At 43.1% G+C, this 70,874-nt stretch overlaps 4 protein-coding genes across 10 annotated transcripts in view; 3 read left to right on the top strand and 1 right to left on the bottom strand.

The window, feature by feature from the left end:
• Window positions 1-9,658: 9,658 nt before the first annotated feature.
• LOC310644513 (FXYD domain-containing ion transport regulator 5-like) lies at window positions 9,659-19,124 on the top strand (the record flags this gene model as incomplete). 7 transcript variants are annotated; one of them, XM_083369593.1, is made up of 11 exons in its annotated part: window positions 10,523-10,644; window positions 11,730-11,787; window positions 14,012-14,098; window positions 15,218-15,286; window positions 15,899-15,933; window positions 15,970-16,036; window positions 16,200-16,244; window positions 16,404-16,442; window positions 17,486-17,560; window positions 18,511-18,559; window positions 18,710-19,124. In XM_083369593.1, the coding sequence occupies exons 1-11, from the start codon at window positions 10,552-10,554 to the stop codon at window positions 18,732-18,734; spliced, it is 642 nt and encodes a 213-aa protein (XP_083225719.1). In that variant the 5' UTR covers window positions 10,523-10,551. The 7 variants fall into 7 exon arrangements, with proteins under 7 accessions (XP_083225722.1, XP_083225720.1, XP_083225723.1 ...); XM_083369595.1 differs by having other exon boundaries at window positions 10,524-10,644; window positions 15,914-15,933; XM_083369596.1 differs by lacking the exon at window positions 10,523-10,644 and adding an exon at window positions 9,659-9,748 and having other exon boundaries at window positions 15,914-16,036.
• Window positions 19,125-28,696: 9,572 nt separating this feature from the next.
• LOC310644850 (membrane-spanning 4-domains subfamily A member 4A-like) lies at window positions 28,697-38,471 on the top strand. Its single transcript, XM_083370161.1, has 8 exons — window positions 28,697-29,070; window positions 30,979-31,122; window positions 32,740-32,859; window positions 33,852-33,908; window positions 34,631-34,789; window positions 35,915-36,034; window positions 37,330-37,996; window positions 38,108-38,471. The coding sequence occupies exons 2-7, from the start codon at window positions 31,030-31,032 to the stop codon at window positions 37,408-37,410; spliced, it is 630 nt and encodes a 209-aa protein (XP_083226287.1). The 5' UTR covers window positions 28,697-29,070; window positions 30,979-31,029; the 3' UTR covers window positions 37,411-37,996; window positions 38,108-38,471.
• A 5,459-nt stretch (window positions 38,472-43,930) lies between these two features.
• Window positions 43,931-51,038, bottom strand: LOC310644484 (sushi, nidogen and EGF-like domain-containing protein 1). The gene is made up of 7 exons (XM_083369541.1): window positions 50,939-51,038; window positions 49,485-49,520; window positions 48,327-48,457; window positions 47,282-47,563; window positions 45,993-46,130; window positions 44,193-44,365; window positions 43,931-44,092 (listed from the first exon to the last, which is right to left on the bottom strand). Exons 1-7 carry the CDS (start codon window positions 50,973-50,975, stop codon window positions 44,089-44,091), a joined length of 801 nt encoding a protein of 266 aa, XP_083225667.1. The 5' UTR covers window positions 50,976-51,038; the 3' UTR covers window positions 43,931-44,088.
• Window positions 51,039-69,065: 18,027 nt separating this feature from the next.
• Window positions 69,066-70,874, top strand: part of LOC310644807 (IgGFc-binding protein-like) — a gene marked incomplete at its 5' end in the record, with an annotated part of 10,527 nt that continues 8,718 nt past the window's right edge. Inside the window, one exon of the mRNA XM_083370115.1 lies at window positions 69,066-69,410. Within this exon, the coding sequence (XP_083226241.1) occupies window positions 69,066-69,410 (345 nt within the window). The remainder of the gene's footprint in view (window positions 69,411-70,874) is intronic.

Here is a 70,874-nt window from a genome sequence, read left to right as displayed (position 1 = left end):
AATGATTGGTTGGTAATATTGAGCAGTTACTGGGAAAGGTTTCCATGTCTTCATGTGATGAAACCAAGGCGAACATTGGGATGTCTGACTGTACTAGCACCACTATATGACATCCCTTTTTTAAAAAAAAAAATATGAAATATTTCTGGCAGTTTCTCTGTCCCAAGAGCTGAGTTCCCCCCAAATGGGGAACATACAACAATAATTCACTCTTTCCTTGGGTGTTTTTTTAAGCTCCTTAATAATTTCTGCTTAAAAGTAACCCAGGGATCCTACCTTAATCAGTCTTTCTATTCTGCAGAGACTAGGTTGGGCATTCATGTTACTGTAAGGCAGACATGTCAAACACAAGGCCCGGGGGCCGGATCCGGCCCACGAAGTGGTTTCATGTGGCTCACGAAGCCATCCTGGAAACAGTGAGGGAACGGCCCCCACTGCCTTGGCCCTGGCCCAGAGACCCTCCTTCTGCCAGAGACCCTCAGATCTGTCCCACTCCTGCCCAGGCCCCCATAGGCACTCTTGATACGAACGATGTAGAGCTGGCCATGCCCACCCAGTAGGCCATACGCACTCTAGCCATGCCCACCCAGTAGGCCATGCCCACCCTGGCCATACCCACCCGGCCCCCTGAGGGCAACCGCAATGCTGATGCGGCCGTCAATGAAATTGAGTTTGACACCCCTGCTGTAAGGTTATCTGTTCCTCCTTCACTAAACTTTCTTCTTGCGAAGAAAGTCAGCCACTGCCTGGAGCTCCCACACCTGAAGTCACCTCCCACCCACCTGGGGTTACCATGGAGCTTCTTGACGTTGCCAGGAGAGCTGAAGACTCTATGGTGATGCCGTGGCAACGGACCGCACGGTCCCTTGAGGAGCTGCAAAGTCCTTGGGGAGAGTTGTTTTCAAAGGCTTCTGAATTATTTGTTCCCGCTTAAAAGATGAGAGGTTTGGGGGATCAGGAAAGATGAGATGGGACAAGGTACAGAAAAGAACGGGGGACAGAATTTTTACCATGTACCGCAAGCCTAAATCATACGCATAAAATGGGCAGCTACATAAATTCAATCATTAAAGTTACATGCATGAGATGGGCAGCTATGAATAAAAATAATTAAAAGAAAATGGAACCTGATTGGGAGAAATTAAAAAAAAAATCCTTTTTTCCATGGCTTTTTTTCAGTTGACTTTCAGCCAAGTTTTATTCTTCTGAACTTCATTCGTCCCCTCCCTGCTTTCTCTGAATTTTTCTATTTTGCGGGTTGTTCCTCCCCAGTTTTTCACATACAGGTAGCCCTCAACTAGAGGACCATAACTGGGCCTAGGATTTCTGTTGTTAAGCAGGGATGTCGTTAAGTAAGTCATTTCAAATGTCATGAACCAAATTCTGACCTTCATGGCCGTGGGGATGCTGCAACCATTGCAAATCTGAGGACTGGGTATCGGTCACTTTTTCCCCAGCGCCGTCGTAACTCCGAACGGTCAGTAAACAACGGTCAATTGTAAGTCCAGGACTGCCTGTATTTACTATACCTTAAATACTCATATTCCTCACTTTCTCCCTCCCCCTCTTTCTCTTCCCCAGCTCCAGCTGGCACTGTGTAGGCACCGTCCTGAAGATGTCGTGCTCCCGAGTGGCTGGCAATGAACCGCGCCCGGGACCTTTCTCCGGAGACCTTGGCACTGACTGCCTGGGTGGGGGAGGGGCTCTCTTGTTTAACCTCAAGGAGGGAGGGGCACTTTTATAACCAGTTAGCTCTTGCGCTTCCATTGCATGATGGGAGCAGACCACCCGGGTGGGGTTAGGGCACGGAACAGGCCACGGGGTGTGAGGCAGCCCATCTGCCAGTCACTGTCAGCTGACTCCTGACTCTACTGGGGGCTGGTTCTTATAATTCCCCCCTCCCTCTCTTACACAGGGTTCCCCTTAAAATGCAATAATGCTGCCTGCTGCTGCTCTCTGGGAAAACAAATCACCAAGATGCTTCCTCGCTACTGGGCATAATATAACCCTCCATTGCTGTTGCTGCTGCTGCTGTTGCTTTGCTATCTGAGCCTCTTGCTGTGCTGTGAACGCCATTAGCCACAAAGTGAGGTGGCATAGTCCAAAGAGGATCACACACCCCGCCCCGCCTTGTGGGAAACTAGCCTTTTCTTGGAGTGGGGCCACTGTAATGGATTCCATCCATTCTAATGGATCGAACTCCTAGAATTAGGATGTAATATTACTGCTGACCACTAGAGGGTAGCAAAGTGAAGAGTTCTATAGCTTGTTCCTGCCATCTAAATGGTATAGTATGGGTTTGTAGGCCTGATTTAGTACTGTAGTCGGGTTGATGAGTAAGCAAGCTAGAGAAGAATTGTTAGAAAGGGAAGGGTTGCTTTCTTGTCATTCGGTCCTATTCCTGCCAAGGGACGCTGACCCCAGCTTCTCCATGCGGTACCATCCACGTCTCCATGTCACATTCACACATGGAGAAAAATTTGACCAATGAATAAAAATCATGGTGGTTTTTTTAAAAACGAATCTCTTGATTTGGTGATTTATTTATTCTTACTCTGAAGAGTTTACTATTCCTTAAATCCCATCTTCAGACTCTTGGGCTGATGGTGAAGAAACTATGGTCTTTCCTAGCTTCCCTGACCTTACTTGGGATGACTGGGTCTACTTAAGGTTGTAATTCTGCTACATTTAGATATTTGCAAGCCTGATTTTTATGGGAGGGAAGACGTGAAGCTATGTAGCTCGTATTATTGTTGAGTGGAGAAATCGGTGCTCTTAAAATGCAGAGATCTTTTTCAGGTATTAGAAAATTACCTCTTTCTGGTAGATTTCTGTCTGTATGGATAGCACAGACAACACTCTGGCTGTAAAATTATGGACAGTTAGCATGTTTGTTACTCACTAAAGCCTCTGCAACCCGTTTTGGCAAATACCCCCTACGTCCCAAAACGTAGCCATGAATACTGATTGATTTAGAATATTTTTTCTAACATCTAGCTATAAGAAGGCAGAACGAATGTCACATAAATAAAATCAAAATACAAAATACAATGCTTCAAAACTTTATAAAATGGTGATTGGATGCTTCAAATAACACATCACATTATAAACTCAAATCTAATGTGCTGTGAAAAATAACTGTCCTTTATTCATTCAGCTTGTCTCTCCCCCCCACCCCACCCCGCCCTTTCTGCATTTGCCTGGTTTTTATTTGTGGCCCAATTGCACTATGGGAAATAAAGAACAAGGAGTGTGTAATCTACAGGCAATTGTGTGTGATGATAAAAGAAAAAAAAGATGAAAGTCCCCAATAATGTGTGTCATATTTCTCAACCAGATTGCTTGTTTTTCAGAAAGATACATTGCAATGCAATAACAGTGTTTTGTCCTATGGTGGGCCACATGTTTTATAGGGCCTTCAGGGGAAGGGGTTTTTTTGTGATTTATTTATATATTGGATTTTTATCCTGGCTTTATTACTGTGTAAGTAACTCAAGGTGGCAAACATACATAATATTCCTTTCTAGTCTTATTTTCCCCACAACAATCCTGTGAGGTGGTTTGGGCTGAGAGAGAACTGGCTGAAAGTCACCTAGCCAGCTTTCACTCCTAAAGCAGAACTAGAACTCACCATCTCCTGGTTTCTAGGCCAGCACCTTAATCACCACACAAAGCTTGCTGTACAGGTTGGTGCCATGCCACCTTATATGGATGGGGTCAAGGTTTGAAGTGGAGAACTTAGCTTTGTTTTAAAGGCTATGATGGGACTCTTGTGATACATGACTGCTTTTATGTTTCTGCTTTAAAATGGAAGGAAGGTACCCCCAAATCATGCTGCAGCTTTATTAAGGAGATTGAGCAGACATCCAGTATAATAAAACCTAATTAAATACAACAGACAAACATCAGAAAACCTTTAATTTAAAACTAAAAGGTGAAGTCTCGATGCTGATGCATGTTTAAAAGGCTACTTCTTGATTTGGACATGGATTTCAATGAGTTACTTAAGGCAAGTCTAAGGATTTTCATGCCCAGCTGCCTTTCTTTCCTTGCATATGTATCGTTTCTCCTTAAATGGTACCCAATAGATCATGAAAGTACAAAATCGTTTTAGCTTAAGTTAGATACTCAAGCTTTCTTGTTCCTTCTTTTTGCCCATCCTTTTTTTTCTTTTTGTATTATGCCTTTTAGGTTTTAAGCTTTTAAATAAGGATTATCTCACTTCCCTAACTCATTGAGCAATATAAGCCTTTGGGAATAAGGTGCTCAGAATAAATTAACCTTCCTCAAAGCAGGTGACCTTCAGGCATATAGAACTACAAATCTTATAACACCTGCAGCAAGACCAGTGGGAGTAACGGCACAACACATCTGCCAGATTAAAGAAAGCTGCTGAATTTAGTGAAATGAATGGCCATTAGCAATGGACATGGAAAAGGGAGGCTGAAGAATCCATAAATCCTTGTCACTCAAAATTTAATGCTTGTATATTTGGTGAATACATTTTTCACTACAATACTGCAAAATAAAGTTTACAGTTAAGTTCCAAAGGTAGATCATTTAAGATGGCGTCTCCTTTCATATTCATAATCTATCTCCTGCCACTTTCAGATTGTTTGGAAGCAGCTAGAAAAAAAGAATTTGTTCAGTTTGGCTATTTTTACTTTTCTTTTTAAGGAGCTGAAAGAAAACAAATATGGTTCCCTTTGCTAAATAGCCTCCATTGGAGTTCAGAGATGATCCAAGGGTATTGCAGGTAGTTCTCGACTTACAACAGTTCATTTAGTGACCTTTCAAAGTTACAACATGACTGAAAAAAAGTGATTCATCAACATTTTTCACACTTATGACCATTACAGCATCCCCATGGTCATGTGGTTTACATTTGGATGCTTGACAATTGGTTCACATTTATGACATTTGCAGTGTCCCAAAAGATGTGATCATCTTTTGTGACCTGACAAAGTCAATGCAAAACCCACAGTCACTAAAGAACTGCAGTGATTCACTTACAAATGTGGCAAGAAAAGTCATAAAATGGGGCAAAACCCGCTTAACAAATTTCTCACTTAGCAACATAAATTTTGGGCTCAATTGCAGTCATATATTCAAGGTGGACAGTATTTAATATTCATATTAGGGGTATGTAGGGGTGTAGGTCTATACATATGTTGTATATATTAGGGTTAGGTGTGTGTCATATATGTGTTCACTTTGAGAGCGGGCAACTAAATTTCATTTTTGATGTGTGTCGTTGTGCCCACAGGAAAAAATGACAATAAACGACAATAAAGGTTAAAGGTTATTTTTGAATTGGGCTGGTAGGGAAGTAACATTAGCCCCGATTTGCTCAGGAACTAATCAATTAACCATAAGTAATAAAAACACAGTAAGGAATTCAACTTCATATTTACGTCAGAAAGCAGACCATAACCTTGGAAAAGAAATCTATGGTTGCCTAACACCCATACACATTACTTTAAAGGTAAAGGTAAAGGTTCCCCCGCACATGCGTGCTAGTCGTTTTCAATTCTAGGGGCCGGTGCTCATCTCCGTTTCAAAGCTGAAGAGCCAGCGCTTGTCCAAAGACGTCTCCGTGGTCATGTGGCCGGCATGACTAGATGCCAAAGGTGCACGGAACTCTGTTACCTTCCCACCGTAGTGGTCCCTATTTTTCTACTTGCATTTTCACGTGCTTTCGAACTGCTAGGTTGGCAGAAGCTGGGACGAATAACAGGAGCTCACTCTGTTATGCGGCACTCGGGATTTGACCTGCCAACCTGCCGACCATCTGATCGACAAGCTCAGTGTCCCAACCCACTGAGCCACCGCATCCCTTTTACATTACCAACTCATTTTTGGTTTCTTCAAGTCTTTATGACTTTATTTCTGCTGTTGTTGCTTCTGTTTTAAAGATTTATTTTGCTCCTCTTGTTGCTGGATCAGGCCCATTTCAATCCTAGGTGTGGCTGTTGAGTTAAAGTAGATTTTATAGTTTGTTTGCCTGGTGTAATTTGGCCATGGCGATGGTTATTATAACGAGAAAGAAACTCAACGGCCTATTGTAATGTTAGGTGGGGCTGTTGTCAGCTAATAGTTTATACTTTTCTTGCCTGGTGTAATTTGGCCATGGCAATGGTTCTTATAACAAGAAATAAGCTCAGTGGCCCATTTTAATGCTGGGTGTGGGTGTCGATTGCTAATAGTTTATACTTTTTTTGCCTAGGCAATGGTTATTATAACCAGAAAGAAGCTCAACGGCCCATTGTAATGTTAGCTAGGGCTGTTGATGGCTAATACAGTTTATACCTTTGCCTGGTGCAATTTGGCCATGGCAGTGGTTCCTAGAACCAGAAAGAAAAGCTCAATGGCCCTTTTTAATCTTAGGTCAGGCTGCTGATGTCTAATAGATTTTGTACTTTTCTTGCCTCACATAATTTGACCATGGCAATGGTTCTTAGAGTGAGAAGGAAGAGCTCAATGGACCATTTTAATGTTACGTGGAGCTGTTGATGGACAATAGATCTTGTTAGGTATTTTGCCTGGCATAATTTGGCCATGGGAATGGTTCTTAGAACCAGAAAGAAGAGGTCAATGGCCCATTTTAATTCTGGATGTGGGTGTCAATTGCTAATACAGTTTATAATTTTGCCTGGTTTAATTTTGCCATGGCAAAGGTTCTTTGAACCAGAAAGAAGCTCAATGGCCCATTTTAATGTTGGGTGTGGGTGTCAATTGCTAATAGAGTTTATACTTTTATAATCTAAAATACTGATTATAGAGTTTTCGTCTTGGGTAATTTTTGCCACTGCTGTAGTTCTTAGTGATTGAGAGGGCCCCACAGGCCTATGGTGTAGGACGGGGTCTTCAAGCATGACTTGTGGACTTCAACTCTCAGAATTCCTCAGCTAGCCATGCTGGCTCAGGAATTCTGGGAGTTGAAGTCCACGAGTCATAAAAGAGCCAAGGTTGCCTACCCCTGCTATAGGACAATTGCTATAGGACAATGCTGATATTTTTGGGCCCACATTATTTTTCTTGTTACTTCGTAATCGAGCTATCCTTGACATTGGTTCTTGGCTGCCAGCACTCCACCCCCTCCCCATCACTGGTGACCTAGCCTCCTCTCGCTGTCCTGTAATCATAGCCAATCCACCTAGGGAGACTCCTGCCCAATTCGTGGTGCGGGACAATTAAATGCCAATCGCCTTGTTCAGGGATGGGCCTCTGCCTTCTTAGTAGATGGCAGCACTCTAGGGTGCCGTGGAGGCGTGGACAGAGCGACGGTGTCTGGAAAGGGGTGTGGGTGCTCATCTGGCACCATGCTTCTGTTGCTGCTGCCCTGTACTTTGCATGAAACCCGGAACTCCACTTCCCGCGATGCCGGTCACCTTGCCCCCTCAAACTCTCCTGCGCTGGGTTGGAGGCATTTCCTACAATGTGTACAGCAGTAGTGGGAGAATTGTGGTGCCGGACCGCCCCCCTGGCAGACATTTCCAAACCCCGCTGCTCTGTCCTCTGCCTGTGGCCGCTGTCATCCATGAAAGCAGAGGGCCATACTTCGGCGTGGCTATTGACTGGTGCTTAGTTGTTCCGCACTGCGAATCAGCCAGGAGTAAGTCTCCCTGGCTGGATCAGCCGTGATCAGCTGGGGAGGGGAGGGCCAGTTGCAAATGAATACCCAAGCTAGGTCATCTGCATTGGGGACACGGGGCTGAAGTGGATGCAAAAACGTGGCCACGATCAATTGTGCCATTCCGACATTTGCTTGCTGGTTGAAAGAGCAGCAGAGGGCGCAGTGGCACAACAAGATGTGTGAAGTGTCTTCTGTGGGGAAATGGATGACAGCTCCTAGGGGAGGAAAGCATTTAGCCTCTTAATACTTTACTGTGCAGCCAATGCAGTGGTGGGATTCAAATCCCTGAACAACTGGTTCTCTGTGAGGTTGCAGGCCTGGGCCTCTGAGGCCTAGAATGGACTTCTATTAGTGGCATCCCTGCACTTCCAGCGGGCTGTTCTAGGCCTGGGAGGCCTCCTAGGTCTAGAATGGACTTCCGGAAGTGGCATCCTTGCACTTCCGTCGAGCCGTTAGAGGCCTGAGAAGCCACCTCCAGGCCTCCCAGGCCTAGAACAGACTTCTGGAAGTGGTATGCATTCAGCCGGTTCTCTGAACTCAACAAAATTTAGCTACTGGTTTTGCTGAACTGGTGCAAACTGGCTGAATCCCATCACTGAGCCAATGGATATTGTACAATTGCCCCGATAGCTATAAATAGACATGTTTTGCTATTCAGAGATACATTGGGAAGTTGGAGGGATTGGGGAGCATTTTTTGTGCACGTTTTCTTTTAAAATAATGGATTTAAAACGATCTTGTTTTACACTCCTGTTTTTTGTACAAAACAATCTGATTAAGAGCTTGGAAGCTCTTGTGACATGCAGGGGTATCCTAGTAAAGATATCATCCAATTGTGGATTCGTTCTAGACTTGCTGCTTGAATACATACATGGTTAGAGAAAATGATGAAAAAAACATATCGAGTTTAAGCCAAAATTATTTTTGTTAGGTATAATTGTAGGTGATTATGAGAAAGAGTGTGTATATTTAATTTTACGTATACTAACTGCAGCAAGAATTGTATTCACTCAATACTGGAAAGACAAAGATTTACCAGCGGAGGAAGTGTTAATTAAAAAAAATCTTACAGTGTGCAGAAATGGATAGATTGACACTGAAAATGAAAGAGAAAGAAGACTCAGTTTATTTTAGAAAATGGGGTACTTTTTATAATTGGCTAGAAAAATGAGGTAGAGAGAAAGGAACTGAATATGTATTAGAAAACTAGAAACTGAAACCCAACCAATAAGTTGCCGATAATACTTTAAGCACTTGTGATTATAAAAAAATTAAAATATATTTTTAAAAATAAAGTCTGGACCCACCTGCCTTGAAACACTTCCTGCATTACACTTCCTGTCTTCTATCCAACAAAGCTTTCCATACCCATTTTGTAAAAAGTGGGTGTTATAACTAGGCCTTGAAGACGGTTTTCTGGGTGTGCTTTGGGCCCCGTTTAGACCTGATCAAGTGACTTGTCTGATTTTGTTGCTGCTGCCGTGTGGGTGAAGGAGTTTTAAATTGTAGATTTTTAACTCTGGGTTTTTAAGATTATACAACTGTCCGAAGTCACTGCATCTGAGTTGGGAAGGCTATATAAATTTGTTAAGTAAGTACGTACCACTTGGTGGGTTCTGATCATCAGTTTACTCCTGGTTTACTTTGCCTCACCGATCCTGCTCCTCGAAAAGAGTTTTTCCAATGTCCTTTCGCTGCATCACAGTGCCCAACATTGGTACCCATCAATGTTGGGGAAGAACCAGGCCACTTTTTTGCCACTCTCTCAGCCCTGCGGAGAAACAGTGAAGAAAAGCCAGGTTGCCTTTGTTCTCTGATGAACAGCCTGAGATTGGGTTACTGTGAATTTTTTGAACAGAGAAGGCTTGTATTTCCAGCCAATGCACTGGTGCCTTCCGAAAGGCACATACTGTACATGTATGCTGCTGGTCTTTGTATATACATACCCCACACACTTAGAAATGTCGGAGCACGTGCCTTGTGACTCACACACCCACTCTCCGGGGCCAGGAAGTGGCAAGAAGAGGAAATGATTGGTGCGGCCTTTCTTTCTTTCCTTTCCAGATGCTCGACATGCCACACTCCAAAGGCTGTGAAGCAGCCGCCATGAAGGTGAGCGACCCCTATTCCCAGTTTTCTTTCTAACAACTGACAGCCCCCCGTCCTTCGGTTTCCTGCCTCTGGAACAATGTGCTAGCTGGGAACTGCTTTGCTGGAAGTTAACTCTTTGGGTTGAAGAACCTGACTCTAGATAAAAGAGGCGGCGGGGTGGAGGGGAGAGAGTAGTGGCAATAAATGAAAACCACATGTCCCACCGAGAAAATCATGGGAAGAGATGGAAGGTCAGTGGTAAGCAGAAAAGCAGAGTTGTAAACCAGAAGACAAGACAGGAAAGGACAGTGAGATGCATTTCTCCCCACTTTTGTTGGCCCTGAAATGCCTTTTTCACTCCTCCCTCGTCTTGCTCACAGGAAGTTCTTTCATACAAGAAATGAAAACTTTGCTTTATAGTTAATGATTGGGGGGGGAGAGAGCGTAATAGTTCAGCTGTAGCAGTAGATTCCAAAACTTTAAGCTTCAGAGTTAGAGCAGTTTAGAACTTTAGAACTTGCTGCTGTTGTGTATTTGTGTGCGTGTTTGTGTATATACTATTGAGAAAACAAATAACAGCAGAGAAAAGTCATTTGCCTTCTCAGTTACAAAGCTAACAGTCAGGAAGGGGATAGTTAATTTCAGGGATGTGTAGGCTACAGTAGATTGGCAGGAATCCCGTAGGAGAGGGTTTAGCAAATCCACCCAGCCTTATGATGCAGAAGTGAGAGGCCACACTAGGTTTCTGTCAGCCCCAACGGTCTTTTGTGATGAGGACTTTGGCTGGCTGACAGTGCCAAACGGCCTTCGCAGACAGCAATACTATGGCACGCACGTTTTTGGGAGTTTTTCTCCGGCAAACTGCAATATCCTCAGCTGTCTCAGTGAAAGGAAGATCTGTTCCACTGGATGGAAATGTCAGTATTTTTCCAGCTCGGGAGACTTGGATCTACATGGGACTATAAGCTTCATCAGAGCTTTTGAACAAATCAGAAACGCCTGTTAGGTTGTGAAGCGGTCACTTAAGACAGAATCACGCAACATGTAGGAATTTTGTGAGTGTGTGAGTGTGAGTGTACAAACGTTCCCTGTTCTATTACTTGCTTTCTAAATGTCAGATTTATGTGGTCAGGCATTAGGAAGTTTTGTTTGTGTTTAGCGCACTGCAACACAGTGCTAAAAAAGGGAGGGAATATTTGAATTATCTATTTTGATGGGGAAATATTTCCTCTCACCCATGTGAGTTTATTAATGTAAGGGTTTGGATAGACTTCTAGATTTAGGTGTTTCTGTTAAGAAAACATTTCATTTTTTTTCATTCGTGGGTGCCACGTTGGTAAGCATTGAGAAACAGAAAAGAAATGCCACTCGTTTGTTGGCTTAAAGGATGAATTTGATTCAGTTTTTTAAAAAGGCTGCTGTTTAAATAGATGAGAAGAATTAGATTTTGCTGGTTCATTACAGAAATGATAAATGCACGATCCAATTCTTGATTTCACTTATTTTCCATATTGGAATTACTGTAGTAAACGTGCATAGAAAAAATAGGTTGATTGCATATTGTTTAATCCAAGCTAATTTTAAAAACAACTGCTACGTTAATGGAATATGGGCCCGTTCTGAAAATCTGGGAAACTTTCATAATATTGAAAAAAGATCTTTCTTTAAACACAGAAATATCTGCAGATGAGGAACAAGACTGTATTTATTCCCACACTCTAAAACCATTAACATTCTTTATCTTGGCATCTGCTATTCTGAATTTGGACAAACTAAAATGTATGACTCTCATAAATTATGTCTAGAGAATCCTGTACTAAGGCAATTGCCTACTCTGTGACATAGGTGGGATCTGCACTTGTTTTATAATTGTAACATGTCCCCATATTGGTTTTATTGATAAATCTTTCTGGGTTGATTATGTGATGATTCAAGGGTGGAATCATGGGGCAGAGTTAGAAAATACATCGCAGTTGATTCATAATTCTGCTTTTTCCCCCAGCTCATTTTTTTTGTCCTACTTGCCCTTGCAAATCTCACAGTTCCTGTAGTTTCACAAGGTAAGAAGCTTGCTATTTTTTTTGACATGGGTCTAGATATGTGTGTCCCCTCATTTCCACAGTAGTGACCAGAAATGGGTTTTGCTCATTTATTTCTACAGTGAAATAAATGCTATGACTATGACTGTCAACCTTTCATACTAACTGATACGTGGGAATCTTTCAGGGTTACAGGAAAACATAGCAAAACCTTACAGCTTAGAGCCTGAGATCACCTGGGTAATCCAAAGGTCAGTTATTTATACTTTCTAAAACCATTTTATCTGCATCCCAGCGGGAATGACAAAATGTCAAGCAGAGTATGGCTCTCCCAGCCTCCACAATGTAAGAAAAAGATCCCGTAGTATAATTTTGCATCTCTTAGTTGGAGTATTTGCTTACTGGCATTATGGCAACAATTAGGTCCATATCCATGCAGTTCTCTTATACATATCAGAGATTCTAAAAGATCCTTTTTTACTTAATTGTAGTACTGGGCTTTTTTGTTGTGCTTTTCTTAAATTCACACTTAAATGCTTTAAGTCTTAAATTCACTTAAATGCTTATTTATCTAGAAGTTACCCACTGATTTATCCTTGGGTCTTAGTCAATGTAATTTGCAGCTAGCATGGGACAATTTTTGATGGTGTATGTAATTTATAAAGATGCATTCAGATAAATTAAGATGGGGAGAGGAACAAGAATGAAAACTATGCAGAGGACCTCTTTTTTATCACCTCCTGATTTCCTTTTTGCTGTAATATCCACAAGAGGTGGGAAGGAAAATATCTGGAGGATTGAGCTAAAAAAATATTGTGATTAATTTTACCCTTGCGATGAAAATTAATTCTCTCTAAACAAGCCAAAACATATGCTGGCATTTTCCATATTTCTTTTTTTAAAAAATCCACAGCGACAATTTCACATCTTTTCTTGCATGCGTTGCAAAGCTGAGAGCCAGATTGTCTTTTTAAAAATTATTTTTAAATATTTGCAAACTGCTGGCAGAAAGAAAGGTGAGGAAATGTACCCAACTTGGGATCATAAGCTTACGACAAAGGATGAGAAGAAGAAGGGAGTATGGGACATGTTATGAAGGAAGGAAGGATGACTATCCTGGCATCAAATAATTGTACAGGTAGTCCTTGATGTATGATCAAATTTCTGTCACTAAGCAAGGTAGTTAAGTGAGTTTGTCCCATTTTTACCACCTTTCTCGCCACAGTTAAGTGAAGCTGCTTCCTGGGGAATTCTGGGAGTTGAAGTCCACAGGTCCTAAAGTTGCTAAGATTGGACACCCGTGGACTAGAGCATTGGCGAGGAGCCTATGGGATCTTGGGCTATCTTCAAACCATGAGGAATCTTTTTCTAAGCCATGTCTCCTCTTCAGGCTGGAGTGCACTCCTTATCACTTCCAGTATTAAAATCTCCCATGCCTCGCTGCAAGATCTTACTTTTCCAATGACAGCTCTGTTCATTGGTGGTTTCCATTTGTTCTTTCAGTCAAGGCGGTGTTGAGTTTAAGCTACTTTTTATGGTTGCATTTTGTACTTCTAGTTTTATTTATGTCCTGTTTTGCTATACATTGATGAAAGATATTGGTAACTGGCAGGATCACTTGAAAAACGTTCTCCTGGCAAACCATGTTAGACTCCACCCAGGTCATTGCCACTCTAGGAATTTATAGCATCTTCTGGAGTCCTCCAAACTACTGCTTTGCCAAACTAACAGTAATGCAGACAGGTTTTATGTCACTTCACTGATAGCTACTAGATGATGCAATGCAATTTCCATGCTGTAAATCATTATGACAGAAATTAGTGATGACATCTGAGGAAGGAACAATCTTGGAAGTGACTGCCTTTAGGTCATCAGATTGAAGTGAATTCAGTTTGAATCCCCATTCAACTTTGGTGACCTCTGAAGAGTTTGACTTCCTTCTCTTTTCTTTTTATCTCAGCTCAATCTGTTACTCAAGGGCAATGTTTCTCAACCTTTTCAACTTGAAGACATGTGGACTTCAGCTCCCAGAATTTCTGAGAGTTGAAGTCCACACGCCTGGAGTTGAAATCCATATGTCTTAAAATTGCCAAGGTTGAGAAACATTGCTCAAGAATGTGTTAAGAATAAAAAGGGGAAGTTGCACTGTTCTGAACAATTTGGAGAAAAGATGAAGATATACCCCAAAGCAGTTAGGAGAGTTGGACAGAAAAAGGGATATTAAGCTGACTCCATCTTGATCCAGTTTCAGGTAGTCCAACTTTGATAGTTCAGAAGGAAGAAGATGCTGAAGGATTTCAAACCACAACAGAATCTTTTCTGAGTACCGTGGGTAAGTCTCTTACCAAAAGGGTTGGCAATCTCCAGTCTTACTCAGCTAAGCTAGCATTTGTGTCTAATTAAGTATATATTTCCCATTCCTAGATTGTTTTGCTTCCCTGAAGATGTATTTTTAGAAGGGAACTAATTGATCGGAGAAAAGGGCTAATTTCCTTATGATGCTGCTTCATTCCTTTAAAATCTTGCTAAAGTTATATGAGCATATAGTTTATGCCATATAACGGAACATTTGAGTGCAGTTTGGAGCTGTCATTTAGTCCAATGCGTAACTCTTTTTGAAAGCCAGGGGGTTTAAGATTCTTGAGATGGAGAATTAATTTTAAAAAGAAATGAATCTGCTGTAAAGCGGTTCGTTCGTTCGTTCGTTCGTTCTTCTTCTTCTTCTTCTTCTTAGCATTCCTCTCCCGATATTTCAGCTTCCCAGTCTCCAAAGCATCTGACTTGATAAATGGATCTACACATAGTGATGGGGGGGGGGGTGTGTGAACTGCCAAGTTCTCATGTAAGAAGAGGACATATTTCACTTTATGATTTAACACAATACTTTCATGATTTAATGAAACACTTGGTGTTCTCTGAGTTTGTCTCTTTCCTCATTGCCAGGCTAGGTCACATCATTATGATAGAGAGCCTGTTTGCTAGTGGTTAAGGCAGCAGACTATAGAAACTGGGAGACTGAGAGTTCTAGGCCTGCTTTAGGCATGAAGCCAGCCGGGTGACATGAGCCAGTCCCTCCCTCTCAGCAAGCAATGGCAAACCAGTCCTTTGAAGAATGTTGTGGGGGTTAAAGAATCAGCAAACTCCATTTTCCCATTGCACGACTGATCTTATCTAGCCTGGTAATGTCTGCAGAGGGGGAAAAAAAAGTCTTACAGAACACCACGAACCAAACATTTCAACTCAGAGCGATATAGTAATTATTCAATGTTTGAAATGATCACTGGATCACTTGTATTCATTTAAAAAAACAACAACCTGCAAGCCCTTAATTTGAGGGCAACTGGATGGAGCTGACATTTAACCATCAGTTGAAATGTAACCTTAGGGTGAGAGAGAAATTCATCTATTTCATACATTTTTCCTTCTCTATGCTTTGTTTTTTCTATGACAGGGGAGTTAGCAAATGAAAGTTACAAGGCGGAAAATCTAAGCTTTCTGCAGGAGAATGTATCAACAAATGGTATGTGATATTGTGTACATTGTTAGATGTTTAGTCCACATAGTTCACTTGGCAGTTGTCATCCAATTAAAGCAGTCAAAGAGGACAGTTTTGATTGATGTCCAAACCCAGCGTGAGATTTAAGTCACAATTTCTGAGCTGACATAAAAACGTATTTGGAATTAGGGTTAAGGATTCCCTTTCTCTGCTTAATGCTTAGTTGAAGAATCTGTAGTGCAGGGGTATCAAACTCAATTTCATTGAGGGCCGCATCAGCATTGCGGTTGCCCTCAGGGGGCCGGGTGGGTGTGGCCTGGGTGGGCGTGGCCTACTGGGTGGGCGTGGATAGAATGCGTATGGCCTACTGGGTGGGCGTGGCCAGCTCTACATCGTTCGCATCAAGGGTGCCTATGGGGGCCTGGGCAGGAGTGGGACAGATCTGAGGGTCTCTGGCAGAAGGAGGGTCTCTGGGCCAGGGCCAAGGCAGCGGGGGCCGTTCCCTCCCTGTTTCCAGGGTGGCTTCGCGGGCCGCATGAAACCACTTCGCGGGCCGGATCTGGCCCCCGGGCCTTGTGTTTGACGTGTCTGCTGTAGTGGATAGGGAAAATCCGCAAAATAACATTTTTTTTAAAGGGCATTCTTTTCTAGAAGTGAAGACACCAGCTGAATTGACAACACCAGCTGAAGTGACAACACCAGCTGAAGTGACAACACCAGCTGAAGTGACAGTGGCTCTCGGTACAAGCATTGTGCAATCCAAGAACGCTCCAGGTGAGGTCACAACTGTGAGTCCAAAGAATTTTGAAATACATTTTCAAACACCTTGAAAATCAGACCAAAAAAAATCCCAGAAGTTTCTTTCACAGGGGAACATAACTTTCAAAGATGATGTTCTTGTCACAGTAAATTTTTCCTCTGGCATTATCTTTTCCAGAAGATTACACACCTCAGCTACCATCTGCTGACCAAGAAAAGAGAGGTATTTCTTTAATTTATTTGTGAAAGATTTAAAGATTTCTGAACTGTTTGCCATCTATTGAACAATAACATCTACAATCTTAAGTAAATGCTGGTAAATATAAATATGTTTTTCAGTTCTGACATTTCCCCATCAATATGTTTCCGCCTCTTTCCATAGATGCTGAGGCGAAAGAATATCATGATATTTTCTTTTATGGTGAGTTTCAAACTGGACCGGGTTGAAGAAAGGTGAAACCTTCAAGGGAGATTTCCAAATTCCTGCAAAAAAAAAAAGGCTTGAGGGAGAAAATATTAAAATAAAATGTGTATGTTACTATCAATGTGTGAAATTAAGCATTTTACAGAATGCCTACGAAATCTGTAGAACACTAAAAATTGGATGTCAAAATATGAAATGTTTAATATTTCACACATCACCTAGGCATTCTTTGCAACGCCAAAAGGCAAACCGGCAAAGTATAAAATGCTGTCACTAAAATTGCCACTCTAGTTTTCCTTCTTGCAACAAATAGGTCAATACTGTGTTTTTTTTTTTTCTGTTGTCTCTTTCAATAAGGAAGTCCTGTAATTTATTTTGTATTTCTTTTTATTTTCATAACTCTTTTTATACGTTGCTGGAATAGTTCTTGTCATTCTGCATAATGCCTTGGGAAAGTATACAATGCCTAAGGAAAGTATATAGCATATTAAAAATAACATATTTCCTTCTTTGCCTTCAAACGTCACACATTCTATAGATTTCCTAGGCATTCTACATACTATGCCACCTTTTAACACATTGCTGATGCATGTATGTATGTACACACATGTATTGGCATGAGGAACCTGAGGTCCTCCAGGTATTGATGGCCAATGGAGAGAGATTCTGGCACTCGTTTGACCACATTGGAAGGCTCACAGGTGCTCTGATGCCCATGTACCCAATGTTTATATTTATGCTGCTTGTTAAAATCTGATATGCTGGAAACTTAGTGGCTACATTCACACAACACTTTAAGCTTGGTCAGTGTTTGTTTGTTTTTAATTTGAGAGTATTTTGATGGCTTTACATGTTTGGTTTGGTTCATGATTCAAAATACTAAAGCCAGAAAGAAAAAAAAAGAATGATCTGGGAAGCAGGTCAGACAGGTATGAAGGCAGTTGCCTTCCATTAAGCATCAATGGATGCTCTTGAAACTGTTCTCTCTCTTCAGTTCCAGATGTCCCAAATCCATTGACTTTTCTCCATTTGTTTTTCAGATTACCCGTCCTTACGCAAGTGGGGTTTGGTAGCCGCTGCCATCCTTTTCATCTTGGGCATTCTCATTCTTACCTGTAAGCCTGAGAGACTGGAATGAATGAGTGAATGAAATTTATCTTATTAACTAAAGGTGGAAAGTGAAGGATGAAATAAAAGAACAGAACCATGTTTCATGTCATCGCCTTACAACCCTAGTTTAAACAATGATGGCTAGCATTAATCAGTTCATCTACATTGGCCTTGTGTTGGCTGTCTCAGAAATGTTACCTGCCTAACGGAAAATGCTAGAGAATAACACCAGACCATAATTATCGCCATTTCAAATCCGAGGTACTTCAGAAAAACGGCAACTTTTAAGTGGGAACACTTAACTTTGCTATCAATTTCTATGGCTGCCTATCCATCCAAAGAAAATCTGAGTGGTGGATTTGAAATCAAGAGAGCTAAATGTTATTTAATGTTATTAGATGTTATTTAATGTTCAGGGAAGGCCTTGGGAAACACATAGTTAGGACACAGTGTTTTCTACCATGAGTTGGCGATACAATGCCTTGGTTGGGTTTAAAGATGCTATGTAGGCTGCTATTTTTGACCAAGGGGCAAACTATAGGGCAGGGGTCTTCAAACGTGGCCCTTTTATGACTTGTGGACTTCAACTCCCAGAATTCCTCAGCCAGCATGGCTAGCTGAGGAATTCTGGGAGTTGAAGTCCACAAGTCATAAAAGGGCCACGTTTGAAGACCCCTGCTCTAGGGAAAAGTGATAGTGGAGGTTCTATCTAGCTTACCAGATACGCTCCACCACAATCCAAGCACCTTAGTCTACCAGGGGTAGGCAACCTTGCTGGCTCAGGAATCCTGGGAGTTGAAGTCTACGAGTCATAAAAGAGCCAAGGTTGCCTGCCCCTGGTCTACACAAACGTTAGTGCTAGAGGCAGATGACGTGCCGTCTCTTCCCATTCTGTTCTGAATTCTAGGAAAGAGCATTGCTCAAATAACTTTGTTTCCTTCCTTTTCTCTTCCAGGTGATAAACATGGGAAATTTCCACGATGCCGAGGGAAAAAGCAGGCGAGGTAAGCCTACACCTGGGTTGCCCATTCTATCCCCTTATTTTGGTGCACTCGATTGCACGAAAAATGGAATGGAGGAATAGAATTATGCTTGAGAAATATGTCCGATTCTCATGCGTGACCCACTCTGATCCCGATTCTTGATCTTTACAGAACGTATGTGGTGTCTCTGCCTTGAAACCACTTTGCCGGAAGCCTCGAAAGACTCTGCTGGGAATGATTTGGCTCCACCAGAGGGCATCCTTTTTTATGGCGAGGAAATGTTTGATGTTCTCCCAAAACCATCCCCCTGCCATCCGAGCTTTCCATTTGTGCTTATTACGAACTTGCAACATAAGTTCATTGTTATTGTTCTCTCCCCAAATTGTCTTTTCGTTACATTAAACTAGTTCCTTGGCACAACCACAGGGCCTGGAAATTCATTGTTCCTTTCTTTGCCTCCCGGAGATCAGGGCAATGTGAATTATAACTATTGTTCTTGGTTGCTTAGCAAAACTTGTCTGTGCAAATTCTCTGCCAAGAAATCTCGAGTTCTGTTCTCTCAATAAACTTTTGGCGTGGTTTGTTACTTCTAAATTTCCTGACATCGACTCTGTGCTGTTTTTGGCCTGGTGTGGGTGTAGATTATATTTACATATCCTTGTTCTGAAAGAAGCTATGATAGCAGAGGTATTATCATGGCATTTGGAAGCTGTCAAATTAGATGACAAGGTAGAAAGATTCAAAAAAAGGGAGGTTTTATAAGAGGCAAAAAAAAGTTCTCTGAGTTAACACGTCATATTAAATTACAATCTGGTTTATCTGGCTTTGGTTCCTCATAATGGGGGGAATTCAGCCATCGTAGTTTGTAATCCATGTTGAATAACCCCAGCTAATTGAAAGGCATTCAATAAACCCATAATTAAGCACATCACTGCTTACTGGAGTGGGTGAATTCGAACTGGGATTTATGGCACTTGCCATCTCTGCAAAAGGTAGGAGAAAATACATGAGTCAAGATCAGGCTTGTGAAAATGCACAGTACTGTGTATTGCTTTAGCTATGAAAACTGGTTCTAAAATAAGAAGTGATACTTTAGCCAATGATTTTGGAGGAGATGTACCCAAAGCAAAACAAATCAGCCTCCCTCCTACCGCCTACTGTAGATCTTGTGAAATTCTTACCTCGATTGTTATTTAAGGTAGTTAATGGTTAACACTGGAGAGCTGAATTCAAAAATAATAATAAAAAACACCCTCCAAAACTCAATCCTAGGAACCTGACATTCTGTAAAGCAAAGTATCAGAATGGTCCTGCTGTATAGGCCAGTGTTTTTCAAACTTGGCAACTTTTAAGACGCGTAGACTTCAGCTCCCTGGATTCCCCAACCAGCCATGCTGAAGTCCACACATCTTAAAATTGCTAAGCTTGAAAAACGTCAATGTAGGTCCTACATCTATCCTTGAAAAAAATTAAAAGCTGAATCGCCGAAGGCCAACATTTTTCTTGAAATGTTGCCCTCAAAATGTCAAGGTTAACGAAAAGTGATCCTGGGGAATCATTTTAGGGGAGTTAACCAAAGCAACAGGGAATGAAAAACTCTAGAAGATTTTATATCTAATGCATAGGCTATATGATTGCGCCTGTATTTTCTTGGAATGTTTTTTTAAAAAAATATTTGGGCGAGGGTTGCGTGCAAATATCCATCCTTCCGTCTCAAACACACAACAAAACCAGCCCAAGCCTTCCTCATATTATGCCTGGGAAAATGTGCAGGAAAGTATAAACAGAACTTAATATGACTTTTCAAAACGAATCCCTTTTAAAAGCAGGTGAAACAGAAAAAACGCTAAACCTTGGGAAAATAGCTATGAGAGGAGAAGACCTTGGCAGATTTCAACCAGAAGATGGCAGCAGAAAGATTCTTGTAGCTTTTTTTTTTTTTAATTTTTACATTAAAAAGATGTGCAACCAGGCTGTCTTTAGAATTTGGGCTTATTAAGTTACAGAATTCCATTCTTTCCTGAACTCAAGTCTTCCCCCGCCCTCTCTTTTTTAAATGGTTTGGCCTCTACAAAAGAAAACATGCCAAATAGAGGCTTACTATGATTTTACGTAATTGTGTGTTTCTCCCAATTCTTTCCCCCGCCCATCAAAAAATTCCAGAGGGAAGGAGTCTCTTATTTTATACAATGATTGAACAAGCCTGTTGGATCCTGAGTTCTTTATCAATAGACATCATTTTGCAACCACTGTTAAGGAAACAGTGGATAATTCTACATTCCAATTTTATTATTGTAGGATAATAGGGGTAGGTTGAACTTCTGGTCTCTATAGAGATGGTTACTGTATGTACAGTACATAGCTAGATGGCACAACTGGGCTTGACTCAAGGTAACGTAAGAAAACCTTGATTGTCATTTTTTTTTACTGTGGTTACACTGGCACACATTAAAAACGAAATTCTGTTACTTGCTCTCAGAAGTGTACACATACATAACACCCACACAAACATGCTATATACAACATATGCACAGTAACCGTGACAGGGACCTTGGAGTCCTAGTGGACAATCACTTGACTATGAGCCAGCAGTGTGCAACAGCAGCCAAAAAAGCCAATACAATCCTGGGTTGTATAAACAGAGGCATAGAATCAAGATCACGTGAAGTACTAGTACCGCTTTACAAAACCCTAGTGAGGCCACACCTGGAATACTGCAGCCAATTTTGGTCACCGTATCACAAAAAAGATGTTGAGAGTTGGGGGGAAAAAATCAGAGAAGAGCAACTAAGATGATCAAAGGCCTGGAGACTAAAAGATGCAAAGACTGGCTGAGGGACTTGGGTTTGGCCAATGTCAAGAAAAGAAATGGGGGAGACATGATAGCAGTATTCCAGTATCTGAGGGGCTGTCAGAAAGAAGAGGGGACCAGGTTGTTCACCAAAGCACCAAAGGATGAGGAACAATGGCTGAATGAATGAACCTTTATTGTCAAAGTATAACCATGTATAAATTGAGATTGGCTGAGCCTCCCTTCGTGCCACCCCCCAACTCACAGTGACAACAAACCCACCATTTTGTTACACCATGTGAGCTAATTGCACAATGTGCCGGCCTCGCAAGTCTATCATACATAGAGTTATTTCCCGTTCAGGAGCCTGACAGCCCATGGATAAAAGCTGTTCTTCAGCCTGTTGGTACGGCTGGCTATACTCCTATATCTCCTACCGGATGGTAGGAGAGTAAAGAGGTACCGACCAGGGTGTGAGTCGTCCGTGAGAATTTTCCTCACTCTTCCAAGGCAACGAGCCCTGGCGAGGTCATCCAGTGGTGTCAGGGGACAGCCCACAATGTCTTGTGCTGTGCTCACCACCCTCTGTAATACTTTCCTATCTGTGGCTGTCAGAGCAGCATACCAAACCACAATACAGTGCGAGAGGATGCTCTCTATAGTAGACCGGTAAAAGAGGGCTGGAAACTGATCAAAAAGAGAAGCAACCTGGAATTAAGGAGAAACTTTCTAACAGTGAGGACAATCAACCAGTGGAGCAGCTTGCCCCCAGAAATCATGAGTGCTCCATGACTGGAATTTTTTAAGAAGAGACTAGACAATCACCTGTCCAAGATGGTATAGGTTCTCCTGCTTGAGCAGGGGGCTGGACTAGAAGACCTCCAAGGTCCCTTCCAGATTCTATCCTATCCTATCCTATCCTATCCTATCCTATCCTATCCTATCCTATCCTATCCTATCCTATCCTATCCTATCCTATCCTATCCTATCCATCTCCTTTCCTATATCCTTACAATATAAACACATATACATATTAATCACTGTCCATCTTGCACAGACCAAAAATCAGATCAACCTATAACGGGCAACAATCCACAGTTCTTCCAAGAACATTCTTACAGTCTCCTTGATCCCATCCATCCACCGTATCCATTTCTCTTCCCGTTTCCATCCCTTCTTGCGAAGTTTTTCTAGTTCGTTATCCGCTTGCGTTACAACACCAAGTGAGGTAATCGTCAGGAAGCGAGAAACGCTGCTGGCTCTAGGTTGTAAAAACAGACTGCCCGGGTGAATCACCTCCTCCGCGGCGGGCCTCCGAGTAACGCCGGGCATCGACCGGGCAGGCCGAGAGGACGGAGCGCCCGGCGAGGCGAGCGGTTCGCCATTCCGGAGCGGCGAAGGCGGCAGTGGGTGGGCAGGGAAAGGGGCTGCGCCGCGGGGACGGGCCGCGCAAAAGAGGCGCCGCTTCTGGATCCGCTTCTGCGCGTCTTTCCGCCAGAGCGGAGCGGCGGCGCTCTGGGCGGGGGGCCGCTTCTCTAACGCGCGTTGTGCAGAATCCTGGTTTCGCACGACCCGCGCGAGCAGCTGAGCAAATGGCTCCACGCGCACCCGGGGCGGTAGACTGGGGGCCTTGGGGAGGGCTGTTGAGGTTTACCCTGTTTGGCCTGAACCCAGAAGCTTCATTCGAGCGATGTCCTCAATCCTGTAATTTTTAAAATGGATTAGGGTTTGTTTGTTTGTTTGTTTAGCTTTTGGCCGGGGAGGCGGCTTGCACAGCCTCCCCCTGTGCTCCCTCCCCCAACACACAGTGACAACAAACCCTCCATCCCACCACACCATGTGAAGGGGTTGCTTAAGTGTGTGTTGCGTCAATGCAACACCCAAGTCCCGTAAATCTGTGTGAGAGCGGTGTGTGTGTGTGTGTGTGTGTGTGTGTGGATGGGGGATGTTCAGCACCTTTGAAATGCTGATGTCAGTCAGGGGTGAAGAAACTCTTGGGAAGTTGCTAAAGGTGACCTAGCAGCTTATAGGAAGCCCCTTGGATGGCGATACAGACCTGCAACCCGCATTCCTTGTAGGCTTCTGGATGCAGAAGTTAAATACTGAGGAGTGGGAAATTAGAAGAAGGGGATGGTGTCTTTTGTCGACCCTGCTAACATCGGATGTTTTTGCATTGACAACAGATGGAGATGCAGCCATTTTCTTCTTTTTGCTTTTAGAGTTAGATGATGCTGGGGGGTGGGGATGGGGGTGGGGGGAATGTGCACGAGAGTCTAGCTAGACATAACAACACCGAACCTAATAATAATAACAAACAACTACAATAATAATAATAATAATAATAATAATGATGATGATGATGATGATGATGATGATGATGATGATGTTGGAAGGGACCTTGGAGGTCATCTAGTCCAATCCCCTGCTCAGGCAGGAAACCCTTTACCATTTCAGACAAATGGCTGTCCAGTCTCTTCTTTAAAACCTCCCGTGTTGGAGCATTCACAACTTCGGGTGCTGTGTGGGCATGGCTGATTGGGTGGGCGTGGCCCATTGGGTAGGCGTGGCCCATTGGGTGGGCGTGGCTTTGGCAGTAACGGCATACTGGGTGGGACTAAAAAGTTCAATCAATCAATTCCAACTTTGCGAGAAGTTGAAATTGATTGATTGAACCTTTTTTTTTGCACACGGCAGAGGCCTAAAGCGAAAAGGTTTTATAAAACCCATCTGAAACCCTAGGACTGGGGCGATGGCGCGTGTGCCCACACAGAGGGCTCTTCGTGCGACTTGTGGCACGCGTACCATAGGTTCACCACCACGGCAATAGACTATTGGAAAGTTGAGTGCCTCTCTTCTGAGCTATGGAATGAGAAATATATGGATGAAAATTTAATTTTATTTGTTTTATTCATATGCCATCCTCTCACCATCCAAAGTGACCCTGCATGCCTTACAATGCAATAAAAATAAAAAATACAAAAACAAATGGTCTTAAAACCTCCATCTCCCATTTCTTTAGGTTGTGGTCATTTATCAGAATGTGACACCTGCTAATGCCGAAGAACACCCACCCTTTGACTGCAAACAGCCAGTAATTCACCCTTGAATTGGTTTTCTTTCATTGCAAGTGTTCCAGAGTGCTTTCACCTCCTGCAGATGGAAGCCTTCAACATTTTAAAGGAATTACCCAGAACTTTTTAATCAGTGGATCATAAAGGATTTAATGGACTAAGCAAAGCACCATCTGTAAAAGATCTTAAGAATGTGAATGTTCTTTGTTAATGGCTAAAGTATCACTTGTGAACTGCCTGGCATTTTGTACCAAATTATGGTTGCTGTTGGAAAATACAGTATGTGGTTGGCTGGGTTTATACAACATGTTTATACAACAAGAGCTGTGGTGGCACAGGGGTTAGAATGCAGTATTGCAGGCTAATTCTGCCGACTGCCAGCAGTTCGATTCTCATCGGCTCAAAGTTGATTCAGCCTTCCATCCTTCTGAGGTGGGTAAAATGAGGGCCCAGATTGTTGGGGCCAATATGCTGACTCTGTAAACTTCTTAGAGAGGGCTATCAAGCACTGTGAAGCGGTATATAAGTCTAAGTGCTCTTTCTATGTTACATATAAAGTATAATTTCTAGATCACAATGGCTTTGTCCCACAATGGCTATCACAACAGGGCTCAGCAAAAAGTGTGTGAGCTCAGAAAAGAAGCTTATCGGGTCAATTACAAAGTAAGGTGCATCCCCACAGCAACAATGCCTGGTTAATTTTAACCTGGGTTAGTTGGTCTTTAGTGTATTTTAGTTTATGGTTCAATGCATTTTACTTAGGTTAGGTACATTTTTGAACTGAGCAGGATCCAGAACCAAGCAGGCTTTTTGAAAAACATGCAGAAATTATTTGCTATCACCTTCACTTTTTTTTAAAAAAAAATAGTATTTCCTAGTGTGGCCTGTAGCTGTGAAAAGAAATTAAGCCCGTTGTGTGAAATCATCCAATGAACACATTTTAGAAGTTGATTTGTGGAATATGGGAACCGTTCAAACACAAAACTGGGCAACCAAATGTAGGTACTCCTCGACTTACGACTACAGTCGGGCCCAAAATTTCTGTTGCTGAGTGAGACATTTGTTAGGGGAGCGTTGCCCCATTTTACGACTTTTCTTGCCGCAGTTGTTCACTGCAGTTTAGTAACGTGGTTGTTAAGTGAGTCTGGCTTCCCCACTGACTTTCAGAAGGTCGCAAAAGGAGATCACTTGGCTCCAGGACACTGCAACCGTCATAAATGTGAGTGAGTTGCCAAGCATCTGATTTTTCATCACGTGACCGTGGGGATGCTGCAATGTTTGTAATTGTGAAAAACGGTCATAAGTCATTTTTTCCCCCCAGTGCCGTTGTAATGGTTTGTAAACAACTGTTGTTAAGTCAACAGTTTCCCCATGAGATTCCCATGATAACTCATGAGCCAATTTTATTGGAAGACAAGCTGGTTTCCTGCCCCTCCATTTATCTTACTGTTTATTTTAGCCATGGCCACACACCCCAGACTTTTTAATAAACCGCTGAATATGTTGCTTGCCGTTTTATATTTTCTCTGAATTCCACGGAAATAAAGATGGCTGTAGGGGCTCTGGTGCTTTGTGTCTGATTCTTTTCAAAGGCATCCTTTCTTTTAAAAAATCCTGGAATGTCAAAAGTGCTGCAATAGAGTCCTGATGGGTCTGTTCCTGGATCAATGGAGAGGAAGATGTGTGGCAGAAGCAACGGATGGAAACTAATCGAGGAGAGAAGCAACCTACGTAGAACTAAGGGGAAATTTCCAGACAATTACAACAATTAATCAATGGAACAACCTGCCTCTTATAAGCCTCTCCTCTGACTATCTGGGGTGGGGGCTGGCTGTGGAGATAAGAACATTACAACATTCAAAAACACTTTACTAAAACACCATTCTGGGCTTCAGAAAACAAACACATCATATAAAAAATTGGGGAAAGTAGCCAACTTGCCCAGCCAACTTCTCAGCTGGTTTTCATCTATGTCAGGGGTGTCAAACTCAATTTCATTGAGGGCCGCATCAGCATTGCGGTTGCCCTCAAGGGGCTGAGTGGGCGTGGCCAGGGTGGGCGTGGCCTACTGGGTGGGCGTGGCCAGCTCTACATTATTTGCATCAAGGGTGCCTATGGGGGCCTGGGCAGGAGTGGGACAGATCTGAGGGTCTCTGGCAGAAGGAGGGTCTCTGGGCCAGGGCCAAGGCAGTGGGGGCCGTTCCCTCACTGTTTCCAGGATGGCTTCGCGGGCCACATGAAACCACTTCGTGGGCCGGATCCGGGCCCCGGGCCTTGTGTTTGACATGTCTGATCTATGTCTTATGATGGACTCCAGGATTTTTTTATCATTGCTTCTGATGTAAGTTTTAAAAAAGTTTAAATGGTGTAATTATTCCAACCTTACCAAGACACTCCAATTTGTATCACTGTTGTTCTTAGAAGCATTTCTTTTTTTAAAAAAAAGCAAATCTCTTTTTTTAATTCTTCACAGTCATTTCCCCCTTCTGCTTTTCTAAAGGGGAAGTGGGAATAACGTAACTGATTTCTGCCTAAATTCTGTTCTTTAAGCAGGAAATCATGCATTCGTTGTTTTGCAAAGACAGCCAAATAACAGTGCACGCACACACACCAAAAATCACTTTTGTGAGAATTTCTTCTTGAAAACGATTGGCAAACTTTTAGATCAAGAGCTGGGAAAGAGGTCTGGCAAGATGGGGTTTTGTGTTGAAATCTCTGAAGCCGGAAAGTACTTTATAAAGTTTCCTCTGTTTGGACAACAAAATCTCAATCATTTTACAAAAGGGAAGGAGGGAAGGAGGGAGGGAGGGATGAGCAAGGCTGTCCAATGATTTCAATTTAATTCCAAAAATATGTTTGGCAATACATAAGTGGGGAAAACTCTGACCCTTTTCTCTCTCTCTTTTTTTTTTAAAGCTGCTGAATCTTTTCCCAGACTTGCACAGTAATCCTGAGAATAAACCCATTAACCTTCCCATGTATTCCGAAGCAGCTTTTCTCAATCTTTTCCAAAGTACTGTACTGCATCAATGTAAACAAAGCTTTGCTTAGAATTTAAAAGAAATGCGTCACCTTTTCTTGGTCACTTGGTGCTTCTGAAGACCATCCCGGAACAGCATAAATAGGGGAGTTTATAAAAAGTGGGATTGTCCTGAGCGCCGGTTCAGATGAGGGAAGCCTCCAGGGCAATCTTTTAAAGGTAACGTTTCCTAACCTAGAAGGCAGCAAGCAACCGCGTTGTGATTTTGGAAACAAAGCCTCAGTGTGCTGCAGCTGCCAAAAAAGCCAACACAGTGCTAGGCTGCATTAACAGAGGGATAGAATCAAGATCAAGTGAAGTACTAATACCACTCTACAATGCTTTGGTAAGGCCACACCTGGAATACTGCATCCAATTTTGGTCACCACGATGTAAAAAAGATGTCGAGACTCTAGAAAGGGTACAGAGAAGAGCAACAAAGATGATTAGGGGGCTGGAGGCTAAAACATATAGGGAACGGTTGCTGGAATTGGGTATGTGTAGTTTAACGAAGAGAAGGGTGAGGGGTGACATGATAGCAGTGTTCCAATATCTCAGGGGCTGCCACAAAGAAGAGGGAGTCAAGCTATTCTCCAAAGCACCTGAAAGCAGGACAAGAAGCAATGGATGGAAACTAGTCAAGGAGAGAAGCAGCCTAGAACTGAGAAGAAACTTCCTGACAGTTAGAACAATTAACCAGTGGAACAACCTGCCTCCAGAAGCTGTGAATGCTCCAACACTGGAAGTTTTCAAGAGGAGACTGGACAGCCATCTGCCTGAAATGGTATAAGGTTTCCTGCCTGAGCAGGGGTTGGACTAGATGACCTCCAAGGTCCCTTCCAACTTTATTATTATTATTATTATTATTATTATTATTATTATTATTATTATTATTATTATTATTATTATTATTATTAATTATTATTATTATTATTATTATTATTATTATTATTATTACTATTATTATTATTATTATTATTATTATTAATTATTATTATTTTCGAAGTGGTCCTTCTTTCCTCTGGATTCGGCTCGTACTTGTGTTATTCGGTCAGCTCAATCGCTTTATTTGCTTAGCCGTACTCGGGAGAAAATGCTCGCTTTCTGAAAAAAAAAATTGTACAGGACCACTCTGCCATTCCCCGCCCTCCACCACCACCACCACCCCCGACATTCAAAGGGGACGAAGTAGAAAGGTCTCTCTTTTTAAAAAACAAAAGAAAAGAAAAATCAGATCGGACATAATTGCCCGGGATATACCTTCGTTTGCTCTCTTATCTCTCTTTTAAAGGTCGATTTTAACATCTTCACGGGCTACAACGTCCCCAGCAAGCAAGCGCCCTCGTTCTTTACAGCAAACCAAAGTTTGGAAATCTTAAAACAAACAACAACAACAACAAAAAATGCTCCGAGATGCTGTGACGTCTCCGTAGCTGCAAAAGACTAGGCTCGGGCGAGCTCGGCTGTTCCCTGAAACGGTCTAAGGAAGCGAAATTTGAGTTTTCGAAGAAGAGGAAGAACGGCAGTCTCTTTCAACTCGGGCGTCAGAGAGGAACCCGCTCTGCTCCCTCGCAGCCATCAGTCGCTCCCCAAACTCCGAGGGAGAGGAAAGGAGCCGGAACGCCAGTCTTTCGACGAAACTCCGGCTTGGGTGAGTAATCCTGTTCTTCCCGGGTGGGCGTCGGGCAACGCTGGGAAGATAAGAGGTTGGAGGGCGCCAAGCCGAACGGGAGCGAAGAGGGTCAACCTCGGCCGGGTCGCTCCCCGTCATCCTTCATCACGATGATGATGATGATGATGATGATGATGATGATGATGATGATGATGATGATGATTTTGGATGAAACGTGTAACAGTCATGCCCATTGTCATCGGGGCACTGGGAACTACGTCCCAAAACTTTGCAAAACACATCAAGAAATTACAGCTTCCTGCGATAACTCCAGCAAAGCTACAAAAAAAACTGCGCTACTCGGAACATCTTACATTGTAAGGAGATACCTGGTTGATACCTAGGATGCTGGCAGCAACCCGTGTCAACCATCAGTGCCAGTCAAGTTGAATGTTTGGTTGACTGAGGTTCATGTTTAATGAATAATAATAATAATAATAATAATAATAATAATAATAATAATAATAATAATAATAAATAATTAAATAATAATAATAATAATAATAATAATAAATAATTAATAAATAATAATTAATAAATAATAATAATAATAATAATAATAATAATAATAATAATAATAATAATAATAAATAATTTGCCTTGGTAGATAGAGTCTGTCGATGCCATGCCCTTCATCCACGCAGTGACATTGACAGACTCTATCTAGCAAGGCAAGTAGGTGGGCGTGGAAAGTTGCAAGTACATCAGATGGTTGAAGAAGAAAAAAAATGGCTTTGGAAGAACATCTGAAGGACAGTGATGAAGATGCACTGAAGTTATTATATCAGGAAGGCTTGCTGACTAGTGGAGAGACCAAACTGGCCTACAAGAAAGACCAAATGAAGAACAGAATGGAGGCACGGGAAGACAAAACACTACATAGCCTATCCATATGGTGTAGTAACAACAACTTGCACCTAAACATCGGCAAGACGAAAGAGATGGTGTTAGACTTCTGGAGAAAAAAGGAGGAACCTGCCCCACTTTACATCGGGGAGGACTGTGTGGAGAGAGTTTCTTCCTTTAAATTTCTGGGAGTCTACCTTTGTGAAGATCTGACCTGGAAAGTTAACACAACCCAGGTGGCTAGAAAGGCCCAACAGAGGCTTCACTTTCTTAGGGTCTTGCGGAAGAACAGGGTAGAACAATGGCTAATGACCCTCTTTTACCAGTCTACTATAGAGTGTCCTCTCGTATGGTATTGTGCTTTGGTATGCTGGTCTGACAGCCGCGGATAGGAAAGTATTACAGAGGGTAGTGAACACAGCACAAGACATTGTGGGCTGTTCCCTGACACCACTGGATGACCTCGCCAGGGCTCGTTGCCTTGGAAGAGTGAGGAAGATTCTCAGGGATGACTCACACCCTGGACGGTATCTCTTTACTCTCCTACCATTGGGTAGGAGATATAGGAGTATAGCCAGCCATACCAACAGGCTGAAAAACAGCTTTTATCCGTGGGCTGTTAGGCTTTTGAATGGGATATACTGTAATCTCTGTGAACTTATGCAGAATTGACTTGGGAGGCCGGTGTGTGGTGTAGTTGGTTCACATGGTGTGGTAGGATGGAGGGTTTGTTGTCACTGTGTGTTGGGGGGAGAGAGCACAGGGGGAGGCTCAGCTAATCTCAATGTACACATGTTGTACTTTGACAATAAAGGTCTATTATTTACATTAAAAAAATAGCTGAGAAAGCAGAGAATAACAAGACCTGGCAATGGCTAAGAGCAGGAAAGTTGAAGAAAGAGACCGGGGGACTAATTCTGGCTGCACCAGACCAGCCTTAAGGACAAATGCATACAAAGTCAAAATTGAGAATGGGAAATGGAAAGATGGGGATCGTGTCTTTTCTACATTCTCTTTTTCCTTTCTTTCTATGGTCCCCAGCATTGCTGAGTTTGTTGACCTAAAGGAGCCAGCCTTCTTGCAAAGCCGAGAATGGATACTCCTCTAGCCTTGCCTGCCACCACTCAGACTGATCTTCCAGTCCCATTGAAGAAATATTATCAGGGTGAACCTCTGCCCCTGGGGGTGAGTATGGAGAGAAATGGAATGATGATTCCTCGTGTTTTGGAAATCCCCGAGTCCCCTGTTCTGTTGCAATCCGACGACTAGGAGGATTCTTTGCTATGTACAGAAGTGGCCAAAATCGTGGAAACCTTTTGGGAAAAGTGTATTTTTGAGGTTCGATGGCTAATAACACCCACTTTTTTTTCAGAGTAGTACCATAAAATTATGTATCAATGGAAAGATAACTTAAGCGAGAATGTAATGCAACAAAGTTTGTTCGATTATCTGTACTGTATTCTATGAAAGGTTATAGCCAAATAACCAGAAAAAGGAAGCACAACTTGCTTAGGTTGATATCAGGTAGCTTTCCTTCATCTGATTGTAGCCAATGAGCAAGAGTGTTTAGAGAGCCAATCAGGTGTCATCTTGTTTTGGCAATGAGCCAATCAGATCACAGTAGGATTCAGTTAGGGATGTCATGTATTGAAGCTGAGAGGAAGACATTTGTCAGGGTGTTATGTGATCGCTATCAAGTTGGTTGGGTTTTTTTTGTGTGTTCTTTCATTTAGTGAGCTTGTAAAACGTAATAAAATTAAAGTAATGGTGAAAAGAGTTGACTGGTTGCCCAGAAAGTGATGTAAAATGGTATTATTAAGTGAACAAGGCTACAGTTATAAAGAAATTAGAAGAAAAATTGGTGGAAACTTAACCAAAGGTGGCATTTCTACTGTACACTTTTCCCAAAAGGTTTCCACAATTCTGGCCGCTACTGTACATATGAACATTCTTGATCCATTTGCTTTATTGGCCAGCTAATGTAAAAGCTAAGAAATATATAACCCCCTCCCCCTTAAGGGACGCAGTGGCTCAGTGGGTTAGGACGCTGAGCTTGTCGATCAGAAGGTCGGCAGTTTGGCAGGTCGAATCCCAAGTGCCACGTAGCAGAGTGAGCGCCTGTTACTCGTCCCAGCTTCTGCCAACCTAGCAGTTCAAAAGCACATAAAAATGCAAGTAGAAAAATAGGGACCACTACGGTGGGAAGGTAACAGCGTTCTGTGCGCCTTTGGCATCTAGTCATGCCGGCCACATGACTACCAAGACGTCCTCGGACAAGCGCTGGCTCTTCGGCTTGGAAACGGAGATGAGCACCGGCTCCTAGAGTTGGAAACGACTAGCACGCATGTGCGGCGGAACCTTTACCTTTACCTTACCCCCTTAAGGGAATGTAGTCTTGAGGGCTGTAGCATGAAGCCTAGAAAAATTAAAACAACAAAAAAATCCTTTTCTTTATTTGTATCATCCTTTTTCAAAATCTTTACTTTATCAGAAAGGATTGAACATAAAAGAATGAGAGAAAATAAAAAAGTGTGCTATATATATGGTTGAACATATAGCTGTCTATGCCTGATGAGTCCCAACAAGGATGAAATTGATTGTGCAGTGCCTCCTACTGGCCAGTTGATCAGATGACATGAAGAAAGAAATAGGTTCTCCAGAGGCTGGTGAACAATAGTGATGTAAACCAGCAGCCAGTGCTGAGAGATGCTGGGAGTTGTAGTTCAGGGACATTTTGAATTTTGTTGGTTCCCCACTCCTGACTATCACTGATCTTGTGATATTTTTTCTCTCTCTTTCCAGATCACACAGATATTCATAGGAATCGCAGGAATGATTTTTGGGATCCTGCTTGATATAATGAATAATAATCATTTCATGATCTATAGTGCTATAAAGATCGCTTACTGGAGTGGAATCTTGGTAATTTTACATAATGGTGTATTTAAAAAGGTCAATAGCCCAACCAGGGATCCAGATGCACATCAGAGCAGCCTCAGGGCAAACCGGTCTTAGCTGAAGGATGTTATCGTTCAGCAGATTGGCTAGTTCCATTTTGTGGCTTATGTCTGTTCTCCAAGTTTCAGAAAACCACCGAACTAAGAGATTACAAACCTTAATAAAAGTAAAATACATTGGCTCTCTTTCCTCATTTACCAACCAGCTCATTCAGCAATTATTCCAAATCACAATGTGGGGGGGACCAGTTTTCAAACATCTGGCCATCACAGTGTCTCCAAGGTCCCCATGATTACAATTTGTTTGCTTGACAACTGGTGTGCAGTTACAGTGGCTGTAGCATCCCATGGTCATCAGATCACCATTTGCAGCCTTCACAATTGGCTTCTGACAAGTTAAGTCAGTGGGGAAGCTACGGTAGCAGGAGGTTGCAAGTCACATTCATGTGAATTTGTGCTTAATGACTTATTCGCTTTGCTTCATTACTGCATCTGGAACTCTTGGTATAAGTCAACACAGTCACGTCACGTAACACTTAATAACTGCACCAAGTTGCCCAACTCAATTTTGGTGAGGACTGCCCATATAATCACTCTGAATATCAGTTGCCATTCATGGCTACGCTTCCTAGTGGTTTCAATTCAACTTGGCTCCTGAGTCTGAGGGTTGTCCACAGCATCTGGAGAGCTGCGTCCTTGCCATAACAACATGGGAAAAATGCTGAATGCTACTGCAGTGCTACATACAGTAAAATGCCTGTGAATGTAGCTCCTTACTTTAATGCCTCAAATCAGCTGCATCTTCAACTGGAATAGGGAACGTTGATTGAGTTTCAGCACAACAGATAATCAGAGAACAGTAGGCAGGAATTTAAGGTGGCAGAGAGAGATTATGGGTCTATATTGTTCTCTGGGGATATAGCCATTGTGGTTCACTTGCTTTTCTTTCTCTTCCAGTACATCATCTCTGGATCCTTAGCTGTGGCAGCTGCTCGGAATCCCAAGATCCCTCTGGTAATTAAGCCATTTGACCCAAGTGATTGACATAGCTAAATCGGAAACCCTCCATCTCTGGGATCCTGGCCATGATCTCCCCCTTCTTCAGAAAAGGTTGAAAAGAAATCTCTCATCTGAAGCCCAGGAGAGCTACAAGCTCCTGGGTTGCCAATCAGGAGCTTGGTGGATTTATGATGTTCCTGGATCATTAATATCAAATGGTGCATCATGATGTTTAAGAGCCTCTCCACTCCAAATTCTTGTCCTGGATTGCCTTTTAGGAAACTCTAGGTGTTTTGTGGGTCATTTTATGCTAACATTTGGCAAAGAGGTTCTTTGTCTCAATCTCCAATTGAATATTCTGATTAGATGAGGCAGTTGCACTATTTAAGAAGAGCAAGAAGGGAATTCAGCCATTCCTGAGGGTGCAGAGCAGCAGTTCCCAACCTTTTCTATACCCCAAATACCTTGAATGCTTCTGATATAATCTCGCACCCCTTACAAAAAATCGTGCACATACACTATAATTTTGAAAGTTCTAAACCCAAGTATTTGCACCTTCTGGAATATCGTCTTGCACCCCCAGGGGTTGCGAGCACCCCCGGGTGGGAACCCCAGTGTAGAGAATAAAAGTCTCACCTTTTCTGTCTAAAGCAAATTCAGAACGCAAAGGCAGCTGAATCTCTTGATGTGTGCGCACCCATTTTTGTACATTTATTAATTTATTTTATTCCTCCTAGGTGCAAGGTGCATTGGCAATGAATGTGATAAGTACTATAGCAGCTGGTATTGGCACCATGTTCCTGTCTTTCAGTTTCAGCTTCCGTTTTCCATATCATTTCATGTACCTTTGTCATGAACTTGAACACCAATCTCAGGAAAAGTGTTATGAAATTCTTGTAAGTCTGTGACCTTCCAGAATTCGTCTAACAAGTTTTTTTAAAAAAAAATCCATTTATATCCCACCCTTCTCCGAAGACTCAGGGCGGCTTACAAGCTTAGCAGTAGCCTTCATTCTATGTATATGCCTGCTTATTAGGGCTTTCACACACACACCCCAAGCGGCATTATTACAAAGTCAGCTTAATTGCCCCCAACAATCTGGGTCCTCATTTTACCTACCTGGGAAGGATGGAAGGCTGAGTTAACCTTGAGCCTGGTGGGACTCGAACCTGCACTAATTGCAGGCAGCTGGTGTTACTTAAGGAGGCATTAGCCCACTGCTCCACCAAGTTGGCTTCAATAGGACAGAGAAGGCAAAGGGAGCTCATGGTGACCTCTAGCTGGACATGCAAATCTTTGGAGGGACATGGTGGGGTCAAAAATATCTCTCAAACAGAGTTTTAACCATGGAATGGAGGGACAGAAATGTTGTCTTGGGGGTTTCAAGAGTTTGGCCTGCTCTAATTTTCTTTCTCCCAATCTTTTCAGAACAGCTTCAAGAGTGATGTCTTCAAGGCATGGCCAAGAATTAAAATGGCAGCCCATATCAGTGCAGCCAAAGTTTTGCCAGGGTTTTAGCTGAAACGTTGTGCCTGACGTTTCACTTTTTTAAAATAATCAAATGTTAACTCTTTGTTTCACAAAAATGTAGTTTGCAGCTTTTGTTGTGTGGACTATGACCACACTAGATGGTGTCAACAGGTCCCACCTTGACTAGGTGCTAGCTATGCTACTCAGGATGTATTAGTCGGTCCCGTGAGGTAGAACTGACTAGTAAACCATCTCTGCAGGAAAGCTACTACTAATGTTATTGAAATTGGCTGTAATAACAGACACTTGTAATGCTGTTTGGGCTGTCCCTCCTCCCTGAATTAGGGAGGTGTTCACTTGAGCTGCTCTTGAACTATTTCATTGCTCTCAACTAAAAAACAAACAAACAAACATTTCATCCTCGCTTTTGCCCAGGCAAAACAGAGCCTGCATATTTAATCCAGGCCATCTTCCTTATTCTAGAATTGGAGATACATATGCCTATCTCTATTTATATAAAAAGATATGTTTCTCTTCTGCTTCATTGATAGAATATCATGGATGGAATTTTGGCTGTTCTGATTATATTCAACATCCTGGAGTTTTGCATCACCATCTTTGTCGCATCCTTTGGCTGTAAAATGCTTTGCCAAAATAGCTTCACTGAAACGGTAAGATTCCAAAGGAAGAAGAGTAGTTAATCAAGGGAAGCGGATTCAGAAACATGGCTTGCCAATAAGCTTGGTTTCTATGGTAGCTCATGCATTGTACTAAGTGTGCTGTAAAAGAAAACAATCCTTTGGCTTCACACAGTATGTTGTTATTGTTGTTGTTAGTTGCGAAGTCGTGTCCGACCCATTGCGACCCCATGGACAATGTTCCTCCAGGCCTTCCTGTCCTCTACCATCTTCTGGAGTCCATTTAAGCTCAGGCCTACTGCTTCAGTGACTCCATCCAGCCACCTCATTCTCTGTCGTCCCCTTCTTCTCTTGCCCTCAACCTTTCCCAGCATTAGGCTCTTCTCCAGTGAGTCTTTCCTTCTCATTAGGTGGCCAAAGTATTTGAGTTTGAACTTCAGGATCTGGCCTTCTAAAGAGCAGTCAGAGTTGATCTCCTCTAGGACTGACTGGTTTGAATGCCTTGCAGTCCAAGGGACTCGCAGGAGTCTTCTCCAGCATCATAGTTCAAAGGCCTCAATTCTTTGGCACTCAGCCTTTCTTATGGTCCAGCTTTCACAGCCATACATTGCAACTGGGAAGACCATGGCCTTTACTATACGCACTTTTGTTGGCAGGGTGATGTCTCTGCTTTTTAGTATGCTGTCTAGAATCTAGATTTGCCATGGCTTTCCTCCCCAGGAGCAAGCATCTTTTAATTTCTTGGCTGCAGTCCCCATCTGCGGTGATCTGGGAGCCCAGGAAAATAAAATCTGTCACTACCTCCATTTGTTCCCCATCTATTTGCCAGGAACACACAGTGTACTACGTTGCAAATCCCAAGTTATGGTTGATTCTCATATTGTGATAAACCAAAAGGAAACAAACCACCTTACCTATCTCCATGAGCTCAACCTTGATTTCTAAGACTTGCTCAGAGTTGCCTCAAAACGGAAGATGGGCAGCAAATGAGTTTGATAATAATAAAATTGACAATAAGTAGCTCCTCATCTGCGCACAGTCCAGGCAACACTTCAAGTGGAACCCTCCCCCCCAATGTGTGAGAGCATATAAAGCATTTCTTTCTGGGGAAGCAGCACCAGCCATGTAAAACCAGAAAAGGATGCAGTTGCTTTAAAGAGATGAAGTGATGTCTTTATCCAGATTCCTCTTGGCAATGGAATCAAAAGTGCTTCAGAGCCTTATTTGAAGCAAGGAGAGACAGAAGCATTCAAGAAGCTGTCGGCAAGCTGTGGAATGAGAAGTGCACACAAAGAAGTGGCTTGAAATCTCATTATATGTTTCTTTAGGTTGTCGTCATTTATCAGAATGTGACTCCTGCCAGTGTTGAACATCCACCCATCGACTGCAAACAGCCAGAGTTCCCCTGAGTTGCTTTCCCTTCTTGGCAGCTATTCCGGATTACATTGGCTCCTGCAAAATTGAAGACTTGAGCTTTTTAAGGATTTGCACAAAACTTTTTACTCAGTGGAACATAAAATATTTAGTGGGCTGAGCAATACACCATGTGTAAAAGATCTGGAGAACGTGAATGTTCTTGATTGCTGGTTAAAGCATGTCTTTGTGAACTGGTTGGCACCTTGTACCAACCTTGTTATGTTTTGCTATTGGAAAATGCACAATTGGTTGAGTTTATACAACACATTATGGGTAAGCTACAGTTTCCACTTTACAATGGTTACGTCACAGATTCGGCAAAGTCCAAAGCTTACTTCAATAGAACTTAGGAAAATGTTTTTTTTTTGCACTCAGCTACATTCATAGAACAAATTACGCTTGTTGTGTGAAATCATCTAATGCTTGCAACACACTCCAGAATTTGATTTGTGGGATGTAACAGTGACCCTGGGAAGCCTTCATAATAAAAGGCTCAGCAGCCATATATTCCAATGAAAACTAAAGAGTCAAATTTATAGCCATAATTTAAAATTTTAACCTGTTTGTTCTAGTGCAGAGGTAGGCAACCTCAGCTCTTTTATGACTCATGGACTTCAACTCCCAGAATTCCTGAGCCAGGTGGCTCAGGAATTCTGGGAGTTGAAGTCCACGAGTCATAAAAGAGCCGAGGTTGCCTACCCCTGTTCTAGTGGTTAAGATACCAGGCTAGAAACCAGGAGACTGTGAGTTCTAGTCCTACCTTATAAATAAAAGCCAGCTGGGTGACTCTGGGCCAGTCCCTCTCTCAGCCCAACTAATTTCACAGGGTTGTTGTGGGGAAAGCAGGAAGAGGAGGGAATATTAGCTATGTTTGCTGCCCTTAAATCATTTATAAAAAATAATAGACAAAATATAAATGTATACAGAAGACAAAACCCGTTTCTTGCTACTCGACTTTCCATCAAGGCTGCCTTCTGCCAATCCAGCTTATCTCACTCTTTTTATTTTAGGCATGACTGCACTCCAGACTGATAACAATAAACTGCTGAGCACACATTGCTTGCTGTTTTTATTTTCTCTAAATTCCACAGAAATAAAAAGGGTCATAGGGGTGTGTGTGTGTGTGTGTGTGTGTGTGTGCATCTCATTGTTTGGCATACTCCCTCTCTTTTCTCATTTTGCTGGCCCTGGTGCTTGACAGCAAACAAGAGTATGGAAGGCTTACAAGATACCCAGATGCTGCAACGTGTCTGCAGTTAACAAAGATCAGGCATCATCATCATCATCATCATCATCATCATCATCATCATCATCATCATCATCATGTTTGAAGGGACCTTGGAAGTCATCTAGTCCACCCCCCTGCTCAGGCAGGAAACCTTATACCAGGGGTCTCCAACCCCCGGTCCCTGGACCAGTACCGATCTGCTGCATGCCAGCAACTGGTGCGTACAAACAAGCAAAGCCCCATCCGCGAGATGCAGGCAGCACACGAAACCACGCCCCCTCCAGTCCGCGGAAACACACCTCTCCACGTAACCAGTCCCTGGTTCCGAAAAGGTTGGGGATCTCTGCTGTAGAGGGAGACACGTTTTTTTTTCCAGCTTTCTGACAGACGATTTCAAGAAACCGCTTTTCATTTAGACAAGCTCAGCAGAGGTTTTTTTTTGTAAGAGTGGTTTGTAAGCCTTGGTTTATGGTTTAGCTCAATATGTTAGTTCAGACTATGGTGGCTTATTCAATAAATCATGGGGTGAGCAAATGAAACCTTGATGCACTGTGTGAATCAAACCTTTTGGCTTGCAGAGAATTCCCCCCCCCCCGCAGCAACTTCTTTGCCGAAGCATCCCGAGGGGAGTTCTCAGGATACCTAACCAAGCTCCAGATCTGCAGGGACCATTGCTGGTAGTTGGAAATAATTCCCAAGCCACTTTCTAGAGACCCCTCCCATTCCCCCCAACAGGACCCTTTACCGTTTCAGACAAATGGCTCGGGGCAAGCCGCGCTAGTTCCCTCTATGGAAGCCCAAAGTGGGAACTGGGAAGAAGACAGCTATCGCCTCCCCAACGTGGCGCTGGAGAAAAGCGAACTCGCAGCAATGAGCGACTTGGCCCGCGACTGCAAAGGCAAATGAGGACCCAGATTATTGGGGACAATAAGCTGACTTTGTAATAATGCCGCTTGGGGGGGGGCGAAAGCCCTAATAAGCAGGCATATACACAGAATGAAGGCTATTGCTAAGCTTGTAAGCCGCCCTGAGTCTTCGGAGAAGGGCGGGATATAAAAATGGGATTAAAATAAATAAAAGGGGCTGGAACGGGGACCGCCTTTCCGACGCCGGCTGGGGCGAATCACCACCTCCTTCGGACAACACGCGAGCCCGCTGGTGAGTTGAGGCCGTGGAGGGGACGGAGGGTCGCCGAGTGGGAGCGAGACCCGCGGGAGGCGGCAACCGCTAGGCTGCGCGGCCGGAGAGCGCGGAGAGGCTGTTTCGCCACCGCGCGTTGCCTTTGTAGAGCAGGGAGCTGGAACCGCGACAACTTTAAGGCTTGTGGACTTCGGCTCCCGGAATCCCTCAGCCAGCTAGCTTGCAGAGCCCTGGTCGTAGAGAATCCCGTTTCCCGGCTTCGCATCCCCCCATTTCGGCAACCGAGGGGATGACCCGGCGCGTTAGGCGAGGCGAGGCGCGGGCGGTCCTTCAGGCTGGCCCTGCAGACTTAAACGCGTTTGTCCGAAGGCAGAAAAGAAACTGCACTCGGGCGACGCAGCAGCCTTCGGGATTTTTTTTTTAAAGATCGATGAAATTTTAGTTGCTGGCTTTTGTTTCGTTTCGTTTCGCTTCGCTTTGCTTAGCCCTCTGCGTGTATCCAGCACCGTTGCGTTTTGGTTCAGCAGCGGATCCTGTGCCTCGAAAGCAGGTGAATTAAGCTACGGCTGTCCAGGGAATCCAACTGGGGTCCCAGCAACGCCAATCCGTCCTAGGGGTGGATTGGGGAGGTTCAGCCTCCTTGAAGTGCTGTGATGTCAAAAGTGGAGAAACTCTTGGGGAATGGCGAATGGGGGCCCAGCAGCTTTAGGACAGGGGTCCCCAACCCCTGGTCGGTGGACCAACATCAGTCCGCAGCATGCCAGCAAGAGGGTCGCACAAACAAGCCACGCTCCATCCTCGGGATGCAGGCAGTTTTCAAAACCACGCCCCCTCTGGTCCAGGAAAAAAACTTTCTCCATGGCACCGGTTCCTGGTGCCCAAAAGGGTGGGGACTTCTGCCTTAGGAAACTCTTGAAGCTCTGCTGCAAGTCTCCCCCCCCCCAGGCTTATTGAGGAATGGGAAATTAAAAGACAAGGAATCTTTTATATGTCCTCTGACTTTTTTCTTCCTTTCCATGGTCCCTAGCATTGCTAAATTTGCTGGGTTAAACGAGCTGCACTTCTTGCAAAGCCCAGCATGGATTTTCCTGTGATCATGGGCCCAGAGTCCTTGCCTTCTGCTGCTCAGACCGATCTTCCCATCTCAGTGAAGCACTTTCATCAGGGCGAACCTCTGGCCCTGGGGGTGAGTATGTAGATGAGCAGAAGGATGGTGCCTCTCTTTTTAGAAATTAGAAATGATTAATATTTATATGTTACCTATATGTAAGGGTGTAGGTGACAGTGTATGTCATGCGTTTTGTTTCCCCTGCTGTTGATCTGATTGTGCAGTGTGAATTGTAGTTCAATTGTAGTTTGGGAGTATTCCCTATCTCTCTCTAGCTTTGTCCTTTTAACTTTTTCTTTTAATTTTGTCCTTTTTGTACGATTTTAGTTATTTATCTGCATATCACTGAAAGTCACTTCAATAGTGGAAGGGATGGTGTTTAAATTTGATTCAATAAATAAATAAAACAGGGCACTTCTTTTAAAGCAGCCGTGTCTTCTCCCAGAATTGTGCGATGTTCTTGAGAAAAGACACGGCTGCTTTAAAGGCACCACCTTAACATTCCCATACATTCCAAAGCACCTCGTCAGAATCTTTTCCAAAAATACCGGAATCCCAAAAAGTGGTCGCCCTTTTGGAATGAGCCACAGGTTCTTGCCATCCGAAAATTGAGGCTGCTGTCAAGATGGCGCCCACTTCTGAGATGGCGCGACACAGCCTCTGGAATAGAAAGACTATGTGGTGGAACAACGGCTTCTCTTTCTGAAAGTCGATCGGGACGGGGGTGGGTGGGAAGGAGGCCCAAAGTTATGGGATCCAGCAGGGTAGGAAGCTGTGCAAAGGGTGCCTCAGGGAGTGGGGGAGGTCTGAGGTGGGCCATTTGTGAGCTGGGCAGGTGCTGCCATGCTGGCCTGGGTTAGGTCTTCCAGGCCTCCCCTGGGAAGGACAGACTTCCTTTGAGGGTTAAAGAAAAAACAAGATACAAAATATTGTCAAGCGTGGAACTTGTTTTATCAATGGCTGGAAAAAAACGGGATAGAGAGTTATGACTTTAACTTGTATAACTAAATATAAGAAATTAACCCAGGCAACATGTTGTTTAAAGGTAAAGGTTCCCCCTCACAAGCGTGCTAGTTGTTTCCGACTCTAGGGGCTGGTGCTCATCTCCATTTCAAAGCCGAAGAGCCAGCGCTTGTCTGAGGACGTCTCCGTGGTCATGTGGCCGGCATGACTCTTCTGTTGCAATAGGAGCATGAGGATTCTATGGAAATTCTCAGTTGGGTCTTTCCTGGATCATTGGAGAGTCAGATGAAAAAAAAATCACCCTTGTTACATACATGTTTGCAAGCATGTATGTAAATAGTATTAACTAAGCATAGAAATGGTATAAAAGATCAATGACTAGGGAGATATATGGTATATGGTATATGGTATAGTATGTATGGCAAAATAACAGCCAGAAAAGTCACACTGTGTTCAACCTGTTTTTAAATGTCTATTCAATAGAAATTTATTTAAAAAATAGTCACCCTGCTTGGATTCCCAAGCAGACCCCATCCTGCAGAGTTAAATGAACTCAAACTGCTCAGTGGTGGTGTTGGAATTAAACCTGGTCAGCTAGAAGCCAGGGGACAGTGAGTTGTAGAAAGCAATGGAGAACCACCTCTGAAATTGTTGCCAAGAAAATATCGTAGACTTGCCCAGGTAATCCAAACTACTTAAATGGACTCAAAAGAACACCACGACAAAAAATGTTTAGAATTCTGATTGACTTGATAAGAGGATTTCGGGTTGATAGAGTTGTTCCTAAATTGTAGATAGAAGGTAAAGGTAAAGGTTCCCCCGCACATGCGTGCTAGTCGTTTCCGACTCTAGGGGCCGGTGCTCATCTCCATTTCAAAGTCGAAGAGCCAGCGCTTGTCCGAGGACGTCTCTGTGGTCATGTGGCCGGCATGACTAGACCGCCAAAGGCGCACGGAACGCTGTTACCTTCCCAGCGTAGTGGTCCCTATTTTTCTACTTGCCTTTTTACGTGCTTTCGAACTGCTAGGTTGGCAGAAGCTGGGACGAGTAACAGGCGCTCACTCTGCTACGCAGCACTTGGGATTCGACCCGCCAAACTGCCGACCTTCTGATCGACAAGCTCAGCGTCCTAACGCACTGAGCCACCGCGTCCCTTTACATTTTCTATCAAGAGCCAAACAAATTAATTGCAGGAGAGCCCTATTTTTCCATTAAAAAAAGAACAAATACAGGAACCATAGAAAAACAGCTTTCCTGGGGACAGCTTACAACCTGCAGTGACACCTTCAAACCACAACTTTTGCCTATCCCAGGTCCTGACTGGATAGCTAGCTTAAAAATGCCAAATCCAATCTCGGGATTCGACCCGCCAAACTGCCAATCTTCTGATCAACAAGCTCAGCGTCCTAACCCACTGAGCCACCACGTCCCTTGGTAGGTAGAAGAGGGAATGGTATTGAGGTATAGGAGGAGCAGTCACTATCAAGACCACAGTCAACTAAAAGAAGCCTTGAGTCCAGGGCAGAGGTAAATGTTTCGGACAAGACCTCGCTAGTTTTATGAAGATAAAGGGAGATAAGGGGAAAACATTGAGATCTGTTAGAGTGTTACTAAGGCTTTACAATAAAAGTACTACTGACCTACGTGACATTGGATTCCTAATCTGATCTTCCTTGAAGGACTAAGATGTGCCTGTTCTCGTTGCGTAAAGCAGGGATGTCCAACCTTGGCAACTTTAAGACCTGTGGATGGGGAATTCTGGGAGTTGAAGTCCAGAAATCTTCAAATTGCCAAGGTTGAACACCTCTGGCATAAAGAACGGAATGGTCAACGTGTATGGAGATATTGGTATGGCTGTCTATGTCGCATTTTCCATCGCTTGGGATATTACATCTGCACCCATCTCCTATGAAGGAAACCAACTTCACAGAGTGTTAGGCTTATCTCTCCCCTAAAAAGCATCACGCATGAGCACAGATGCTACCTTTATATGTGCACAGGCTGACGTACTCACACACACAACAATCATGCCTTCCCCCCCCCGCGCTCATCAATGGACACACCATCAATCTGAGCGCAATCCTTTATTGCTAAATCTACAGTCAATGGCAGCTCCAGAAAATATTTCTGTTTGAAGAGGGTAGCAGAGGGATTTGAGAAAGATGCCAGATGCTATTCAACTTGTCCCGTGCTGGCCTGGAGGAGCAGATTGGAAGCGCGCCGGAAGTGATTTCACCTGTTGAAAAGGGACAACAGCAAAATAAGTGAGGGACCGTGGATCTAGTAATGATTTATCTATCTATCCTAGCAACTAAAAAAGAGGGTCTGGCACTTACTTATTTAAGCAATCACTTTTTGCCGTGGGAACTCCAATGATTGCCTTATCCACTTGAAACAACCAGCGACCTTCTTGACCAACATTGGTGGTCTCTTTAATATTGAGAATATCAGCGGTTCGAGAACCAGGGATGTTGTAGTAATTTTCTTTGTCCCCGCTGTCAAAGCCAGCCTGGTGAAGAGGCAGAGAAGAGGCAAAGAATAACATCTTTTCTAATTAACGCCCTAACAAATGTCCTCGTTGGGTTCCAATTCTGGGTATCAACCATATAATGCGGCTTCTCAAAAGGGCAGGGCTATTTTGAGATGTGTTAAGAGGAGCTTAGAATCAATATCCCAGAAGGGAATTGTCCCACTCCGCCCTGCTTTGGCTAGGCCAGTGATGGCGAACCTTTTAGAGATCCGAGTGCCCAAACTGCAACCCAAAACCCCACTTACGTATGGTCGGGTGTCGGGTGGGCATGGCCCATTGGCTGGATGTGGTCAATTGGGTGGGCGTGGCACACTGGGTGGGCATAGCTGCGGTGGTAAGTTCAATCAATCAATTCCAACTTTGTGAGATTTTTTTTTCCTGCGAGAAGTTGAAACTGATTGACTGATTGAACCTTTTTTTTTTGCACACGGCAGCAGAGGCCTAAAGCAAAAAAGTTTTATAAAACCCAACTGAAGGCCTAGGAGTGGGGCGACGGCACGTGTGCCCACAAAGAGGGCTCTGCGTGCCACCTGTGCCATAGGTTCGCCGCCACGGGGCTAGGCTACTTCTGAGAGACAGTATCCAATTGTGGATCCTGTACAGGTAGTCCTCGACTTAACAGCACTTCATTTAGTGACCATTCAAAGTTGCCATGTCAGTGGAAAAAGTCACTTGTGACCATTTTGCACACTTGCGACATTTTAGTGTCCCCATGATCATGTGATTTACATTCGGATGTCTGACGGCGGGCTCATATTTATGACGGTCGCAGCATCCTAGGTCATGCGGTCTCTTTGGCGACCTTCCGACAAGCTAAGTGGATGGGGAAGCCAGATTCTGTGGGCAAGCGTGTGAACGTGTGTGCTCCACTTGTGTGAGCGGCCAGCTTGTGCGCCCACCACTCGGACAGAACTGTCCCCTCTTCCTCCCTCACTGCTGGCTGTGACATAGCATTCCTTCTTTAATAAAGGTAGTCCTCAATGTACGCCGACAGTTTCTGTTGCTAAGTGAGACATTTGTTAAGTGAATTTTGCCCCGTTTTATGACCTTTCTTGCCCCATTTATTAAGTGAATCGCTGTAGTTGTTAATCATGGTTGTTAAGTGTGAATCTGGCTTCCGCCTTGACTCTGCTTCTCAGAGGGTCGCCAAAGGGGATACACATGACTCCGGGACACTGCAACCGTCATAAGTACGAGTCAGTTGCCAACCATCTGATTTGGATCACGTGATTGTGGGGATGCAGCGACGGTCATCGGTGTGAAAAATGGTCCTAAGTCGCTTTTTTTCAGTGCCGTCGTAACTTCTAACCGTCGCTAAATGAACTGTTGTAACTTGAGGACTAACTCTACTCTTTTTCGGCCACTGTTCTTGAGGATGGTGCTGCTTAGCAACGAAGAGAACATTTGCTATCCAACGGAGGTTGGTATTTTTTGAAGTTTTCTGAAGCGCATAAGAAAAATGAAAGCATCAGCATAAAAGTAGGAACAGAGAAAGACAAGAGCCACTTTTTTTTGTATCACTCCACTTTGATTAAACGAGGTTGCATTCACTGGGCAGACAGAAACTTGCATTTCTTGCTGCACTTTCAAACTATCCCAAATCTACCTGCGCGGGGGTCCCTCCGAGCCCTGTGTAGATATCTCCATCGTTTCCAAATCCAGTGGTCCACTGTATGTCAATATAATTCAGCATGATGAAAGATATTTCTCCATCGGTGGCCAGGACAGCTTGAAAAGTGTTGACCTGCAATTTAAAAAAAGAAAGGTGATATTTTAAGGCATGACTACCCTGGCTTTTGTTTCTAAAGTAAAGTCATCTTGGAGTCGAATTCAAGTCCTAGGGCCTTACCTGAACATATCCCTGCGGTTTCTTGATCCCCTAAAAAAAGGTTATGCCATTCCTTTTGTTTGCTATATACTGTCCAACTTAGTACATATCCATGTACTAAGCCAGGGGTAGGCAACCTTGGCTCTTTCATGACTCGTGGACTTCAACTCCCAGAATTCCTGAGCCAGCATGGCTCAGCTTGGAAACCTCTCCCTTTCCCCTCAGCATGGCTGGCTCAGGAATTCTGGGAGTTGAAGTCCATGAGACATAAAAGAGCCAAGGTTGCCTACCTCTGTAACTAAGCAGAGTTAATTCTACAGATAATTCTTGATTTACCACTGTTTAATGATAGTTTGAAGCAGGGGTCTTCAAACTTGGCCCTTTCCTTTTATGACTTGTGGACTTCAACTCCCAGAATTCCTCAGCCAGTGTGCCTGGGCTGAGGAATTCTGGGTGTTGAAGTCCACAAGTCATAAAAGAGCCAAATCTGAAGACCCCTGGTTTGAAATTACGGTGGCCTCAGAGAAAGTGACTTACAACCTGTCCTTGAATTTGGGACCATCACACAGCCCCTGTGGTTATGCAATCACAATTTGAGACTTGGCAACTGTATTTAAGATGGTTGTAGCATCTTGTGGTCCTGTGATCGCAATTTACAACCTTCCCAGCTGGCTTCCAGCAAAGTCAATCTGGGAAGCTGGATTCACTTGGCAACCATGTAATTCACTTAATGACTGTGATAAAAATGGTGGTAAATTGGATCTGGTTAAGTGATGACTCAGTTTATGGCTGTATCAATTTACGATAGAAAGTCTGGTTCCAGTTGTGGTGGTTAAGTAGAGAGTTACCTCTGCTTGACTTCCTAGATCAGCTATAACTTTTTTTTGCAGGATGATAGAGATGCCATCTAGTGGCAACCTTGAACATTGCAGGTTGAGGATTATATGGATCAGGAGTCCACAATCTCCAGGCTGTGGCCCAATACACTACACTTACTGTCAGCAAATAAGCAGCAGCCACTGGAGGAGGAGAAATGCTCTAGATTACCATTACTGTGTGAGACCTACCTTATCTGAAACAGATCCATAGTAGCCTACTTTGTCCCAGGTAGCGATAAACATCCAGATGGGTGTGAAGGAAACATCAGGGTGGTACCGACTGAGGTCTGCAGCAAACCGACTAAGCAGCACCGAGTCTTCGGTCTGTCTCCAGAGGATTGTCCCACTGACTCTATTGTCAACATCAGCCCAAAATGGAGCAACAAAAGGTACTCCATCTTCCAGAGGGAAAGCATTAGGCGTATATTCTGAGACATACTTTCCAAAAGAGATAACTCCGTTGTTGTTGACCTGGAGAAATATAAAACAAGGTGGTATGCCGTGTTCATTTGACACACTCAATATTATTATGACATTAGGCAATTTTCTAGAATCTTAAAAGAGATTAAGATATAAACAAAGCGATCTGGGTTAATATAGGATGCTCTCTCTATATACACACACACACACACAGATACACACACACACACACACACACACACACACACACTCTAACCAAAGTTAACTAAATGGTTAGCAAATGAGAACAGGTTGCAATAGTTCCCATTGTTCCTAAACAGAAATCATGAAACAAGTATAAGTTAATATCAAAGAAGAGAAACCCATGGGTCTCAAGATGCTGCAAAATTTTATTTCCCAACATCCTCACTTCCAGCTGGACTTGGAGATCAACACTGGGAGGCCCATAACGTTCTCACACTGATTTCTACTGTCCTCATGATTGGGTTTCTGAATGTATTTAGGTGACTGCAGATTGCTCATATCCCACCCATTCATTCTCAGAAAGGCATATTAGTGAGCACTTAGTAGTTATAACTCTTACCCAACTAGGAAGCTGTTTTAGAAATGAAAGCCAAAGGAAGTTTGGTCATGCCCGGCTACCTCAGCAAGGCTACGTCTTGCCTTTCCAGAGAGGTATAAAGAAATAAAGGTATAAATAAAGCATACTGAGAGCGAGGGGGGTGGGTGGGTGGGTGGACAAGCTGAGTTGAGTAGCCTTTTTCTTAGTTTCTATAAAGAAATACGAGGTTTATATCTGGCAGGTATTACATACAAAAAGCGAGTTGTATTTCTTGCCATAGAAGGAGAATGACTTTTTGATGGAGATCTCTGGAGAATTCCCATCATCAGCCACTGGGTTTTCTGAGTCACCTTCGGTTTTCCCGTAAGGATAGAGCAACGATGCTAGGATAAGAGAGAACACCACTGGTTTACAAAAGCAGTTATGTTCAGACCTTGATTTCTCCTCCCCCTCTAAACAGCTATCTGGAACACCAATTTCTTCAGAGGCTGCTTCCTGCCTCCACCTGAGTTGGATACTGTACTTCAGAAAACCATATTTGGTTTTGAGATTTTCAACTGCTAACCTAACCCTTAGCTGATTGTTCAGCTGATGGTCTACTGCAGGGGTCTTCAAACGTGGCCCTTTTATGACTTGTGGACTTCAACTCCCTCAGCTTGCCTGGCTGAGGAATTCTGGGAGTTGAAGTCCACAAGTCATAAAAGGGCCACGTTTGAAGATCCCTGGTCTACTGGGTAGTATCTAACCACTGATCTCTATTCATGAATGGTTACCTCATGATTGCTCTTGGCAGGAACTCTGGTGAATTGACAGTTTAATTTGGGAAATGACCAATAGGAGCTAGTAGAAATTTGTTATTAGTATAAGGGCAGTAGGCCTCTAACATTTAGCACAGACTATTCTACGATCTTCAAACATTTTTTTTTTGCATTTTAAAGTTTGATTACCAATATTCTGGCATTAATGGGAGTTTAGAATTTTGCCAGTTGATCCCATCACAATAAAACAGACTACAACCATAAAGAAGTTTGTACTCAGTTTGTACTAGGATGGGTGTGAGAAGAATTCTCTTGAGACGTTGCCATCCAGTACAGCAGGTCTAGGAAGAAACATCTGGGCATATATGAAGGTGTAAGGAATGTCCTCTTGATGGGTAAACTTCCACCTCCTAGAATTCTCCCAACAGCATGGCTGCTGTGAAACGTCTGGGAGGTGTAGTCCAAACACCTGGAGAACATGGTAGGGCAAAGTTGATCTGGAATGTGGGAGATTATTTTTGGATGAAGTTAACTGTGATCCTTATCTTGGGATCAACCTCCACCATTCTATCTTGCTATTATTCTCAGCATAGAGTTGTCTTTGGGCCTAGAAAATTTCGTAATCAGACTGATGGATTCAACTGAAACTTACTCATTGGGCTTGCAGCCAGAGAAGGCAATGCTGATCCTAAAAAAAAAAAAGTAGAAACAAAAATGCAGTCAGATCTGGACTGTTTTTATTCACATATGTAAATCCTAGGTATATGCAATGATCCATTATTCAGTGATTTTATGAGAATGAGCGTGACTGAACACCACTCAGATTCAAAACTAGAAGATAGAAATACCGCTAAATTTGTCAGAGGTCTAAAGAAGTACCAGGAATTGTTTTCTAGATCAGCGTTTCCCAACCTTAGGAACTTGAAGATGCGTGGACTTCAACTCCTAGAATTCCCCAGCCAGCTATGCTGGCTGGGGAATTCTGGGAGTTGAAGTCCACGCATCTTCAAGTTCCTAAGGTTGGGAAACGCTGTTCTAGATAGAATGTGCAGTTTCAAAGGAGGAACTCAGAATACAGAAAGTGAATAATTTTCAGATGAGTTTGTACATTTTTGACATGTGAGTCCCTCTTGGGCATAATCTTCTTAAAGAGGATGGGACTTGTGCCAATGGCAGTACTTTCTGTAAGGATCCCATAGTCAGAAGGAGCACCATCAAGTCCACCCATCCTACAGAGCTGTGTTCTGATCTCTGCTAAAATCTCCTCAGAGTCACCAAACCTAAAGCGGCATCCTTCAGGTTTCCTCCTTCAACCAGGTGCCCTTCAGATATATTACCGTTCCTCAAATTACTAGCCGGCATGGCCAAGAAATGGCTGGCAGGTGTCCAAGCTAACTAGAAGTTGTCAGGATGGAGAAGGAGGATTAAGTTGTCTGTCCTTTGTAATAAGAATAATTTACTCATTTCTTAGATCCATAGGAAAGTAAGGCTACACTAAAACTGAACCCAGCAATTTGTGATTCAGGAAGTTATAAGAATTCAGCTTTTATCTTCATGTGCTGGGGGGACCAGTTCATTATCTTATGACATCATATGGATTGCTGAAGCATTGTATGTTAAGATGATCACAGTATTTCATAACTTAGGCTGAGTGTTAGCATATTGTATGAACAACCAGATCACAGAGCCCTGTGTGTTCTTTCCATTCCATTGTGCTTCATAGTATTAAAACTTAAAAACAGTATACAAAGTCTTACATTCATTTATTAAGGTGGTTAGTTCAATTAAAAACATGTTCTTATTTTTCTTAACTACGTTATACAGTTGTCATTTTTTTACCATTCCTCTTGTAGATTAAAAAGTCACGTAGGGGCTCTCAGTTTTAAAATAAAATCATTTTGAGTATCTCGCTTTGATGATCATACAATACTATGATGAACTGCCGTATACAGTATGAATTGGTAGATAAGACTGAAGTTTTAAATGTTTTTTACCTTTATAAGATAGCTTGGTGGACTACTATCACACAAAATTGATCTGAAATCTAACCTCCTTTTCAGGAATTAAAATTAGGCTTCATACTTGATTTTTAAGAACTTCACTTACCAGCTGCAAGTAATAGGAAAATATAAAAGGCCTCCATCTTGTTCCTTTTTTGACTGAATGAATGTCTGCAAGTTTCTTGTAGTGGTCTGGGATGCCTTCTGTTTCTTGTATGGTAAGAAAAGGCAAACGTGTGTTGTTTATATATATATCCATACACAAAGACCCATGTATGCATCTGTCACACCTAAGGTATACAAAGGCAGCAAACATTTGTCGTAAAGGAAAAAGGACTTAACCAAACAAAAATGCTCTGGAACAGTTCAATCCATTGTATGAATTTCCCCATCTTTTGTGAGAAGCAGAACACCAGAACTGATGGGCTGAGCAGCTTCCTGGGTTGAGTCACAGCAAAAGGAAGAAATGTTTACAGATCGTATCAAAAAACAAACTTAGCATTCATCTTGTTTCGAGTATTGTTGGGCCCAAAACGCGACAAGAAAGTGCATCTCAGTGGTGATTCTCAAAAGGCTACCCAGGGTCAGATCTGATTTAATCCTTGAATGAAAGGCCACCACAAAGTCCAGACTAGAAGGGGGAGAACATACAGGCGATCTTAGGAAATGTCTCATTCCAATGGGAGTCACCTGCCCCACTCACTCTGGCAGAAGGGGCAGGCTGTGGACCCCATTGGGTAAGGAATTTCAGCTAGTGGGGTACAGGAGGAGAGCTTTTATTGCTGTGGCCCCCCATTCTTTGCAGCATCATGTCAGTCGAGATGAAATTCACTCCCCTCGCCCCCCCAGCCTTCTGAGTGGGCCTGAAAACCTGCTCTGCTGTTTGGCTTGGGGACTTGATGGGGCCATCCCACACTGGAAGTGGTTGGTAGATTAAGGAGATCCCATCTCCATCCCGCTTGTGTATTGGTTCCTTATCTAGTTTTCTATTAACTTTTAATGTTCAATATTTTAACACTCCAATTGCTTCATATTGCTGTTTTATGATGTTGTAATCTGCCCAGAGTTGTTCAACAGTGAGATGGGCAGCATAAAAATTTAATCAATGAATGATTATATAAAATGAAGGATAATCCATTTCCATACAGGACATTTCCATGCATCTTTTCCTGGTCACATCTACCCAACCCATGAGAGCGGGGAAGCAATGAATGTTACAGATTCCCTCTCCTAAAGAGGTACATCTAGTGCAGGAGTCTTCAAACTTGGCCCTTTTTATGACTTGTGGACTTCAACTCCCAGAATTCCTCAGCCAGGCACTCTTCTCAACTCAATTTTTTTATCTGTTTTTTTTTAAACTTTAAAACTAATCACCTGTGGTTGTTTTACAAGAAAAGTAAACTTGCCTGCTCTCTTTGTAAATGAAAAGGGAGAATGTTTGGCATTCTGTTGGTTGACAGACATTAATCAATAGTAAAATATTTGCTTTAATGTCTCATTTGATGCCAAATGTCCCGTCTCCGGCTTTATCTTCATGCTGGTGGATTATTTCCGTATAATCTGAGAAATGAATTTGAATCCTTTGCCCATGAATATAATAGCAATTAATAATTGTTCATGTAGAGATAAAATGGGTTCACCAACATTGAAGAACTAACCTATAACTAAAGAGAAACTTCCTGACAGTTAGAACAATTAACCAGTGGAACAACCTGCCTCCAGAAGTTGTGGGTGCTCCAGCACTAGAAATTTTTAAGAAGAGAGTGGACAGCCACTGGTCTGGAATGGTATAGGGTTTCCTGCCTGAGTAGCGGGTTGGACTAGATGACCTCCAAGGTCCCTTCCAACTCTGTTATTCTGTAACATTGTACTATCACAACTGTTCTCTGTAGGTTTTTGCAAGTGAAATAAAGACCAAAGCACAGAATGAATTTTGTCAGCTTTGTATGAACCGATAAACAGGAACACAGTTAAATATTGCTCTCTTTTTCTGGGTAAGCTCACAGATGGTTTGCATGGGCAAAACAAGAAGCAAAGGAGTAGTACTCTAACTTTGCCTGTCCAAGCCTTATGTAGTTTTTGAAAAAATGAATCCCCCCCCTCTCTAGATTTATCGCAATCCCTGGGGGTTTAAGAACTTCTGCTTTATGTCAACCCAAAATACCCCTAGAATCTTCAGTGGATTTCAGCTCTCAAAATCTTTCCAAAGGTTGCCACTGAATTATAATTTTTAATGTGATCAAAATAAAAAATAAATAAATGCAGGGAAGCAAAAGCCATCTCACTAGTTAATTGAGAAAGGACATTGGGAATTGTGATCCAAGAACACCCAGAAGACGTCCCTATTGCCATTGCCACCTTAAAGTTCAAGGTTGAAGAGCATTGGAGAGCATTGGAGAACATTGGAGACTTCATTGACCAGCTGGTTGTGGTCCTATAGTTGGGGGGGGGGAAGTGGGGAGATAGAAGGGGCCTTCTGAATAGTTGATGCATTAGATTTTTTTTTAAAAAAAACCCCAATGTATTTTCAGTTAAATTGTAGGGGTTCATGCATGCAAGCAGCTCAATCCTTTGTCTAGGACAGGGGTAGGCAACCTCGGCTCTTTTATGACTCATGGACTTCAACTCCCAGAATTCCTGAGTCAGCTATGCTGACTCAGGAATTCTGGGAGTTGAAGTCCATGAGTCATAAAAGAGCCGAGGTTGCCTACCCCTGGTCTAGGAGAATACTTTGTTCATTTTTGGGAAGTCAGGATCGCTGGTTGAGCAGCATCTGAAGAGGGTTATGGTTTCCCCACCTCTGTAGTAGTTCCTTCCTAGTCCAACAAACGGAACCTGCAATCAAAGTTTGGGCTCAACTAGATTTCTCTTTATAGGTTTGCAATGAAATTACTTCTGGAAGCATTCCACCCCTCCTCATAATGTCCTCTTTTTCCTTTTCTTTCCACTTTCCCCAGCTTTTAGGACTTCTCCAGCAGACTTTATACTTTGCACAAAGTATCAAAAATACAATTTGAGCCTAATCATTTATGCCTCCAATGAGAACTCTGGATTAATTTGTTCTTTGACAAAATTCCACTGGATCTTCCTCACTTTACCTCTTTTCTAGAGAAGTTATCTTCAGGTAAAAAACTAAGTCTTCAGCCATGGTTTTGAATTCTTGAAGGAGAGTTGCATTATTTCCTCTTCCTTTACTATACATTCTGGCTATTTGGTGTAGCTTTTTTTATGTGTGGGTTTCCCCCCCACACACACACACTCATGTTAGAGGCACTGAGGTGCTTCCAGGTTTGAAAGAATTAGCTGGTGACATCACCATTGCCTGGGGGCACGCAGTTGGGGATTCCTTTCATGTCCCCAGCAGGAGCTGGAGTGAAGGAGAGGAGCTCAACCCCGCCCCAAGGCATCACACTGGTCTCGAACATGGGCTTACTAACCTCCAGCCCAGTGTATTACCCATTTGAGCCACTGTGCTTCTATCTGTGATTTGAACATCCTTATAGCTCAATCTAGGGACGCGGTGGCTCAGTGGGTTAGGATGCTGAGCTTGTCGATCAGAAGGTCGGCAGTTTGGCGGGTCAAATCCCGAGTGCCGCGTAACAGAGTGAGTGCCTGTTACTCGTCCCAGCTTCTGCCAACCTAGCAGTTCGAAAGCACGTAAAAATGCAAGTAGAAAAATATGGAGCACTACGGTGGGAAGGTAACAGCGTTCCGTGCGCCTTTGGCGTCTAGTCATGCCGGCCACATGACCACGGAGACGTCCTCGGACAAGCGCTGGCTCTTCGGCTTTGAAACGGAGATGAGCACCGGCCCCTAGAGTCGGAAACGACTAGCACGCATGTGCGGGGGAACCTTTACCTTTACTATAGCTCAATCTGCAATTGGGCAGTCTTATCATCCAAGAGCTACATTTGCAAAAAGAGTCAGAAAGAAACAGTGCCTAATTTTTTTTGCAGATATTTACATTACACTCATGGGCAATCAAGGATGCTTGGGAAAAGCTAACATACAAGTCATTCTATACTTGTGCTCTGTGGAAGAATTTCTAGTGTTTAAGACAAATCTGCTTGCAGGAAAATGCAGCCAGAAAGGAAACACTTGAACATAAGTGAAAAATTCCTTCATAGCACTCGTTAGTTTCAAAGCATAGATGATTAAACTACTGTAAATATTGGTAAACAATATCAGGTTACCAAGCAGATCTGATGCTTCAAGGGCAAGTAAGATTCTAGGCACTTTCTTATCATAACAAAGCATGCAGAGGTCTACTTATTAAAATTATAAAGGTAACTCCTCATCTTTTTCCTTGTGGCTAAACAATTGCCTATGTAATTGGCTGTGAAACTGTACTGCACGTGTATTCATTTGTAATGGTTTGCAACCAAGATATACGGGGTTCGTAGTCCCCAGAGATTGAGGATCCAGTGATTCACTGTATTAAAAATTATAGCAAAATGATTGTTTGGATCCTTTCCTCAAACTCCATCCAAGTTTATTGGGTGCTGTTTCTACCACTGATCATGGTAAGACAGGGCTCCTCAACTCCCAGGTCCGCGGCCTGATGCTGGGCTGTGTAGCCCAGGGCTTTTCAACCTTTTCACCCATTGTACCATTTTTAGAATATGGCAACATCCGAGTACCACCAATCACCTAGCAAGGTGTCAAAAACCTGATGACCAAAAAAAAAAAAAAGTAAAAAAGTGATGAAGTACAGGTAGTCCTCGACTTACAACACTGTTTGAAGTTACAATGACACTGAAAAAAGTGCCCCTCAAGCCACAGCCAAGCAAGACACTTGCCTGCCCGGCCGGCGGTGCTCTTCCTCCTGTCCAAGGTTTTCATTGTTATAAGCATTTCTGTTGAGGATTGGCAGTGGGGGTGGGGTGGGGGGTGTTTGGTTTTTATTCCCCCCTTCCTCTGCTGGGTGGTTGCAGCAGATTTTGGTCACTTCACATGACCCTGTGACCTTCGTAAATATGAATCAGTTGCCAAGCATCTGAATGTAAATCACAAGATCCTGGAGATGTTGCAACATTCCAGCTGATTGGCTCTTCTTCTGGGCTCAGCAGACATGCCGGGATCAGTGCCAAGCTCCAGCTGGAGCCTGGCGCTGATCCTGGTGCTTCCACTGAAGCCCTGACAGCTCCGAAGAAGCGCTGATCCTGGTGCTTCCGCTGAGCCCTGACAGCCCTTCAGCTCCAGCTGTCTCTTGCTCAGGCTTGTGCGGTGCTGCCACCGGTTCAGCTCATTCCCCTCCCCCACTACCACTTTTCTAGGATGGTCGCGTACCACCTGCCAGGTGCCAATGTACCACAGGTGGTACCTGTACCACTGGTTGAAAAGCCCTGGTGTAGCCCGTTTGGAACTGGGCTGCAGAAGTGGTGGGAGAGCGCGCAAGGGAAGCTGCGTTTGTGAAATTGACACTTATGCAAGCAAAACCATCCTCTTTACCACAGTTCCCCCCCCCCCGGCTGCTGCCTCCACCAGTTTGCAGAGTCAGAAAGGATGGGGAATGCTGTTGTAAGAGAAATCCTGAACAGGGCTTTTGCAAGAGTGAGCTATTTAGCAATAAACCCCACAGAGCATTTTTAAGCACTTTTAACATTCCTCATTTGCCCTAAGTCAAACATTGAGAAGTGCCATCTGCAGGCCCTTCATCCTGGCAGTGGACACCATCACTCCTCAACCAAAGGGTTAGATAAAGCGGTTGTGATTCAAGTTTGGAATCCATCCAAACCATACAAAGTACATGACATATCTTGCGCTGATTAATGACAGCAATAAATTTGATCCGATCACTTCTGGTGTTTTTCTCCTCCCCTACCCAGAACTGCAGCCTTTTGTGTCTCTTCATTTATCTGGCAGCAGCCTTAGTGGTTGGCTTGTTGTTGTTTTTTTTTGACCCTGTGGGTGTTTTCCTCTCATTTCTGTGAATCCTGCTCCCTATAAAAGAAGAAACAGCAGCACGGAGGAAGGGGGTCAGCACAGGCTTGTGCTCCTCTTCATTCCTCAAATCCAAAGGAAACTCAATTGTGAGAGGTAAGAGTTGTGGTGGACTTTTGTCCAGTATCTTTGTATTCTCCATCATGCAACACGTAGCTTGTATCTGCGTGATGGGATGACCGGGCTTCCTCTTTCAACTCGTGTTTAATTCACTATTCTGGTTTTTCCCCCCCCCCTGAGAAAAATTACTTTCTGAACAATAAACTGGTGTTCTTTTCTTGCATCTTGTCAAACAGGTTTCATTAGCAAAAAAAAAACATAGTAGAAGGAAAAAAAACATAGACCAAAAGAAGAAAGAAAGATCTGTTTTCAACTGTACACAAATACAGTATAAGACCTAATGTGAGTTTCCTTAAACTGATATAATCACATAAGGAAATAGGCTCTCTGCCACAGGGCATTAAGTAAGACATCGGATCCTGTGCATGGAGAGAATTTTGCTTTGTTTACATGCTTGGTGATTAATCTTTTTCCTAACAGTATAGCAGAAATTGCCTATCTCTTCCTTGACATGTTGGCAAGATCTGGAGTTGTGTTTTTTTTTTTTTTAATTTACTGCTCACAGAGGAGATTGAAACTGAGAGCTGCCTTGGACTCTGTAAGTGGTGCTAAATTTTGAACTGCATTTATTTTGGGGAAGGTGGGGAAAGAAAGGGAAACCAAAAAATCAACAACAAGCAAATAGGAAAGGCTTGCCCTGCTGACTAATGAATCCATAGAAAATCAGCATTTCGTCAGGAAATCTCTAGTCTACACCATTCGACGGCCCCATTTCATATTTACATCCTATTTAATATTTCTTCTTATATTCCTTTTGTGTTCTGTAGCGATGGGGCTGCTGCTGCTACTCTTTCTGGCTGGTTTAATGCTACAAAATGGTGAGTAAGCCCCAACCCAAATGGAGGAAACTCATTCCCAAATCCCAAGCCAGTCCATCCATGTCTGTCTTCTCTTTCTCTCCTGACCCATGAGACCCAACGTGTCATTGTGTTGAAGGTGATGGACTAGGACTGGGGAAATCCAGATTTTAAATGAACCATAATTGGCTATGTGGGAACGGCCAGAATTTGGTCTCCCAAGAATTTGGCTTTTGACCTTTCAGCCTTTCCGTGCTTTCCTAGTTGGGCCTCTCTGTAGCTTCAGTGCAGAGCACACTCTCCTGGCTAGGAGGGGGGCCTGGCATGTGGGAGGTTTGGGAACGCTATGATAAAGACTTCACATGCATCTTATGCTATCTTGTTTTTGTGTGATCTCATAAGCACCTGAGTATCCAATTATTTCTGTGTATCCTGGTTGTGAGAGACTGATGTAATCTTTATTGGAGGTGAATAAAAAGTTCAGCGGGCAGTGCTCGGGGGAGTTTTTTTTCTGGAGATGAGGCTGCCTGGCTGGTTAAAAGCTCTCTATCGACTCAGGTCTGAATTCTTTTTCCTTCGTCTGAATTCCTGTCCCTACATCTGAATTTCTTTCCCCTTCAGGCTAGATGTACCCAATATATGAAATCCCACAATTAGATATTAGACCAGGACTGGAGAGATCCTAAAAAAAAAATCATTGTGTGATCTTGGATCTCTCTCTCTCTTTCCCCCCTCCCTCCCTCACAGAGTTGTGGTCATTGGGTAATCTTGGACATCCATCACAGTCAGTCAGTCAGTCAGTCTCTCCCTCCCCCGGTTGTTCCCGAAACTGGGTCTTAGATTGGTGTCGAAGCCAATTAATTACACCAAACCCAAGGTACGTGTTAAATAGTGGGTTCTTGGGTGCAGGAATGACGACGCGAGGCTGAGTACAGGATAACTCATACTTTTATTTCTTGCTGGAACTGTACTGAAGCAAGGGCTGCAACCAGCTGCAATATATAGTCTAGCCCCTAGGCGGCAGCCAATAGGTTTGAACCAACCATTGCCGCCTGAGGCTAGCCAATTGCAGGACAAGAGACAGTTAGTCTGGGTTGCTGGAGAGCCGTTAGCTGCTCCAGCAACCCACATGGTATAACACAAGAGCCCAGTACATAACAGTATGGAAAAACAGACTTTTATTTTGGTAGCAAGAAGAAAGTGACCTCGGCTTTGAAAGCTGCCAAGGCCCCGTTTACAGTTTTATAGCAGTTTTTATAATCAAAGGTGATTTTCATACATCCCTCTGCCCTCCCACCACATCCCTTTTCCCTCCCCTTGATAATACATGTATAACATATAATATTGATTGGTTACCTGGATTGCAGCCCCCTAAAGCTTTCTCGCTTGCTATGCAAAATAGCTCAATGTCACGCCACCTCAGGTCACGGAAATATTGCAAAGCTTCTAGTGTCCTGGGCCAGCTCTGTGGTTTTGGGTTTTCTTATACGTAAGTGTACCCAACATCCTGTCTAAGTGGTTGAACCTGTGAATCTGTCTCGTTTCATTGTCCCTGCACCCCCCCCATCCCTCGCAGCCCCCCTAACATGTCAACTGTTAGCAAGCTTATCTGCAAAACCTCAGTGAGCAGTAAGGAAAAAAAAAGCTGTTAAAGAAAATGTTTCTTCTCATCTTCCTCACTCCCAAGTCCATCACAACTACACCTGGGTCCTATCTCCACATATGGCCCTTCTTCTGATCCCTAGGGCCTCATCTGCACCTGCATTCTTTCATCTGATCCTTCACCCTCCCCCCCACAACTCTTTCACAGACTTGTGGGGCACATTGTGTGCTGCCTTAAGTTCCTGAAGCGAAAATGTGAGAAATGTAAGGAATAATAAAATAAATTAAACCTGTAGGCCTATTATCTCTTTAATAGTGATAAGGAAAGTGAAGCATAAATTATTGGTGCCTTTCAATTTAGCCCATAGCCCCTTTCCCAAATGTATTCCTCCCCCACCCCCTTTCTACTTTCTACTTTCTTTGGGTATTTTATTGTTCTACTTTCCTGAGCTTAGTTTTTCATGCCTTTCCATCTTTCCCTCAGGCCAAGGGTTATCAAGCTCCCAAGGAAAGCAATTCATCGCTGCTTTCATGGAAAATTTTGAGACCAGCAGGCCTTCTGAAACAAGCTTGAAGCTATTTCTCGTGGGCCAGGGCAATGACACCAGAGTCACCGTGACAGTGACCAGGTCCTCCTCCCGCCAAATTTACTCAGTTGCCGGAGATAAAACGGTGCCCGTGGATCTCCCTGTGAGTTTGGAAATGAAAGGCAGTGGCCTTTTCACCTATTCCATTGTGATTGAGGCTGAGCATGACATTTCAGTGGTTTCATTTAATCGGAAATTGTATTCTGTTGCGAGCATGACAGTCTACCCAGTCCATGAGCTTGGCAGTACCTATTACATCATCACACCACCTGGCTCCAAAGTGGCAAGTTACCAGAAAGAACTGGCTGTCATAGCTTGGCAGAATCCTACCCAAGTCACCATTGAAGTGCAAGGCGAAGTCGTCTTCAAGGGACAGTCGTACGGGGCAGGGAGTACCCTCACGGTGCTCCTCAAAGCTTTCCAAGTTCTTCAGTTGCAAAGTGATGAAGACCTGTCTGGCACCAGGATTCAGTCCTCAGCTCCCGTGGCAGTCTTGAGTGGCCATGTCTGCGTCCAGGAAAATTATTACTGCGACCACGTTGCTGAGCAACTTCTGCCTGTCTCCAAGTGGGGGAAGACTTTCATTGTTCCTCCCGTGCCTCTGCAGACTGGTTTTGATATTATCTATGTGGTGGCTTCTCAAAACACACGTGTTGTTTATCAGTCAGGACAGGACAAAGGCTTTCAAGATTTGGTGGCTGGAGAAATTATCCAGTTTCCGCTCCAGTTCCCTAAAGCATTTTACATCTCTGCTGATGTTGGAATCCAGGTTGTTTTGTTTTTCACTGGGATCAAGACCGGGAACATAGGATACGATCCATTTCTCATCAACATTCCCGATGTCAGCAGTTATGGCCTGGCCTACCGTATTTATGGTCTCAGAAAGTTTGATAACCATATCCTTATCGTAGCAAAAAGCTCTGAATCCGTGAGCTGGGATAAATCTGTTGCGGCAGGCGTGCAATGGCAACTGATCCCTGGCTCAGAGTATTCATGGGGAGAATATCACTGGAAAGCTGATATTAACCAACAGTCAATTTTCCTTGAGATTCTTCAAGCTCCATTTGGTGTTTTGGCCTACGGAAACAAGAATTATGAAGGCTACGGCTTTGCTCCATCACCTTTTGGCACACTCGGTAACTAATTGCCCTTTGTATAATAATCAGCACTATGACTCCTATTCTAAGATTCTCTCATAATTATTTCTTTTAGAGTTAGAAGGGTTTCCTCACATGATTGCTAATGCTGTGTCAATGATCTGCCCTCTAATTTCCTCTAAGTTTTCTCCCTGGGCATTTTCATTTTATATTTGGTTTCTTTAATGTTATCAGAGGTTGGATGCTACGTTTGATTTCTTTCACTCTCGGCCATTTTGCAACTTCCCTTGACTTCCTGATCTTAAAAAAAAGGCCTCATAGAGAATTTTTCTAATTTATTTTAAAAAGACAATTATTTATTACATAGAGAAATGTAACAAAAAATAAGGGGGAAAAAAGCAAGATGTAAAGTAGAAGAGGTTTACAAGCACTGTAATGTTTAACTCCCTCCCTCACAAACAAAAATGAAATGATAGCAATGATAAATCTAGAAAATATTGCACATCAGCCTGAAAGCTGAAATCAGGGTTAAAATTGGAAGTCTTCCCTTTGGATTAAAATGAGGCAGAATAACCCAGAGAGGCTGCAGACCGTTGAAGAGAAAATGGGATGTTTTTCTTTAGCCATGGTACTTTGCAGGAGTACCACAGGGCAGGATTAAAAAAAAAATCAAGATGGCAGCCACAATGACGTAATGGAAGCTACATCCTCATCTTGACTTATTTTTTTAACCATGTTCTGCAGTCATGCCTGGTACTTGTTAACTTTGATGTATGACAGGAACTCACAAGTCACCATTAAAAGAAAAATCAGCAAAAGCTGTTCTTTGAGAAACAGTAAATCTGCATCTAAATCAGTGTTTCCCAACCTTAGCCACTTGAAGATGTATGGACTTCAATTCCCAGAATTCTGAGAGTGGAAGTCCACACATCCTCAAGCAACCAAGGTTGGGGAAAAACTATCTAAATGAAGATTTTTTTTCTTTTTAATATAGTGTTGCAGATAGATTTTGATTATTTAAGGGTTGTTGAAAGACATTGAAAGAGTCTGGGTTAGGGGAAGCGATGCCTCATCAGATCAATTAGTGCTCAAATCAGGGAACACCAGCACATTCCATAGTTATAGGCTAGACTGAGAACTTAAAAAAAAACTTTTAAAAAAGATCCTGGGAAAAGATAATGACTTTTGTAGTATTGCTCCCAAAATTATATAGATTTGTCTAAAAAGTCACAAGAACATCAGATTCAAGTCCCTTTTTTAATTATAAGAAGGAAAACTGAACAGAATGTTGAATGAAAAATCTTCATCAGGGTCCAGTCCAAGCCGGGAATAAACAACATGGTGACTGCTTTAGAAAGAAGGTTGCAGTTTATGGAAGAGGAGAGCCAGACAGGAAGATGGCTCTGGAAGAAAAGAGAGAGAGCGCATGTAGGGAGTGGGTTTTTATACCCTCCGGGACTCTGGAGGTTGTTTCCTTTTCCTGTGAGGCTTTGTATTTCCTGTGTCATGTACTTTGACCTGAGTCTGAGTGGGCCCATTTGGCATCTGTGGGTAAATCCTATTATGTCCTGCCTTAGAGTTTGGGTGGGGTATGTAGATTTTAGGTGTCTTTGTCTTCCTAAGCTTCTAGCTGGAGGTCTCCAACCTTCCTGAATGGATTATCACATCGGCATTTCTACAGAGCTGGTTTCTGCTTGGGGGAGGGAGACTTGGGGCTATTAAGAAAAACTGATCCTTTGAGGAAATATAATATTCTGCCCTTTTAATATTTCCTTCTCTGGGAGGGGGGGCTGACTACCCACAAGAATGTCATCTGGCACATATTGCTCATTGTGAAATCTTTTTCTTGAACATTTATCTATCATGCTGAAAAAGTTACAGGGATTTGCAGATCTTCCAGCAGGGGAAAAAAAAATGACCAAATAAACAAGGTTGAAATCATTTCCTGAAAGTCAAATACAGCTTTCAGCACATGCAAGCCGGTTTCTCAAGCTGTACTATATCACTCTGAAAACTTATTTACTTATTAAGCACGCACACACAGAACTATGTTTTCAGAATGATTCCATAGCAAAAAAACAGATGGCTATAATCATTATTCGTATCATCAGTTTACATTTCAGCTCATGCACAAAGCCCAAAACTTTGCCAGGATCATAGCTCCTTAACCCCATCTCAAGAGTGGACATTTCTTGCTTACTCTGAGAGAATGGGAATGATTTGGGAAAGTGTGTGTGAGATTGCAGTGGGTTGTATAGCTGGGGTTGGATCCTATCCTTGGCAGGCCTTACATTTTGTGTCTTTTCCACTTGATATGTGGGGTATTTTCTTATTTTGACATTTGTTCAGGGGCGCAAAGTGTATTTTAGCGACCTCATTGAACTAATGCTTCTCAATCTTAATAATTTTAAGATGTGTGGACTTCAACTCCCACAATTCCTCAGCCAACATGCTGGTTGGGGAATTCTGGGAATCGAAAACCACACATCTTAAAATGGCTGATGTTGAGAAACAGTGCATTAAGGCAAAGGGGTGCGGGGAAACATGAAGTGGAGGGGCTATTTAATCTCGGTTCCTAAATATTTGTGTATTTGTGGCAGTGCTCCAATATAACATAGCATTATGGCCTCCAGGACTGGAGAAAGAGCCATTTCTCCACCACCTTCTGAAATTCCAGGAGAGTTGGGGCCATCCAGTTCTCTGGAGGGAGCAAGGAGCAGAACAAGGTCCAGTTTATGTGGAATCTGAGTAGTCAATTGCAAACGAATGCTGTCCATGCGTGTTTCTCTTCCTATGGAAAGGTACCTTGTTATCTCTAATGTTGCTGGGATTCCTTCTGCTTCTTTTGATCATTGTTTTGCTTAGCTCCGGTCCCAGTCCCAGATCCTGTCCAGTTGACCTGCCCCGAGAACAGCCACTACCTATCCTGTGGAAATGCCTGTCCTGCAACATGTTCAGACCGAACTGCTCCATCCAGATGTAAAAATACCTGTGCAGAAGTCTGCCAATGTGACGAAGGCTACCTCTTCAGCGGAGAGAAATGTGTTCCCCAGGAGAGTTGCAACTGCACTTACAAAGGTGTGACCTACAGAGCAGGAGAGCAGTTTTGGGCAGACGAAAACTGCCAGTCCCATTGCAGGTGTGATAACAGTTTAGGCAGAACTGTGTGTGAGAAGTCTTCTTGCAAAGCCAAGACGAAGTGCATTGTGGTGAATGGTGTTCGTGGTTGTCACGCCACTACCTACAGTACCTGCATTGCATATGGGGATCCACATTACCTTACCTTTGATGGAACCAAATATGATTTTATGGGAAGTTGTGTGTATCAGATGGTGGGTGTCTGCTCCAAGAACCCAACCCTCATCCCGTTTTTGGTCACAGTGGAGAATGACATCCGAGGCAATAAGGCTGTGTCCTTTACCAAAGCAGTAACCTTGGAGGTTTATAACATGACCATCAGCCTGAGCAAAAGTGCCCCACGTCGGATTGAGGTACGGTGGTTGAACACTGGAGAAGCACGGGAGAGGTGTAAATTTGGTATTTGGGACTGCTTAAAATACTCTGCAGAAGCACGTCCAGTCTGTTTCATGCATTTCTCATTTTTCCTATATAAGGAGACATTGGACAATTTTTAGAGCAAAGTTCAAGAAAGTGCTTTAGCGCTACTTTGGAAAATGGAGAGAAATATTACCACAGATATGGACTTTTGCTGTTTCTATGGGGGGAAAAGATGAATCCTTCAAACCATTTACTGACGTTCTTCTGTTACAGAAAATGCTTATGAAAACTACTCCCATTCCTGGTTCTTCTTAATTTTGTAACAAGAAATTTACTTAAAAGTGATTTTACAAGGCTGTAGTTTATGCAGAATATGCCAACTTTTTGTTTGATGACTCCAAGAGAGAGGAGAGAATACTAAGTGTAGGGGTCCTTGGTGCCCTCCGAGCTTGGCTGTTTACTTGTAGACATTTCACTATCCAAACTAGATAACATCCTCAGTGCTAATTGTTACCTAGTTTGGGTCATGAAACATCTGCAAGAAAACAACCAAGCTCAGAGAGCACCAAGGACCCCTCAGTTTAACCTTGAGCTACAAGTATTTTCATTTATCAGAATACTAAGTGCCAATGAAATAGTTTTTATGTGGCCAATTAATTAATTAATTAATGACATCAGGGCCTCCCTTTCTGTATCCTTGTACCAGAAGGCAACTTTAATGCAGGCGATAACCCTGCAGGTAATATGCAACCATGCCACAGAAATCTGCTGATGCTAGGTTTGGTCTGATAAAAGCATAGTAAACAGTTAGCCAAATCCTACAAACACTCAGCAAAAGATCAATCCTGGCTGGAGAGATGAATATCTGACAGTTTTCATACGATAAGGTATCTTCTTCTCTATTATGATAGAGCAAAGGTGAGCAAAACCTAGAAAGCAATTCATAAATTCTGCATTGGTTCCACAGCTAATCTTAAATCATTTCCCCTCTAGCAATTTAAAGCATTTTCTTGAGACATCCAACTCTCATTGAATCAATGTAAAAGGCTATATAGCGCTTAAGTGGTGGTTGGGTGATGCCATAAAGACATTGTAAGTCACTAGTGAAGCAATGGCTTAAATCCTCTTTAGGATCCCATTTTCTGAATTTGCTAAAAGCCCCTGGATGGTGTCTCTTCTTTGTCTTTTAAGGTCAATGGAGTTTTACTGGATTTACCCTTTTCTTACGAAAATAAACTGAATGTCTACCGGAGTGGGGTCCATGGCATCATTAAAACTGATTTTGATTTGACAGTTACTTTTGACTGGTATAGTCATTCCAGGGTTATTCTTCCCAGTACGTATGCCAATTCGGTCTGCGGACTCTGTGGCAACGCCAACCAGAATCCTCACGATGACTTTGACATGCAGGATGGAAGTCAAACCAGCGATATAACACAATTTGCAAACAGTTGGAAGGTGAAGGATGTCCCTGGGTGTACTACAGGATGCACCAGTAAATGCCTACAATGCAGTGCCGCTGAGAAACGAACCTACCAAGCTGAACATTATTGTGGGATCCTCACCAAAAGAAATGGACCATTTGCAGCCTGTCACAGGACTATTAACCCAAACAAATTCTTTGAAGATTGTGTCTTTGATGCCTGCACATACAAGGGACATCCAAATGTTCTTTGTGAGGCCATCGCTACTTTTGCAACAACCTGCCAAGCTCAAAATATCCAAATTAAGCAATGGCGATCAAACTCCTTTTGCAGTATGTATAATTTTTATAAATTTTTGTGATGGGGGTTTCTTTCTAATTAAGTCTTGGGGTTTTACTATTCCAAAGCATGAAACATGAACAATGGTATATAAATTACAGGAAGATACAGTCCAGCTAAATCAATTCTACAATCTAGAGAGGCATCTGAAATCGATGAAACTTTAATAATATTAATTCCATTCTTCTTTCCATCAAATCTCAATTTTTGGGAGTTATAAATATCCAAACAGAATAATTAAAATTTTTAAACCACTGCTGTTTAAATATAAAGCAGTTACTGTGTCACTTAGATTTTCCATTATACTGGGATCTATTTAACAACCAGAATTTTGGAGAACATTTTTCTTTCTTCATAGTCTTATCTCTCATGTTAAAATCTGGTAAATGGAAATAGTTGGTTATTTGTATATTTTAATGATTTAATTGAATTACTGGATCATTTTATCCATAGCCCACAGCTAAAATATCTGAAGAAAGAGCATATTTAATATTTTGATGCTATGCAAAATGCCACAGGAAACAGCCTTTTTGAAAGACGTTTCTTCTAGAATTAGTGATGAAGAGAAAGGCTTTTTTTTCTTACACATTCCCAGTTCATCGCATCTTTATCCCATTTGTACTGTTCCAGACACTTAAGGCTTCAATAGAGGAGACAGGAGACGCTGTTCTAAGTCTTACTTGAAATAAGCAACATATATTTCTCAGCAAACATTATTAGGCTGCAAGGGAGAAATGCTATTTTTTTTTGCTCTAATTAGTGCAGGAAGAGAAGTTCCCTTCATTTACAAGTTGGATAGAGAGCTCTCTAAGCATAGAAAGGGAAGCGAGGCAGTAATGCTTGTCCTGCACTAGAAGGATTGGATATATAGTTTTTATAAAGGTAAAGGTAAAGGTTCCCCCTCACATGCGTGCTAGTCGTTTCCAACTCTAGGGGCCGGTGCTCATCTCCGTTTCAAAGCCGAAGAGTCAGTGCTTGTCCAAGGACGCCGGCATGACTAGACGCCAAAGGCGCACAGAACGCTGTTACCTTCCCACCGTAGTGGTCCCTATTTTTCTACTTGCATTTTTACATGCTTTCGAACTGCTAGGTTGGCAGAAGCTGGGACGAGTAACAGGTGCTAACTCTGTTACCCGGCACTTGGGATTCGACCCGCCAAACTGCCGACCTTCTGATCGACAAGCTCAGCGTCCTAACTCACTGAGCCACCGCGTCCCTACGATAGTTCTTATAAATAAGTATAAATAAAAAGGATCATGAACATGAACCCTCCCCTTCCCCCCCACATAATAGATGTTTCCAAAATCATGGAAGCCTATATAGGTCAGCTTTCCCCATTTTGAAATCCATGCACAAGATATGGGAATGGGTGGGATAGGGAGCCATCTATTTATTCATTTTTTATTATTTATGTTGTTGTTGTTAGTTGCGAAGTCATGTCCGACCCATCGCGACCCTATGGACAACGTTCCTCTAGGCCTTCCTGTCCTTTACCATCTTCTGGAGTCCATTTAAGCTCACACCTACTGCTTCAGTGACTCCATCCAGCCACCTCATTCTCTGTCGTCCCCTTCTTCTAGTGCCCTCAATCTTTCCCAGCATTAGGCTCTTCTCCAGTGAGTCCTTCCTTCTCATTAGGTGGCCAAAGTATTTGAGTTTTAGCTTCAGGATCTGGCCTTCTAAAGAGCAGACAGGGTTGATCTCCTCTAGGACTGACCGGTTTGATCGCCTTGCAGTCCAAGGGACTCGCAGGAGTCTTCTCCAGCACCATAGTTCAAAGGCCTCAATTCTTTGGTGCTCAGCCTTTCTTATGGTCCAACTTTCACTGCCATACATTGCAACTGGGAAGACCATAGCCTTGACTATACACACTTTTGTTGACAGGGTGATGTCTCTGCTTTTTAGTGTGCTGTCTAGATTTGCCATGGCTTTCCTCCCGAGGAGCAAGCGTCTTTTAATTTCTTGGCTACAGTCCCCATCTGCAGTGATCTTGGAGCCCAGGAAAATAAAATCTGTCACTACCTCCATTTCTTCCCCATCTATTTGCCAGGAATTGAGAGGGCCAGATGCCATGATCTTGGTTTTCTTAATGTTTAGTTTCAACCCAAGTTTTGCACTCTCCTCCTTCACTCGCAACAAGAGGCTCTTTAGTTCCTCTTCACTTTCTGCCATTTATATCCCACCATTATTGTTTGTACAAATAACTCAAGACAGTGAGATATTCACCACACCTTCCTCCTCTTATTTTCCCAACAATATAACCCTCTGATGTGGCTTGGACTGAGAGAGAATGACTGCTCTGAAGTCACCCAGCCAGATTCCATGCCTAAGAAGAGATTGGAACTCTCAGTCTCCTGGTGATTGGCTCAAAGTCAGCCAACTGGCTTTCATGCCACTTGAATTCATGCTCTCTTGCTTTCTAACCTGGTGCCTTAACCTATTAGTGATAGGCCTCAAAATATTTGGGAACCCGAGCAACATATGGATGGGTCAAAAATAATATAACTTCATGGCTCTTAAATTCAATACTTGGAATGCTGTTTTGACAAGCTGTCTCATCAACCATCTCTTCCAGGTTTTTCCTGTCCACTTAATTCTCACTATGAATTGTGTGGGAATGGCTGCCCTTCCACCTGTCACAATTTTGTCACTCCCAGTTTTTGTGATGTTCCATGTACTGAAGGGTGCTTCTGTGACTCTGGATTCATCCTCAACGGGGATGAGTGCGTCCATGTTGCTGAGTGTGGTTGTGTGCATGAGGGCAGGTACTACAAAAAGGGAGCAGAGTTCTACCCTACAAACACTTGTCAGGAGAAGTGTCGTTGTATGGACAATGGTGCTGTTGACTGCCACCAGTTTTCCTGTGGGAGTTATGAGGAGTGCAGGGTGGAGAATGGCATCCAGGGCTGTTACCCTGTTGGTTATGGAACAGTGACAACCTCCAGTGGATTCCATTATATTACCTTTGATGGGAAGACTTTTGATTTTCCCGGCTCCAGCTCTTACATCTTAACTCAAATAACTGACAAAGATAATCAGAAGGTGAAGTTTTCTGTAGTGGTGGAACATGAGAAGGCTGATAATGAATCTTTAATTGAAATAACATCAGTTGTTACCTACATACATGGATATACTATTGTTCTGGAGAGAGGAAAGAAGTGGCAAGTTAAGGTAAGTGCCTAAATTATTAACTTATGATAATATCTCTTTGTGAGCAACTACTGTATATGAAAAATAATGTGAACAGTAACTATAATTTCTCTGTATTAAACCTTTAATTTTTTTAGTTTAGGTTCTATACTTTCCTCCTTATTCCTTAAAAAAAACCCAAAATAGCATTCAATGGATTTATGGCAGTGGTCTTCAAACTTGGTCCTTTTATGACTTGTGGACTTCAACTCCCAGAATTCCTCAGCCAGGCATGCTGGCTGAGGAATTCTGGGAATTGAAGTCCACAAGTCATAAAAGGGCCAAGTTTGAAGATCCCTGATTTATGGCAATGGATGGAAACTAATCAAGGAGAGCAGAAACATAAAGCTAAGGAGAAATTTCCTAACAGTTAGAACAATTAATTAGTGCGACGACTTGCCTCCAGAAGTGGGGGGTGCTCCAAAACTGGAGATTTTTAAGAAGAGGTTGGCCAACCATTTGTCTGAAAAGATATAAAGTTTCCTGCTTAAGCAGGGTTGTACTAGAAGACCTCCAAGGTCCCTTCCAAATTTGTTATTCTGCTATGTATCAGACTATGAAGAAGATGATCCCTTCTGTGCAATTCCAGATCCGAGACTTTATGTTATGCTTTTTTCTCTATGTGCTGCAATGGATGCTGATGTTGGATTTGGGAGAGAATGATTCAAACATTACGTCAGTGTTTTTCAACCTTGGCAATTTTCAAATATGTGGACTTCAACTCCCAGAATTCATACTGGCTTGGGAATTCTGGGAAATGAAGTCCACACATTTGAAAGTTGCCAAGGTTGAGAAACACTGCATTACACTATAGCAGTGATAGTAAACCTTTTAGAGATCGAGTGCCTAAAAACCAGCCCCTCCCCATCCTGCCTGCTCTGCCCCCACTCCACCCCGCCCACCCCTGCTCCGCCCCCCCACCCTCTGCCCCCCCCACCCGCAGGGCCACTCACCGCCTCCCCGGTCCACTGCAGATCGCCCAGGTGGCCCAGCAGCGCCATGGCACCTACGCACTCCATCCACACCCCGCGGCATCAACTGCTCATGATGGGGCACAAGGGTGGAGTCTTGTCCCTGCTGCCCAGCTGCCATGTCCTTGGCTGCACTTCTCTGCGCGGGCCGTGCCCAGGGCGACTCTCCTCCAGGGGGACTGCTGGTGAGGAGGCAGCCACAAGGGAAGGCAAGGCTGGGGTGATGGTGCGCATGCCCACAGAGAGGGGTTCCGAGTGCCGCCTCTGGCATGTGTGCCATAGGTTTGCCACCACTGCACTATAGCTAAAAGCTATATTTTGTGAAAGCTCTGTTTTCATCGACTGAGTTCCATTCCTAGATGGCAATATGTGCCCCCTTCTATTCTATTAATTGCCAGAGGAATTCATGTTAATCTGCCATGTACCTGCAAATTTATAGCAAATAATTCATTCTCTATTCTTGTTTCCTTGTTCA

This window comes from Vipera ursinii (genome assembly GCF_947247035.1).
Source record: "Vipera ursinii genome assembly, chromosome: 9".
Classification (NCBI taxonomy): domain Eukaryota; kingdom Metazoa; phylum Chordata; class Lepidosauria; order Squamata; family Viperidae; genus Vipera; species Vipera ursinii.
This window is presented reverse-complemented; position numbering and strand designations above follow the sequence as displayed.

What these genes read in the sequence shown, in the direction of transcription:
- LOC310644850 (XM_083370161.1), top strand. Translation starts at nt 31,030, where the DNA reads ATGGATACTCCTCTAGCCTTGCCTGCCACCACTCAGACTGATCTTCCA. An exon ending in CTTACTGGAGTGGAATCTTG is followed by an intron (nt 32,860 to 33,851) that starts GTAATTTTACAT and finishes TTTCTCTTCCAG; the next exon opens with TACATCATCTCTGGATCCTT. An exon ending in GGAATCCCAAGATCCCTCTG is followed by an intron (nt 33,909 to 34,630) that starts GTAATTAAGCCA and finishes TATTCCTCCTAG; the next exon opens with GTGCAAGGTGCATTGGCAAT.
- LOC310644484 (XM_083369541.1), bottom strand. Translation starts at nt 50,975, where the DNA reads ATGGAGGCCTTTTATATTTTCCTATTACTTGCAGCTG. An exon ending in TTTCCTATTACTTGCAGCTG is followed by an intron (nt 49,521 to 50,938) that starts GTAAGTGAAGTT and finishes TTTTTTTTTTAG; the next exon opens with GATCAGCATTGCCTTCTCTG. An exon ending in TCTGGCTGCAAGCCCAATGA is followed by an intron (nt 48,458 to 49,484) that starts GTAAGTTTCAGT and finishes CTCTTATCCTAG; the next exon opens with CATCGTTGCTCTATCCTTAC.